Source organism: Oncorhynchus tshawytscha, linkage group LG13 (genome assembly GCF_018296145.1).
Source record: "Oncorhynchus tshawytscha isolate Ot180627B linkage group LG13, Otsh_v2.0, whole genome shotgun sequence".
Classification (NCBI taxonomy): domain Eukaryota; kingdom Metazoa; phylum Chordata; class Actinopteri; order Salmoniformes; family Salmonidae; genus Oncorhynchus; species Oncorhynchus tshawytscha.
Genome location: NC_056441.1, coordinates 45,336,867 through 45,408,955, shown reverse-complemented (window position 1 = coordinate 45,408,955; position 72,089 = coordinate 45,336,867). Strand labels below are relative to the sequence as shown.

Sequence of the window (72,089 nt, the reverse complement as noted above, 5' to 3'; positions counted from 1 at the left end):
AGACCCATGAGGAAACCTTTAGGAAACATTATGCTGATGTACTGAAATTCCCACCTAATAAACATATGGTTCTCAGAATGTTATATGCTGGCTGGGTATTCTGCACCATTCCCAGAACATTGTGGAAAGGTTGTATGCAAAATACCTTGGGACATCCAAGCTCTAAAAAACATCTTGTGCTAGCTGGGAAGTGTCCATTTCCTTTTGTGTCTAGTTCTGGAGCGTGTTTGGCAATTAATTTTGGGAGGGAGAATGTGATAGGGATTGGCAACAGCTGTCTCATAGTCAATATAGTCCATGTCTATCTGTACAATCACAGCACACCATGCAAAGCAAGAAAATATGCAATTCAATTAAATTTCACACCTGAGAATGTGAGGAGTTAAGTGAAAGGCAATTGTTGTAAATAACACAGCACACGAGTGAAAAACACTCTTAAATAGGGGATGATAACAAAATAAGACATGCTGATAAGTAATATAGTAAACATGCTGATAGTATAAGTATCAAATCAAAATTAAAACCTCCAGCCAGCCTATCAGAGGACAAGGATTAATCAATACTTTTGGATCTGCAGGAGTGCCTAGGGAGTAGGGGCTACGGCTAGGTGTAGATTTGGAATTCAGCCTTGGACAGAGAGTTGACGGTGGCTACATTCCAATGCTCTACACCTCTGCCGTAGTGTAAACCCAAAGGACTGGACTGGTATAAGAAATATTGTGCAAACTCCCTCCATGAGGGGGAGAGAATGAGTGCACACTTCTGGAGAAGGTTAGAGTATTATAATGCAGCCATCGTGTTCTCTCCTGTCTCTCTCCATAGCCGTGCTTCTCCTGGGTACAAGTCTCTCTCTTTTCTTTTGAAGAGAGCAGAATTCTGTCTTCTTACTTATGTGATTATTATTATTTCATATAGAGAAAGGCAAATCTTGAGAGAGGGAGACACTTGAGAAGGATGAAAGTTAGAGGTGGACCGCGGCCTAGACCTCAGCAGGGATTTTGCGTGTAATCTGTCCTAATCCCAACAGGAATCCGTTTAACTCCTCCTAATACCTAATCTGGCCCACAACTTTTCATTACTTCCATATTAGCACACTTGTCTTAAGACAGCAACGTTTTCTAACAGAGCAGTACATATTTTTTAAACAGTCCAAGACATTTGGCACGCTGTGAATATGTGTGTGTGTTTGTGTGAGTGTGAGAGAGAGAGAGAGAGAGAGACTCTATAAACTTTCTTTCCGTGATATACCTGTCTCGTAGTCCCCTCTAGTCATGCTTAAAATGCATGTGGAATGCTCAGAAATGTGTGGCATGCTCCCCAATAGTCAGCCTGAATTTAGCTTAAATTTCCAGGCTTCTCCCTCATCGCAAAAATGAGATTATGACGGCTAGTTACGTGAGACTGAGCTGAACTCTGACCTTTGACCCTGCCCTGCAGAGAGGTGCATTTTGGAGTCTGACCGTTCTGTGGTTCTGACCGTAAATCAGATCCACAGAACCATGACATTCAAGTTGATCAGGTATCACACCTGGCTTCAAATAGTCATCGTCTTCTTTTAAATACTATAGCTCTGCCTCGATTGAGCTTGCCTGTTGTGGTGGAACCAACAGAGTAGTCACAAAAGAGCAGGCTCAGTCAAACGCTAACAGTATATGAAAGAAAACAGTATTTGAAGATATGTCAGGAATACTGACGACTTAAAGTAGTGGAACCAGATAGCCAGCCAAGAGCAGGGACAGACTGGTATCAACAATTTTATGTCCAAATGGCACCCTATATTACAGGGAATAGAGTGTAATTTGGGACACAGGCAGCGTGATCTAAGTATTACAAGGATTAGCACACCACCGTATGCCTCAAGGTCTTCAAAAGGACAAGCTAGGAGACTGACTGAGTGACAGGGGTTACACTTTAGAAGTCACTGTCCCCAGAAACACTATTTACATTTTTATCAGATAATCTACTGACAAAGGGATAACATGTCAAAGAGTACCAACTGAATGGACCTTCAGTTACAAACAAAGTGTAATCGCATAATTGATATATTTGATAAGTGCTTCACACTTAGACGGTGAACATTAAAGGACAATATGAAACACAGTTGACATGGTCAGCATCCCAAATGGCACACTAATCCCTAAATATAGTGCACTGCTTTTGACCAGCATCAAATGAAGTACACTATGTAAGGAATAGGGTGCCATTTGGGACATAGCCATGGACTGGAGAGACACTTGGCAGCAGGTAAAACAGGAGATAAAAACAGGGGTTGGCAGTGTCGTCTTGCTAATCCAATTGTTCTCATCTTTACAAGTTGCTTTGCCCTCTCTCACACACCCTATACTTGCTTTGTTACATTGCTGTAACACCTCCCATGCACCTCTCCTTTCAATACTATCTCCATATCAGCTTATGGCCCACTAACACCTTGCGTGTGGGCTGATCTATTTTTTACAAACTGGGTATCGAACCCTTGTTGTCTGGGGGGATTCAAGACTGTTATCCCACTGAGCTAAGGCCTACAGTTTTTACAAAAAAAATACTGCAACTGTCAGTGTCATGTAATAATTCTGTAAATTAATTGTAGGTCTACTTGTTTTATTTGTCTGGTAAATCTGTAACAGAATGAACAGAGTATACTACGTTTTTGCTCATTATGGCAATGTGACCTCAACATGTTAGCCACTACTTCAGCTAGACCAGACTGACAGATCAGGATCACAGCACCCCCTACTGGCCAGTCAATGAGGTGACATCACACACAATATTGTCAATGAACTACTCAACTCTACTAAAATCTTTTAAGTACATACTGTCTCATCATGGACAGCCCATCCAAACCACACACACCCCACAATTCAACGGACTGAATAGATAGATACGGTTTGTAAATAAGTGAATGGATAAAGACTACAAGATAGGACGGTTATTGTCATAGTGTGATTGTGCAATACTATTGTTTGCTTCTTTAGCTTTTTTATTAGAGATTACACATGTTTTATGGTTTTATTATATACTTATTTGCCAATTAAGGCCAAATGATTTGTCTAATAATGATACAGAGCTCATTTTCAGTTATTTTATGTGTTTGTCTCAACTTTTTTTACTTAGTCATAGCTTTAGATTGTGTACTGTACATTAACTTTATGAGACATTGTATCGTACTGTGCCATACCATAGCAGCTCTGTGACCTGGGGGTCTAGGTTCTTTCAGTATTCATGCTATGTTTTGGGGATGGCTGATGGCCCAGGTCTGGGCCTGTGTGTCTGTGGCAGAGCTCTTTTCTGCTTCAGGCTTGATGCCCCAAAGTAACCCTTCACTGGGACACTACAGAAGAGGAGGGACGGGGAAAGGGGGAAGTGAGAGAGTCCATGCTTGTGTTTTTTAGGGGGTGGAGAGCTGTGGTTTTGGTGGGTACTTTTTATGTTTGTTTAGAGGATTGAGGAGGCTTTGATTACTTGCTATTCTGTTGGTGCTGGGGAGGGTGCTATTTTCCCCACCTGACACTATGGTAACTACAGTGAATAAAGTTGATTATCTGTTGTTTATTTCCCAGATAGATGAACATGTTCATGTGACACTGTACATGGGACCTGCAGTTCTTAATGCCTAAAGGAGTTGTAATAGATGGTTGTGTCTATAGGGGAGAGTTGAGTAAGATGAGCCATTTTTTTTACAATCAGCATCACTACGTAAAGGGAAATATTGTATTCTTTCTAACAAAGATATCTACATATATTTTAGGATGTTGTATCTCACTGGAAATAACCACAATTCATGTAAACATAACAGTTTCGAAAACATAGCTTCTCCAAAAAAAAGTGGTCTCTTGGTATGGGGTAAGTTGAGCATAGGGACAGGGTAAGATTAACCGCCTTGGGGTAAGTGGGTAATGGTGTCTTGTGACAGTGGGTGAAGTTTAATTTATGGAATGTGGTGTGGTATATTGTATATCTATATTGAACACCTTCCTAATATTGAGTTGTACCCCCTTTTGCCCTCAGAACAGCCTCAATTCATCGGGCATAGACTCTACAAAGTGTCAAAAGCATTCCACAGGGATGCTGGCCCATGTTGACTCCAATCCTTGACCACAGTTGTGTCAAGTCGGCTGTATTTTCTTTTGGGTGGTGGACCATTAGTGATTCACACGGGACATGTTGAGCGTGAAAAACCCAGCAGCGTTGCAGTTCTTGACACACTCAAACCGGGTGCGCCTGGCACCTACTACCATACCCTGTTCAAAGGCACTTTTTTGACTTGCCTATTCACCCTCTGAATGGCGCACATGCACAATGCATGTCTCAATTGTTTAAAGGCTTAAAAATGATTTGTTAACCTGTCTCTTCTCCTTAATCTACACTGATTGAAGTGGATTTAACAAGTGACATCAATAAGGGATCACAGCTTTCACCTGGATTTACCTGGTCAGTCCAGTGTTCCTAATGTTTGGTATACTCAATGTATAACAGGGCCTATTTTTGAAGTGTGATTACTTGCAATGTGATATGGTTTTACCTACCTTGGTTGAACGCACTGCTGATGACTGTAAATTGCTCTGGATGAGAGTGTCTGCTGAATAACTACGATGAATATTCTGCACCCATCAGTGGAGACATTTGAGAAGTTCCTGTCAGTAGGACATGGAGGGGGAAAGGCGGTGTGTCTGAACGTCGCCTAGAGAATGAAGTGCTGCCAGTCGCCCAGCGGGTGCTCGGACCAGAGGAGAGCCCTCCAATCACTGCTCCTAATCCCTTCAGAGTTCGCACTTTGAGGGGGCCCTTGGCATTGGCCCCAGCCCTGGCTTTCACCGGCCAATAGTGCCCCCCTGTCATCTCCCTCCCCCCTAGCCAAAATAGTACCACCCCCACCATACCACTACTATTAAAGCCAAAAAAAACTCCCACAGCCATCCCCTAACCCACAAAAACATGTGCAAGGCAAAGAATAGGAGTGGTGGTAGTGTGGAGTTGGTATGGGGGTTCCAACCCAAATAAGGATGAAGGGGAGAGGGAGTTGTGCTGGGGCTTGGACTCAACCGACGCCAGGCTCAAAGGCGTTAGGTCTGGACAGAGGCCAAGCCTTAAGGGGTGACATTGTAGAAAGAGAGGGACAGAAAAGGACCAAGGGATAAATAGCCAGCCCAGAACTTACAACATGAGAAACACTGTTCCAGTTCTTGGTTATGTAACAACTGTTATCAGTTGTACAGACCTCAGACAATGCAGAGATGTCGAGAAGCTCCCTAGATGTGGATGTGGAGGTCAGTGTACATGGATACCTACCTAGGTCTGTGTATAAATGTGGGGAGTTTTTCAAGTACTGGGTTGTCTCAATAATCATGCATGTCCAATTATATGACGCAGAATTACAATGATTGTGAGTTTTAAAAAGTTGTCATGTTCCAATATCTATAGTTGCTCCTTCGGTTGGGTACTGCGTCTCCTTATTATCAGCACTTCTCTGGCCCCACCTGCAGGCAGAAAGATGCGCTGTGCCACTTTTTCATGAAGAGGGTACTCTATCAGTGGGTGATAAACCTGGCTGAAAAACTAAATTGTTGTGAGTACTTTAACTTCTCTTAAAAAAAACATTGAGAACATCACAGTACCGGCACCTCAAAGGCTGTGCAACAAGTGTGTGTGTGACAGAGAGTGTGAGAGCGAGTGTGAGAGAGAGAGAGTGTGTGAGAGAAGGAGAGAGAGAGAGAGAGAGAGAGAGAGAGAGAGAGAGAGAGAGAGAGAGAGAGAGAGAGAGAGAGAGAGAGAGAGACCAGACACTCTTGGATCTCCACATGGGAAATCTTGGGTCTCTTTCAGGCTCAGTGATGGAAACACAAGTGGGCTGGACTAGAGAATGGAGCCTGTGGTCCAGAGGGAATGAGATCTTAGTGTGAAGCCCATTCACACCCTGAACAGTTCCCAGTAACACTCACTCAGCTGTCCTGCGACAGGGTCACCTAGGGAGGCACTAAACCCCCCAAAACATAGGGTGTAGCTGGGTCATTCCACACATTCGACCTTGAAGTGTAACTTCGTCCCAAAAACGTTTGAGTTCAGCTAATTTTACATTCTGTCATGAAGAATAGTGAAAAAGACATTTTCACATCTCAAGATGGTAGATAAATATTAAGTAGCCAAATAATGTCACGGGGTTGACCATAACAGGGTTGAAGATTTCATCTTAAATCAGCCATAAATCCCCTTTTGACAGGGGGAAAGGAAGCTTGTTGTGTGCAACAGGGAAAGGCAATTGAATGCAAGCTTCACAAAAAAAAAGTAATTGTTAAAACATTTCTAGGCTGTCTATCTATGGGTAACAGGGTTGATGTATTATGCTTGACCCACTCAGTTTTCCACCACAAAATACTAGAAAATGGCCTAAAATAGTAGACTTTTACAATATGATTTGACTATCAGATGTTCAATGTTTCCTTAGAATTTTTTTTTTTTAAGGAATAGTTTCACCATATTAAAACGTGAATACAGTTCACGTAAGAGAGTTGACCTTAAAATGAGGGACAGTTGGAAATGAATTACTAATCACATTAAACAAATAATCAAAAATGACTTTGGCAAAGCAACAAAATAATTAGGGCTTTACAATGATGGTGAAAACTTTTAGACATTTTTGGGTTAAGTGGGTTAAAATCTTACTAGAAGTCACAGAGGTATGGAACACTGTTTCGGTCTTTGCATGTCAAAAAAGATACACATCAAATAACACGATTCACCAATGCGTATGCTACGATGCTGGTAAAGTTTTGTCTCGCGCCCCTGCCGCTGCCGCACAAACGCAGACACACCTTCCCAAACTCTGGATAGCGCTGGTCATAAAAAAAGCTAGCTAGCTGATTGATGCAAACAATATTCTTCCCCAAAAACATAGGAAAATGACAATCTGTTTCAGTAGCTGTAGTTACCTAGCTAACTATCTAGATAGATGTCATCATCTAAAAGACCAATTATTTTTTGATTGATGGTGGTCGGACCCACCTATGTGAAGCTAGCCACAATAAGTATTTGGCTAGCTTCACAATTACGTGGTTTGGTAAGAAGAATGCCCCTCTCCCAACAGGTGTGATTACTACCTCTGAGGGTTTAGAGCTTGAGATAGTCACCTCATTCAAGTACCTGGGAGTATGGCTAGACAGTACACTGTCCTTCTCTCAGCACATATCAAAGCTGCAGGCTAAAGTTAAATCTAGACTTGGTTTCCTCTATCGTAATCACTCCTCTTTCACCCCAGCTGCCAAACTAACCCTGATTCAGATGACCATCCTACCCATGCTAGATTACGGAGACATAATTCATAGAGCAACAGGTAAGGGTGCTGTCGAGGGCTAGATGTTCTTTACCATTCGGCCATCAGATTTGCCACCAATGCTCCTTGTAGGACACTTCACTGCACTCTATACTCCTCTGTAAACAGGTCATCTCTGTATAACCGTCGCAAGATCCACTGTTTGATGCTTATTTGTAAAACCCTCACAGACCTCACTCCCCCCTATCTGAGATATCTACTGCAGCCCTCATCCTCCACATACAACACCCGTTCTGCCAGTCACATTCTATTAAATGTCCCCAAAGCACATGCATCCCTGGGTTGCTCCTCTTTTCAGGTCGCTGCAGCTAGCAACTGGAACGAGCTGCAACAAACACTCAAACTTGACAGTTTTATCTCAATCTCTTCAATCGAAGACTCAATCATGGACACTCTTACTGACAGTTGAGGTTGCTTTGCATGATGTATTGTTGTCTCTACCATCTTGCTACCATGTTATTGTCATGTTGTGTTGCTACCATGCTGTGTTGTCATGTGTTGCTGCCTTGCTATGTTGTTGTCTTAGGCCTCTCTGTATGTAGTGTTGTGTTGTCTCTCGTCGTGATGTGTGTTTTGTCATATATTTATGTTATTTATTTTAATCCCAGCCCCCGTCCCCAAAGGAGGTCTTTTGCCTTTTGGTAGGCCGTCATTGTAAATAAGAATTTGTTCTTAACTGACTTGCCTAGTTAAATAAAAGGTTAAATTAAAAATAAATAACATAAAAATAAAACTATGAGCCACATTAGTGGAATTTGCGGTTCGCCTTCAAAATAAAATTCTGTCATTGACAGTGATGCAAATGAATACAAATAGTGGAATTATGCCATAATTGAATAGCTCATGCTAAACGAGATTGGAATGTTGTTAAATAAATTCAACAAAAGACAATCATTTGTTAATTTGGCAAAAATCTGTTGAAATCACACTGGATGTATTAGACTTTAGAATTGCATTGTGGGCAGTTATTTCACTGTACCGCCTTACCTGTGGATTGTGGATCAATTACATGGGTTATCAATCTACTCAGTGACACCCAGAGTACATTAGCGTCGTAGCTCTTATTACGGGATTCTGAATCCACTGAATTGAGCCACATTTACTCTACCAGTCAACGTACTATGTGTATTGAACACTATTCCAGAAGAAAAGCCATACAAGGTTAATGTTTTGAAGTCTGATAACTCTGAGGAGGACGTTGGGAAAAAAGCACTTAGGTGCTGAATAGACTGATACCCTATTTCATTGATCCCCAGTCCTTAGGTAAGGCTGTACAGTGCAATATGATTGTCAGTATGCACAATAGGCTAAGTGGGGAGGTGATTTCCCACAGTCAAAGTCCCTGAAAGGAGCTAATACTCTAATATTTGTGTAAACTCTTCACAGTTGTGTTCTGTGGGTGTCACCGAGTAGACTGATACCCCATTTCATTGCTACACATTACAACATTCCAACCTTGTTTAACATGATCTAGTCTAACTTGTGCTCCCAAGTGGCACAGTGGTCTAAGGCACTGCCTCTCAATGCCAGAGGTGTAACTACAGACACTCTGGTTTGAATCCAGGATGTATCACAACTGACTGTGATTGGGAGTCCCATAGGGCGGCGCACAATTGACCCACCGTCATCTGGGTTTGGCTCGTGTCAGCTGTCATTGTAAATAAGAATTTGTTCTTGACTGACTTGCCTAGTTAAATAAAGGTTCAATTTAAAACACTTAAAACAAAAATAAATATATGGCATGATTCCACCAATTGTAACCTTCTGCATCACTTTCAAAGAGGGACTTTTATTTTGAAGGCCAATCGCAAATTCCACTATTGTGGCTAATCCTTATTGTGGCAAGCTTCACAAAACCTAACCCGGTCCAGTCAAGCCTCACTAGACAGAGGAAGCTAGCTGACTGCTCATAAAGTCAGCTGTGAGCAACATGGTTAAGTACCTAGCTAGCTAGTTATTTTCATGAACTGAAGTTCAACAACAAGTGGCTACCTAAGTTAGCTACCTAGTTTCTTCTGGTCATTGATTTCAGGCTGGTTTCATTGGTGCTAGCTAGGTACCAAGCTAAAGCAAGCTAACTACCACAAAAGTTGCTAATAACATCTGTATCAAAGATATTTGCGAAAAAATAAAATAATCCTGCTCATTTGATCTTTTTTTTCTTTTGAATTTTACCCCTTTTTCTCCCCAATTTCATGGTATCCAATTGTTGTAGTAGCTACTATCTTGTCTCATCGCTACAACTCCTGTATGGGCTCGGGAGAGACGAAGGTTGAAAGTCATGCGTCCTCCGATACACAACCCAACCAGCCGCACTGCTTCTTAACACAGCACGCATCCAACCCGGAAGCCAGCCGCACCAATGTGTCAGAGGATACACCGTGCACCTGGCAACCTTGGTTAGCGCACACTGCACCCGGCCCGCCACAGGAGTCACTGGTGCACGATGAGACAAGGACATCCCTACCGACCAAGCCCTCCCTAACCCAGACAATGCTAGGCCAATTGTGCATCGCCCCACAGACCTCCCGGTCACGGCCAGTTACGACAGAGCCTGGGCGCGAACCCAGGGACTCTGATGGCACAGCTGGCGCTGCAGTACAGCGCCCTTAACCACTGCGCCACCCGGGAGGCCGTGCTCATTCGATCTTGATCTTATTTCAAATGCTCACACAAACGTTTTCCCATTCAGTCAAGCAAGTAAGGCCTTATTACCAACGCAGTAATGTAAACACATCTTTGTGGCTGGTATGTGCTTGTTTGCAGACTTTTCTTTTTTATACAGCTTTGTCAGTGCTACTGATCGTAACGGTGGAGCTTGGCTTGCAAGTGCAAATTCAGCACACACAAAATTCTATAATGGAATTGTGTTATTTGACGTGTTAAATTAAAAGCTATTTGACACGTCAAATAGTGCTATTTGACGTGTATCATTTTTGACATGCAAAGACCCAAATGGCGTTCCATACAGACGGTGCAAGGAGGGACATGTTAAAATGCTGAATTTTCAGGCTTTAGCATGAAATCGTACAATTATTTTAGCACCCAAAAAAACGTAATACTTCTAGATCAACTGTAATGTCAAAGCCATTGTAAAGGCACAATTTCTCCGCTTTCCAACACATTCCATGACGAGACCTCCATGCTGCCCGTTTCTGCAAGGCAATGAGCTCCGTCGGGTCTTTTTTTAAATGGCGGGTGGGGAAGCGTAACTAATGTGTGACAGTGAGAAGGAAAGATGTCGTGTGGGGAAAAGGCTTTTTTTCACTCAATCTGTCCAACTTATCACCTTTTCGCCTCTAACATGTAAATAAAACACTATAAAGAGTTTATATAATGTGTCATTACATACCTATTTGAAGGTTTCGGGTTTCGGGTTTTTAGGGCGGTGCTGAAGTGATCTTCAGAAGTGAACAGTTGCTTTTGAGAGTCATGATCATTTGCAGTGAGGATGCAAAAAATGACTAGGTATCCCCCCTTACCCCTGTCACAGCCCATTTCTTGTTTTTAAACGATGAGAGAAGTGCTACACCTGGTGGAGAGAGATTGTAAGACTGAAATAGTTGCTTTATGCGTGCTGTACGTTACGGCATGACACATCACGGGGTCAGTTTTTTCAACTTTTCTCCAATACTATTGAGCCATTACCATGTCGATCAATGCTTGAATAGAAACGTAGTTCACACCCCAGATTTTGTCAACACAGTCGCTACAGTCCCATTAGTTTTCTTTGCAGCCTCGTATGAATGTCGCGGTTGCGCACATTTGTATGGAATGGGGTGAGTTTACGTTAATCACATAATGCAACATTGACTACTGGCTCTGCGATGTCAAAGCTACCCCCCTTAAACCCTTTTAGATCAGAGTGAAAAACCACAACACACATGGTCTAGTAGTGTACTGTCTGAAACGTGCTTCACGGTTGGGATGGTGTTCTCAGGATTGCAAGCTTCCCCCTTTTTCCTCCCAACATAATGATGGTCATTATGGCAAACAGTTCTATTTTTGTTTCATCAGACCAGAGGACATTTCTCCAAAAAGTACAATCTTTGTCCCCATGTGCAGTTGCAAACCGTAGTTTGGCTTTTTAATGGTGGTTTTGGAGCAGTGGCTTCTTCCTTGCTGAGCGGCCTTTCAGGTTATGTCGATATAGGACTCATTTTACTGTGGATATAGAAACTATTGTTGTCACGTTCTGACCATAGTTCTTTTGTGTTTTCTTTGTTTTAGTGTTGGTCAGGACGTGAGCTGAGTGGGCATTCTATGTTGTGTGTCTAGTTTTCCCGTTTCTATGTTTGGCCTGATATGGTTCTCAGTCAGAGGCAGGTGTTAGTCATTGTCTCTGATTGGGAACCATATTTAGGTAGCTTGTTTTGTGTTGGGTTTTGTGTGTGGTTGTCTTCTGTCTTTGTGTCTATGCACCAGATCTGACTGTTTCGGTTTTTCACATTTGTTGTAGTGTTCACGTTTATTGTCTTTATTAAACATGTTGAAGACTAACCACGCTGCGTTTTGGTCCGATCCTTCGTCCACAGAAGAAACCCGTAACAGAACCTCCCACCAACCAAGGACCAAGCAGCGTGGTAACAGGCAGCGGCAGCAGGAGCAGCGAAATAGGGAGGAATGGACATGGGAAGACGTTTTGGACGGCAAGGGTTGCTACACATGGGGGCAGATCCTGGGGGGAAAGGTTTGCCTCCCGTGGGAACAGGTGGAGGCAGCTAGGAGAGCAGAGGCAGCTGGAGAGAGGAACCGGCGATACGAGAGGAACACGGCTGGCAAGGAAGCCCGAGAAGCAGCCCCAAAAATGTCTTGGGGGGCACACGAAGTGTGTGGCCAAGGCAGGTAGGAGTCCTGCGCCAGCTTCCCGTGCTTACCGGAGTGAGAGAGGGCATCGTACTGGTTAGGCACCGTGTTATGCGGTGGAGCACACGGTGTCCCCAGTATGCGTGCTTAGCCCAGTGCGGTACATTCCAGCTCCTCGTATCGGCCACATTCAACCAGGTAAGGTTGGACAGGCTCGATGCTCCAGATCTCCAGTACGCCTTCTCGGGCCGGTCTATCCGGTGCCATCTCCACGCACCAGTCCTCCGGTGGCAGCCCCCCGCACCAGGATTCCTGTGCTTATCCATAGCCCAGTACTCCCTGTTCCTCCTCTCCACACTCACCCTGAGGTGCGTGTCCTCGGCCCAGTACCACCAGTGCCAGCACCACGCACCAGGCCTACAGCGCGCCTCGCCTGTCCAGAGCTGCTCGAGTCTCCCGCCTCTGTCCAGAGCTGCTCGAGTCTCCCGCCTGTCCAGAGCTGCTAGAATCTCTCGCCTGTCCAGAGCTGCTAGAGTCTCTTGCCTGTCCAGAGCTGCTAGAGTCTCCTTCCTGTCCAGAGCTGCTAGAGCAGCCAGTCTGTCCTGAGCTGTCAGTCAGCCAGGAGCTGCCAGAGCCGTCAGTCAGCCAGGAGCTGCCAGAGCCATCAGCCAGGAGCTGCCAGAGCCGTCAGTCAGCCAGGACCTGCCAGAGCCGTCAGTCAGCCAGGACCTGCCAGAGCCGTCAGTCAGGCAGGAGCTGCCAGAGCCGCCAGCCAGCCAGGAGCTGCCAGAGCCATCAGTCAGCCAGGAGCTGCCAGAGCCGTCAGTCAGCCAGGAGCTGCCAGAGCCGCCAGCCAGCCAGGAGCTGCCAGAGCCATCAGCCTGTCCCGAGCTGCCCCTCAGTCCCGAGCTGCCCCTCAGTCCCGAGCTGCCCCTCAGTCCGGAGTTTCCGGTGTTAGTCATTGTCTCTGATTAGGGAACCATATTTAGGTAGCCTGTTTTGTGGGTGGTTGTCTTCTGTCTTTGTGTCTATGCACCAGATAGGACTGTTTCGGTTTTTCACATTTGTTGTTTTGGTATTTTGTAGTGTTCACGTTTATTTTCTTTATTAAACATGTTTAACACTAACCACGTTGCGTTTAGGTCCGATCCTTCGTCCACAGAAGAAAGCCGTTACAATAGTATCAATTTCCTCCAGCATCTTCACACGGTCCTTTGCTTTTGCCCTGGGATTGATTTGCACTTTTGACACCAAAGTATGTTCATCTTTAGGAGACAGAACATGTCTCCTTCCTGAGGGGTATGACGGCTGCGCGGTCCCATGGTGTTTATACTTGTGTACTATTGTTTGTACAGATGAACGTGGTACCTTCAGGTGTTTGGAAATTGCTCACAAGGATGAACCAGACTTGTGGAGGTCTACAATCTTTCTTCTCAGGTCTTGGCTGATTTCTTTAGATTTTCCCATGATGTCAAGCAAAGAGGCACTGAGTTTGAAGGTAAGCCACAACATTTTCTGGAATTTTCCAAGCTGTTTAAAGGCACAGTCAACTTAGTGTATGTAAACTTCTGTCCCACTGGAATTTTGAAACAGTGAAATAATCTGTCTGTAAAAAATTACTTGTCATGCACAAAATAGATGTCCTAACCGACTTGCCAAAACTATAGTTTGTAGACAAGAAATTTGTGGAGTGGTTGAAAAACTAGTTTTAATGACTCCACTCTATAAGTGTATGTAAACTTCCGACTTCAACTGTATATACATTTTACAATCCCAGTATGTTTTACATTTGTTATCTTGTTGTTATTAGTCCCACCCTTCAGCTCCATTCAACCCCTCCATTTATCTCCTAACACTATCCATTTTGGATTTCTATTTGTCGTATACATTTCCAAACTGTGCTGTGATTCTTCACAAATGTTCTGAACCATTATATTCTCATAGTTTCTACAGATTGTAAAACATTTTTGCTAAAATTATTATTATATTATTGATCGATTGACTATGACATTTCAAATCACCCAGTATTGCTATATGCTGTGTTAGCGCCACGTAAATGTTGCAGTTCTTCAGCCATTCCTGGACCTGTGACCAAAAATTATCTACATACGGACAGTACCAAAATAAATGATCTAATGACTCTGCCTCCTCACAGCAAAATCTACAAAGCTGGTAAGGCATCTCCCATATACACTGCTCAAAAAAATAAAGGGAACACTTAAACAACACAATGTAACTTCAAGTCAATCACACTTCTGTGAAATCAAACTGCCCACTTAGGAAGCAACACTGATTGACAATAAATGTCACATGCTGTTGTGCAAATGGAATAGACAACTGGTAGAAATTATAAGCAATTAGCAAGACACCCCCAATAAAGGAGTGGTTCTGCAGGTGGTGACCACAGACCACTTCTCAGTTTCTATGCTTCCTGGCTGATGTTTTGGTCACTTTTGAATGTTGCCGGTGCTTTCACTCTAGTGGTAGCATGAGACGGAGTCTACAACCCACACAAGTGGCTCAGGTAGTGCAGCTCATCCAGGATGGCACATCAATGCGAGCTGTGGCAAGAAGGTTTGCTGTGTCTGTCAGCGTAGTGTCCAGAGCATGGAGGCGCTACCAGGAGACAGGCCAGTACATCAGGAGACGTGGAGGAGGCCATAGGAGGGCAACAACCCAGCAGCAGGACCGCAACCTCCTGTGCAAGGAGGAGAAGGAGGAGCACTGCCAGAGACCTGCAAAATAACCTCCAGCAGGCCACAAATGTGCATGTGTCTGCCCAAACGGTCAGAAACAGACTCCATGAGGGTGGTATGAGGGTCCGCCGTCCACAGGTCGGGGTTGTGCTTACAGCCCGGACGTTTGGCATTTGCCACGGAACACCAAGATTGGCAAATTCGCCACTGGCGCCCTGTGCTCTTCACAGATTAAAGCAGGTTCACACTGAGCACATGTGACAGACGTGACAGAGTCTGGAGACGCCGTGGAGAACGTTCTGCTGCCTGCAACATCCTCCAGCATGACCGGTTTGGCGGTGGGTCAGTCATGGTGTGGGGTGGCATTTCTTTGGGGGGCCGCACAGCCCTCCATGTGCTCGCCAGAGGTAGCCTGACTGCCATTAGGTACCGAGATGAGATCCTCAGATCCCTTGTGAGACCATATGCTGGTGCGGTTGGCCCTGGGTTCCTCCTAATGAAAGGCAATGCTAGCCTCTTAAGCCGACCCCCTACTTTTTCGAACATTCTGTTAAAAATCGCGCAACATTTTGGCGTCCTGCTACTCATGCCAGGAATATAGTATATGCATATGATTAGTATGTGTGTATAGAAAACACTCTCACGTTTCTAAAACTGGTTAAATCACGGCTGTGACTATAACAGAACGTCTGTTTCATCGAAAAGCGCAGGAAAATCTGATCACTGGAAATGGAACAAAAATATCCATGCGCCATCTCAACCCATTGTTAAAGGTGAACCGTATTAAATGAGGCCGAGGTTGCAGTACCTACAGCTTCCACAGGATGTATAGAGTCTTCTCATTTGATTCGGATTTGATTCTTGGTAGAACCGACCAAAGGGAACCGATTCCCTCCGACCACCAACTTGATGCATTGGCCCGGTGTTTTTCCGGACATTTTTTCCAGACGACCAGCTATCGAATTTACATCGCCTCCTGATGATTTTTATAGCTTATTAACGTGTACTAATACCTAAAGTTGCATTAGAAAGGTATTTCGAAGTGTTTTGTGAAAGTTTATCGTCGACTTTTTAACTTTTAAAAAATGACGTTACGTTATGAAACGCTATTTTTTTCCGTTTATCACACAGTCTTCATAGATCGATATCTAGGCTATATATGGACCGATTTAATCGAAAAAAAGACCCAGTATTGATTATGGGACATCAAGGAGTGCCAACAAAGAAGACGGTCAAAGGTAATGAATGTTTTATATTTTATTGTGCGGTTTGTGTAGCGCCGACAATGCTAATTCTTTTGTTTACATCCCCTACGGGTCTTTTGGGGTGTTACATGCTATCAGATAATAGCTTCTCATGCTTTCGCCGAAAAGTATTTTAAAAATCTGACTTGGTGCCTGGATTCACAACGAGTGTAGCTTTAATTCAATACCAAGCATGTGTATTTTAATGAACGTTTGCGTTTTAACTAATACTATTAGCGTTTAGCGTAGCGTATTTGCATTTCCAGAGCTCTAGTTGGGACGTCTGCGTCTCAAGTAGGATCAAGAGGCTAGACCTCATGTGGCTGGAGTGTGTCAGCAGTTCCTGCAAGAGGAAGGCATTGATGCTATGGACTGGCCCGCCCATTCCCCAGACCTGAATCCAATTGAGCACATCTGGGACATCATGTCTCGCTCCATCCACCAACGCCACGTTGCACCACAGACGGTCCAGGAGTTGGCGGATGCTTTAGTCCAGGTCTGAGAGGAGATCCCTCAGGAGACCATCCGCCACCTCTTCAGGAGCATGCCCAGACATTGTAGGGAGGTCATACAGGCATGTGGAGGCCACACACACTACTGATCCTCATTTTGACTTGTTTTAAGGACATTACATCAAAGTTGGATCAGCCTGTAGTGTGGTTTTCCACTTTAATTTTGAGTGTGACTCCAAATCCAGACCTCCATGGGTTGCTAAATTTGATTTCCATTGATATTTTTTGTGTGATTTTGTTGTCAGCACATTCAAATATGTAAAGAAAAAAGTTTTTAATAAGAATATTTCATTCATTCAGATCTAGGATGTGTTATTTGATTGTTCCCTTTATTTTTTGGAGCAGTGTATATAACATTCTATTAATTGTAAAAATGTTGTACAATAATTTAAATAGAAAAATTCTAAGTTTTGAAACCGACGTCATTTTGCGTGTCAATTCATAAACCACGTGCCATGGAATCGGTACATCGAAAATCTCTTCCCAACTGTTTTGCATCTTATATAGCACATCTGTCAATTGTTTGGTCCTTAAATGAAACTGGTATATATTTTTATATCTCACAATTTTCTTTAACCAATTTTGATCATTAATGCAGAGCCGACAGACCAGTTCCTTACTTTTTTCGCCCTTCCACTTGCCTCTTCCATTTTTGTGGTAATGCTGCAATTAGTTGGTTGTAATTTTGGATAGAGCAGATGTAACAGTATAGTTTCCGTACTTCTCCTCGCCCCTACCTGGGCTCGAACCAGTCACCCTCGAGGCATCGTTATCTATCACTCCACAAAAGCCACGGCTCTTGCAGAGCATGGGAAATAACTACTTCATGGTCTGAGAGCAGTGACGTCGCTGATTGAAACGCTATTAGCACGCACCCCGCTAACTAGCTAGCCATTTCACACCGGTTACACAGACATTTACATATATTTGTGTTAGCTGCATGTGTGACCTCCACCAGTCCTATTTATGATATAATTTACAAAGATTGTTTTTTCCCCCCAATGTTGTCGACAAATATAGTTTTTTTGATCAATTAGTATATTTGAGTTTAACCACAATATTTGTTGTATTATTTGTTCTGTCTTTTATGGTGGATTAAACTGAAATTGCAACCAACTTTCTATGGCTTGTTTAAAAAATAACAATATTTTGGAGATCATTTTGTTTTCAAATAACCAAAAGAAAACCATGGTATGATTTAAAGCACCATAGTAGTACCATGGTATTTTTTTTTTACAGAGCCTATAAATAAAGAGCTGTCAATGCAGGGTGTTTACAGCTCATTGTTTTAGAGCCTATGACCTGCGCCTCTCGTCAATAAAAGGTGCCCGCGGCAGACTGGTGGCCGAGCCATCCTCGTTTGCAATGCAAATAGACTAACGGCAGTAAAGACAGGAGATGAGGAAGGGGGGACATCTGTGGCTGACGCACACACTGCTGATGGCCCTGTGTCACGAAACGAATGCCTGGGTATAGCCGGTGCAGGCTGGTCCACCCGGTGCATCACGGCAGGTAGCCGAGCGGTTAAGAGCGTTGGGCCTGTAATTGAAAAGTTGCTGGTTCAAATCCCTGAGCTGAGTAGGTGGAAAATTGGCCAATGTGCCCTTGCACAAGGCACTTAACCCTAACTGCTACTGTAAGTCTGCTAAATGGCAAAAAAAGTATGATTTATCCTCCCTCTCACCATCATCAGCTACCCTTGCTCAGTATTATGTAATTATCTGTCCCCCATCTCTATTATATAGTCCCCCCACCACACTTGTCATTACCCCTGAGCATCATCAGCAATGCCTGTATTTATTCCCACACCAACCACCATCCCACACACAAATACACGTCTAAAAAGTATATGTATTAACTCACAGTGATTAAGTGAGTAAGTGAGTGAATGAGAGATCGAGTGCATGCACGTGTCTGTGAGGGTCTTATGAACCATCCGGCTTGATAAACCAGGATCTTTTTTCAGAGCTATCTCTGACATTGCCCAGTGTAATACAGTCTAGTAAAGTGGGAGGGCTGCAAGACCCATGATAAACAATCATATACAGTACCTCTATCATTGTTTTAATCATGGCATTGCACTACAATCACTACTCCTGCTGCTGTTACCATTGACCCACTAGTACTTCAATAACACTATAACACACTATACCCACTGCACACACATAGACACAAACACATAAACACAGTCCACACACATAATAATTGTAACGATCTGGTGCGGACACCCGGCCGCAAACCTGAACCTATAGGGGAGGGTCTACCCTGGTGGGCATCTACCCTTGGCGGCGGCTCCGGTACGGGGCGTAGACCCCGCTCCACCTCTGGCTCCCCCCACTTTGGTGGCACCTCTGGTGCGGGGACCCTCGTCGCTGACCCCGGACTGGGGACCCTCTCCACAGGCCCCGGACCGGGGACCCTCGCCGCAGGCCCCGGACTGGGGACCCTCGTTGAAGGCCCCGGACTGGGGACCCTCGTTGAAGGCCCCGGACTGGGAACCCTCGCTGCAGGCCCCGGACTGGGGAATGTTGCTGGGGCTCCGGACTGCAGCTCGTCGCTGGAGCCTCCGGACTGGGGACTGTCGCTGGAGGCTCCGGACTGGGGACTGTCGCTGGAGGCTCTGGACCGCGGATCAACACTGGAGGCTTCGTGCCATGGATCCTCACTGCATTCTCCAGGCCATGGATCATCACTGGAGACTTCATGCCATGGATCATCACTGGAGGCTTCGTGCCATGGATCATCACTGGAGGCTTCGTGCCATGGATCATCACTGGAGGCTTCGTGCCATGGATCATCACTGGAGGCTTCGTGCCATGGATCATCACTGGAGGCTTAGTGCCATGGATCATCACTGGAGGCTTCGTGCCATGGATCATCACTGGAAGCTTCGGGCCATGGATCATCACTGGAGGCCTCCTAAGTGGAGCCGGAACAGGTTTCACCGGACTGAGGAGGCATACTGGAGGCCTGGTACGTGGAATCGGAACAGGTCTTACCTTACTGGGGAGATGCACTGGAAGCCTGGTGCATGGATCAGGCACCGGATATACTGGGCCGTGGAGGCGCACTGGAGGTCTCAAGCGTAGAGCTGGCACAAACTGTCCTGGCTGGATGGTTACTTTTGCCCGGCAAATGCGGGGCGCTAGCACATGAAGCACTGGGCTGTGCAGACGCACCGGAGACACAGTGCGCAGAGCCGGCGCAGGATATCCTGGGCCGAAGAGACGAACTGGAGGCCAGGAGCGCTGAGGCCAGGAGCGCCATACGTCCTGGCTGGATGCCCACTCTAGCCCATCCAATGCGGGGAGCTGGAATGTAGCGCACCGGGCTGTGAACGCGCACTGGAGACACCGCATAACACGGTGCCTGACCTGTACCACACTCCCCACGGTAAGCACAGGGGGGTTGGCTCAGGTCTAAACCCTGACTCCACCAATCTCCCGTGTGCTCCCCCCAAACATTTTTTTGGAGCTGCCTCTCGTGCTCCTGTGCTAGCCTTGACCCTATGTAACGCTGGTCCCCTTGAGTAGCTTTCCAGCCAGGATTTCCTCCCATGTCCAGGATCCTTTTCCTTCCAGAATGTCTTCCCATGTCCACTCTGTCTGCTCCTCCCGGCCACGCCGCTTAGTCCGTTTGTGGTGGGATCTTCTGTAAAGAACGTTGTCTGAAGGAGACCAAGGCGCAGCGTAATTTGTGGTTATCATATTTATTAAATGAGACCCAGTAACAAAACAACAAAGTGAAACCAAAACGAACATTCAGTTCCATAGGCTACAAGCACTGTACAAAAACAAGAACCCACAACATAGGTGGGAAAAAGGCTACCTAAGTGTGATTCCCAATCAAAGACAACGATAGACAGCTGCCTCTGATTGGGAACCACACTCGGCCAAACACAAAGAAATACAAAACATAGAATGCCCACCCCACATCACACCCTGACCTCACCAAATAGAGAAATAAAACGGCTCTCTAAGGTCAGGGCGTGACAATAATCTTCACTCCGCCACCTGTGTTGTCAGTCAGACAGACGATGGGAATCCTCGATAGTAGTCTCACATCTGGCAGTGTGCATGCATCGGTTGCTTAGGAAGTTCCCGGCGTTTGCTGGGAAAGAGGAAGAGGGCTTGTTTTCTTTGTCTGACCGTGTCCCCATATTGTTTACCCAGTAATGAGTGCAATCACACGCCTCAGTGGGTTCCCGGAGGTACCGTCGCATGAGGGCCCAGCCTGGCCCAGCCCCAGCCCCACCATGGAGCTGCTGTAACCCGACCTGACCAGCAGGCTGACTGAATCACACTAAGGTCTACATTTGGGGAAACTTTACATTTTGGCCGGTTGTAAGCATAGAACCCAATTTCCTCCTGGTCTCCCCTTCCTGGGAGAGAAGGACAGAGAAAGAAGCTGAAAAAGAAAGAGTGAGATACAGGGACAGAGAAAAAGATAGGGATGAAAAGAAATAGAGTAAAATATAGGGAGAGGGATTTGATTTCTCCTCTCTCCTCTCTGTCTCTCCATACTCCCTCTCCATCCCCCACCCCTGACCAATGCGCCAAGAGCGGGAGGAGCATTTACCGGTAAAAAATTAGGAAAGAATGTGTATAATGTTCATCTCACTCCCACAGTGGAGAAAGTGATGCTGCGGCCCCAGGAAATGGCAGGTGCTGCCTCCCCAATCTACTTAAAACACATTCCTTTGTGCTTCGAGCAGGTCAGACCGATTCAGACGAAAGCAGTATGACCGTGAGTCAGGCAATCAGTAAGACAGGCATAGGTTTGTCATAGTGTCAAGTACAGTATGGGCTTGTTGCTAAGAGGGTAAGAAATAAGTGGGTAAGGAGCAGTGTATTCAAAGGGTCATGTGAGTGGGCAAAATTGGTTGAATTTATGTGATTATGAGGTATGTTGGGATGTCATGGTCAGGTTGTATACTAGTTGTATAAGGACATTTTGTCTATATCTTGTAAAGAAAGAAGAAGACATCTTTACCTGGTTTCCGGAGCTCTTTGATATATTTCAGACACTTCAAACCATACTTCCTTCTGATGTTTTGTTCTATTTTATTTGTTATATATTTGTGTGTTATTCTGTGCATTTATATGGGCTAATAGGTCATTATCAATAAACTGTCAGAATAAGGTGCAGAGGGGCAAGGAGACTTACCTGCTGGGGGGCAAGAATTTGCCTGCTTGGGGGCAAGGAGACCCTCAGCTCTGCTAAAACCATGGACAACTGCTAGCCATTTTCAAGGGATTGTTAAATATCTGTTAAATGTTTGGTTGTAATATTGTCGACTCTTGAAGAGCATAGTCAGAACAAGAAATGCCAGATTATTCCATGCAAAACAATTGTGCACATGTATCTCTATCGTCAGAGTTATACAGAAAGCAACTGCATGCTTTTCATGATCAGTAAATGTCAATTGATCATGTAATTTCAGATACTTGAGGGTAGCCTCACAATATCTCAATATTGGCTCAGCATTTTAACATTTTGTTGTATTACATAGCCTATACATACATGTTGCATATAGGCTGTGACTTACTTATAATTAATTACAAATGAAATACAAATTAACTGAAAAAATTTGTTTGGCCAGTCTGTGGCTTTAGGCTCATGCGGTGGTGTCTAGAGAGCAGGCCAGCAGGGGAGAATATCCTCTCCACATTTGCAGAGCCACTGGGGATGCTAAACATCGTTTTGGCCATTCTTGACAGGCTGGGCAGAGATGCAGGGTTTTTTTTCTTCTTTTCTAAAGGTAGGACTATAGGTTTTTAGGTAAAATAACCCAATCAAAACAGAAAGCTTCTTGAACTTGGGAATATGCCATGCCTATTGGTCGAATATCAATTATGGCTTATTGTATAGATAATAGAACAAAAATGAATAAAACATTTAAGAGATCTGATTTTTGGTTTATAGATACTTTGCTACAACTGAGCTATCTACCCACCTCATTCCTTTCTTTTAGCATGTGCATGTAGTAAGTACACCATCATGCTTTTGAGATACTATGTGTCTTTTCAGATCCCGCAATGATGAGTTGTGGACACTATATCACTGCACTTCCTCTCTTGCTCTTGGTCCTCATCTTTGTAAAAATCACCTTGATTTTGCACCTGTGTGTTTTATCAGTTTCATCATGAAAATATTTAGCGAACTCCATGACAGTAACTAAAGCAAGGGGCAATAGCAGCACACAAGTAGACTACAAATGCATGCTGAGCTCGTGAAGTGAGCGCTACGGGAGCGAAATTGGAGGGCGCAAGAAGGCTGACGCTCCAACCTTTGGAAATCTCGCTCGGTGCACCAGTCAAATTATTGTATTTATATTCATTATGGATCCCTATTAGCTGCTGCCAAGGCCAGGTCGATGAAGATGGCTGCACAGTACTGTCTTTTATCGATGGCGGTTATGATATCATTTAGTACCTTGAGCGTGGCTGAGGTGCACCCGTGACCAGCTCGGAAACTGGATTGCACAGTGGAGAAGGTACAGTGGGATTCGAAATGGTCAGTGATCTGTTTGTTAACTTGGCTTTCGAAGACTGTAGAGAGGCAGGGCAGAATGGATATAGGTCTATAACAGTTTGGGTCTAGAGTGTCACCCCCTTTGAAGAGGGGGATGACTGCGGCAGCTTTCCAATCTTTAGGGATCTCAGGCGATACGAAATAGAGGTTGAACAGATGATGGTTGCACAGATGATCTCTATTGCACTCTATTGATCTCTATTGCACTCCACACTGCCCTTTCCCACCTGGACAAAAGGAACACTTACAGTGGGGCAAAAAAGTATTTAGTCAGCCACCAATTGTGCAAGTTCTCCCACTTAAAAAGATGAGAGGCCTGTAATTTTCATCATAGGTACACTTCAACTATGACAGAGAAAATGAGAAAAAAATCCAGAAAATCACATTGTAGGATTTTTATGAATTTATTTGCAAATTATGGTGGAAAATAAGTATTTGGTCACCTACAAACAAGCAAGATTTCTGGCTCTCACAGACCTGTAACTTCTTCTTTAAGAGGCTCCTCTGTCCTCCACTCGTTACCTGTATTAAAGGCACCTGTTTGAACTTGTTATCAGTATAAAAGACACCTGTCCACAACCTCAAACAGTCACACTCCAAACTCCACTATGGCCAAGACCAAAGAGCTGTCAAAGGACACCAGAAACAAAATTGTAGACCTGCACCAAGCTGGGAAGACTGAATCTGCAATAGGTAAGCAGCTTGGTTTGAAGAAATCAACTCTGGGAGCAATTATTACAAACTGGAAGACATACAAGACCACTGATAATCTCCCTCGATCTGGGGCTCCACACAAGATCTCACCCCGTGGGGTCAAAATGATCACAAGAACGGTGAGCAAAAATCCCAGAACCACACGGGGGGGACCTAGTGAATGACCTGCAGAGAGCTGGGAAACAAAGCCTACCATCAGTAACACACTACGCTCAAATCCTGCAGTGCCAGATGTGTCCCCCTGCTTAAGCCAGTACATGTCCAGGCCCGTCTGAAGTTTGCTAGAGAGCATTTGGATGATCCAGAAGAAGATTTGGAGAATGTCATATGGTCAGATGAAACCAAAATATAACCTTTTGGTAAAAACTCAACTCGTCGTGTTTGGAGGACAAAGAATGCTGAGTTGCATCCAAAGAACACCATACCTACTGTGAAGCATGGGCGTGGGAACATCATGCTTTGGGGCTGTTTTTCTGCAAAGGGACCAGGACGACTGATCCATGTAAAGGAAAGAATGAAGGGGGCAATGTATCGTGAGATTTTGAGTGAAAACCTCCTTCCATCAGCAAGGGCATTGAAGATGAAACGTGGCTGGGACTTTCAGCATGATAATGGGCAACGAAGGAGTGGCTTCGTAAGAAGCATTTCAAGGTCCTGGAGTGGCCTAGCCAGTCTCCAGATCTCAACCCCATAGAAAATCTTTGGAGGGAATTGAAAGTCTGTGTTGCCCAGCAACAGCCCCAAAACATCACTGCTCTAGAGGAGATCTGCATGGAGGAATGGGCCAAAATACCAGCAACAGTGTGTGAAAACCTTGTGAAGACTTACAGAAAACGTTTGACCTCTGTCATTGCCAACAAAGGGTATTTAGCCTCTTGTAAATACCCATCCCTGATCCGGGAGCGTAATCATCAACTGACACTAATTAGCATAACGCAACGGACATAAATATTACTAGAAAATATTCATATTAATGAAATCACAAGTGAAATATATTGAAACACAGCTTAGCCTTTTGTTAATCACCCTGTCATCTCAGATTTTGAAAATATGCTTTACAGCCAAAGCAAGACAAGCATTTGTGTAAGTTTATCGATAGCCTAGCATAGCATTATGCCTAGCTAGCAGCAGGCAACCTGGTCACGAAAATCAGAAAAGCAATCAAATTAAATCGTTTACCTTTGATGAGCTTCGGATGTTTTCACTCACAAGATTCCCAGTTAAATAGCAAATTTTCCTTTTTTCCAAAAATGTCATTTTTGTAGCCGAAATAACTCCGTTAGTTCTTCACGTTTGGCTGAGAACGGAAATTGCGGTCACGACAACACCGGAAAATATTCCAAATTAGCTCCATAATATCGACAGAAACATGGCAAACGTTGTTTATAATCAATCCTCAAGGTGTTTTTCAAATATCTATTCGATAACATATATATTCCGGGACAGATGGCTTCTTAGTAGGAAAGAGAGAAACAATTTGTCTCTTACGCACAAAACACTCTGAGAGACTCCAGCTGACCACTGACGCAATGTTGACGTTCAGGCTCATTTTTCAAAATAAAAGCCTGAAACTGTGTATTGTGACACTAGACACATTAGGGAAGCCATAGAAAAAGGAATCTGGTTGATATCTCATTCACTGCTCACTAGGGACGCATAGGAACGCAGAGCTTTCTAAATAAGAGTCCCTTCCTGATTGAATTTTTCTCAGGCTTTCGCCTGCAATATCAGTTCTGTTATACTCACAGACGATATTTTTACAGTTTTGGGAACTTTAGAGTGTTTTCTATCCTACGCTGTCAATTATATGCATATTCTAGCATCTTGTCCTGACAAAATAGCCCGTTTACTTTGCAAACGTTATTTTTCCAAAAATGAAAATAGTGCCCCCTAGATTCAACAGGATAACAAAGTATTGAGATAAACTTTTGTTATTGACCAAATACTTATTTTCCACCATAATTTGCAAATAAATTCATTACAAATACTACAATGTGATTTTCTGGATTTTTTTCCCTCATTTTGTCTGTCATAGTTGAAGTGTACCTATGATGAAAGTTACAGGCCTCTCTCATCTTTTTAAGTGGGAGAACTTGCACAATTGGGGGTGATTAAATACTTTTTTTGCCCCACTGTAGGTGAGAATGCTATTCATTGACTACAGCTCAGCGTTCAACACCATAGTACTCTCAGCTCATCACTAAGCTAAGGACCTTGGGACTAAACACCTCCCTCTGCAACTGGATACTGGACTTCCTGATGGGCCTCCCCCAGGTGGTGAGGGTAGGTAGCAACACATCTGCCACGCTGATCCTCAACACTGGAGCTCCCCAGGGGTGCGTGCTCATCCCCTCCTGTTCACCCAAGACTGCATGGCCAGGCACGACTCCAACACCATCACTAAGTTTGCAGATGACACAACAGTGGTAGGCCTGATCACCGACAATGACGAGACAGCCTATAGGGAGGAGGTCAGAGACATGGCCGGGTGGTGCCAGAATAACAACCTATCCCTCAACGTAACCAAGATTAAGGAGATGATTGTGGACTACAGTAAAAGGAGGATCGAGCACGCCCCCATTCTCATCAACGGGGCTGTAGTGGAGCAGGTTGAGAGCTTCAAGTTCATTGGTGTCCACATCACCAACAAACTAGAATGGTCCAAACACACCAAGTCCGTTGTGAAAAGGGCAAGACAAAGCCTATTCCCCCTCAGGAAACTAAAAAGATTTGGCATGGGTCCTGAGATCCTCAAAAGGTTACAGCTGCAACATCACTGCATCACTGCCTGGTACGGCAATTGCTCGGCCTCTGACCGCAAGGCACTACAAAGGTTCGTGCGTACAGCCCAGTACATCACTGGGGCTAAGCTGCCTGCCATCCAGGACCTCTACACCCGGCGGTGTCAGAGGAAGGCCCTAAAAATGGTCAAATACCCCAGCCATCCCAGTCATAGACTGTTCTCTCTACTACAGCATGGCAAGCGGTTCCGGAGTGCCAAGTCTAGGACAAAAAGGCTTCTCAACAGTTTTTACCCCCAAGCCATAAGACTCCTGAACACGTAATCAAATGACTACCCAGACTATTTGCATTGTGTGCCCCCCCAACCCCTCTTTTTACGCTGCTGCTACTCTCTGTTTATCATATATGCATAGTCACTTTAACTATACATTCACGTACATACTACCTCAATTGGGCCGACCAACCAGTGCTCCAGCACATTGTCTAACCGGGCTATCTGCATTGTGTCCCACCCACCACCCGCCAACACCTCCTTTACGCTACTGCTACTCTCTGTTCATCATATATGCATAGTCACTTTAACCATATCTACATGTACATACTACCTCAATCAGCCTGACTAACTGGTGTCTGTATGTAGCCTCGCTACTTTCATAGCCTCGCTACTGTATATAGCCTGTCTTTTTACTGTTGTTTTATTTTTTTACCTACCTATTGTTCACCTAATACCTTTTTTGCACTATTGGTTAGAGCCTGTAAGTAAGCATTTCACTGTAAGGTCTACACCTGTTGTATTCGGCACACGTGACAAATAAACTTTGATTTGACGACAGAAATAAAGAATGATAGTAAAAATCTTTGGACCACCTTCAATGAAATTTTGGGGAAAAAGTCAAACTCAGCTCCATCATTCATTGAATCAGATGGCTCATTCATTACAAAACTGGCTTATGTTGCCAACTACTTTTTCATTGGAAAGATTAGCAAACTTAGGCATGCCATGCCAGCAACAAACACTGACACTACACATCCAAGTATAACTGGCCACATTATGAAAGATAAGAATTGTAATTTTTAATTATGTGGAGTGAGTATGCAAGAGGTGAAAACATTTTAGTTGTCTATCAACAATGACAAGCCACCTGGGTCTGACAACTTGGATGGAAAAATACTGAGCATAATAGAGGACGATATTGCCACTCCTATTTGCCATTATTTCAATTTAACCTGTGAGTGTAGGGGGCAGTATTTTGATGTTTGGATGAAAAACGTACCCAAATGAAACTGCCTATTTCTCAGGCCCAGAATCTAGAATATGCATATAATTGTTAGGATAAAAATAGATTAGGATAGAAAACACTCTAAAGTTTCCAAAACCGTCAAAATATTGTCTGTGAGTATAACAGAACTGATATTGCAGGCGAAAACCTGAGGGAAATCCAACAAGGAAGTGCCTAAGAGAAATGATTCTCCCTGTTCCATTGCATGCCTTCCCTCAATTTAAAGGGATATCAATCAGATTCCTTCCACATGGTGTGAACAGTCTTTAGACATAGTTTCAGGCTTTTATTCTGAAAAATGAGCGAGAAGGATCACATCGCGTCAGTGGATGGCTGGGTGCCAGCAGAGTTCTGCATGCGCAACAGCTTGGAGCAGACATTTTCTCTCTCTCTCCCATTGAAAAAGCTACGGTCCGGTTGAAATATGATTGATTATTTATTGTAAAAACAACCTGAGGATTAATTTTTAAAAAAAAGTTTGACTTCACGGATACTATTTGGAATTTTCGTCTGCCCCGTCGTGACCGCTTGAGCCTGTGGATTTCTGAACAAAACGTGCCAACCAAATGGAGGTATTTTGGATATAAAAATAATCTTTATGGAACAAAAGGAACATTTATTGTGTAACTGGGAGTCTCGTGAGTGCAAACATCTGCGATTCATTTTATTGCTTTTCTGACTTTCGTGACCAATCTACTTGGATGCTAGCTGTTTGTAATGTTTTGTCTGCTGAGAGAGATGTCCTAACATAAATGCTTGGATAGCTTTTGCTGTAAAGCTTCTTTTTTTATCTGACATGCCAGGTGGATTAACAACAAGCTAAGCTGTGTTTTGCTATATTGCACTTGTGATTTCATGAAAATTAAATATTTTTAGTAATTTAATTTGAATTTGGCGCTCTGCAATTCAGCGGATGTTGACAAAAATGATCCCGCTAACGGGATGGGTGCGCCAAGACGTTAAGCCTACTAGAAAGTGTGTGCCCTCAGTGTCACATCCTGATCTGTTTCACCTGTCTTTCAGCTTGTCTCCACCCCCCTCCAGGTGTCGCCCATCTTCCTCAATATCCACAGTGTATTTATACCTGTGGTCTCTGTTTGTCTGTTGTCAGTTCGTTTTGTTTCGTCAAGCCTACCAGCCTTGACCCTGGGCCTGCCTGTCGTGCTGTACCTTGTCACACCACCCTGGACTACTGACTGCTGCCTGCCCTTGACCCATCGTTTGCCTGTCCCCCTGTTTTTGCAATACACTTTTGTTACTTCGAAACTGTCTGCATCTGGGTCTTCTCCTGAGCCTTGACACTCAGGCCTGGAGGGAAGCCAAAGTCATTCCGCTACGTAAGAATAGTAAAGCCCCATTTACTGGCTCAAATAGCAGACCAATCAGCCTGTTAACAACTCTTAGTAAAGTTCAGATTTTTTTGGGACCAGATACAATGCTATTTTACAGTAAACAAATTGGCAACAGACTTTCAACACACATAGAGGGTGTGTATTATCTTTTACCAGATCTAATATGTTATATTCTCCTAAATTCATTTCACATTTCCACAAACTTCAAAGTGTTTCCTTTCAATTGGTATCAATAATATGCATATCCTTGCGTCAGGTCCTGAGCTACAGGCAGTTCGTTTTGGGTATGTCATTTTAGGTGAAAATTGAAAAAAAGGGGTGGATCCTTAAGAGGATAATGTACATTTGCTAAAGCATTATGATGACTCAGCGACACAATGGTCGGGTTTAACTGAGTTAGGCTTGGATCAATGATAAGTCATTGTCTCAACGCTGCCTTATAATGTTGTGAAAGGATCCAGGAACCCAAATGATTTGGGTGGATCCCATCCTACTTATAAAACATGTTTTGTTTCCAAAAGGTATCGAAATTGTCAACAAAAGTTACACCCATCGAGCTGTAATAATCACATAGCCAGTAATGAAGAGAAAGCATCCGACTAAAGCGTTCAATGCCACGATTCAGAGGGCACAGGGCCAGATATGATTGGGATCGCTCCGCTCCTCGCTCTGCTCCAGCTCCACTCCGTTCACATACTCTGCCCCCAGCTGCCAAATTGAATTGCTCTGCACCATATTGTGACATTTTATTGATCACGGCTAATAGCAGTAAGGCCAAAATCATTGTTTCATCAATTTGCTTTAATATGTTTGTTTCTGATACCCCCAGGGGTCCTAAAATACAAATTCAAATACCTAGATGGTTACGATCTTCAACAATTCCATATGTTAGTTTAGTAGAGATGGTGCAAAAATGGCTTAAAGTCTAGAGGGTTACAACAGAGACCAATTGGTTGTAATCTGGTTGCGTGACGTCTTCCCAACCAGAAAATGATTACATGTGCCAAAAGTCCACTGTACTGTCTACCCCTGGAACATGATAGGCTTCTGTTATTATATCCTGATTATTATCCTGATATACAGTATATCGTCTGCATGGACACTAGAGCATGTGTGGCTTCCCAATGTAAACCTGAACTTCCATTATAACACTGTCTGATATCTTGTAACCAGGCCATCTGTTTTGAAAGGATCCTATTTGACCACACACCACGCCAGCCTATTTGTTACTTTGCTCTCTCTCTGAGCAAGCTGGGCATCCCAGCACTGATCTGGAGTCAGCAGAGGAGAGAGGGTCATTTCTGAGACATGCTCACGTACTCACACAGACACACACACACACACACACACACACACACACACACACACACACACACACACACACACACACACACACACACACACACACACATTGCTTACAGCACTGGGGCTGTAACAAGGAGCCAGAGAAAAACACACACATGGTTTTGCTCTCAGACCCTAAAACAACAGCCTGAGAAAACCATCCCGATCTATCTGCTGTGGAAGAGACTTAAACAAAAGAGCAGTCTTTCTCCGGGCTTCTCATCCTATCAGGTTTCCCCCTCTGTGTCCGCTTGCACAGCTGCGGGCCACGGCTTCCCTCTCACTCTCCGAGGCCGACTCACACAAGGTAAACACACACCCGGACGGCCGGCAAAGCTGGATAGGAAAACGATCGTTGGACAGGGTTGATTTTGCCTGTGTTGTTTTTGCTCACAATGACTTTTGGGTTGAATCATCCATTTCACTGTAGTTGAAAATCTACAACCAAATTAGGTTGTTTAACCCAGATTGTATGGGATGAGTTAGAGTTAGTGTTTGAAATGGCACTGGATAGGCCTTGGACAGAGTCAGTTTAGAGTGAGCAGGGTGGTTATATCTGTGATAGTGTGTTCAGCTGCGATATGAAGCATAACTCATAAAGCATAATAGCCCGCCATCAGGAAACTAAATATAGATGGTGTTTTGATTGCGTGAAAATTGACATTTCAAAGGAGATTAGGATCAGCACCACTAAAACAACAGTGCCAATAGCCAAGGGGCAGAGCTCTGCCCCCCCCCGCCCGCCAACCTGCCTTCCTCACACGGCTCTTACAGCAGGTATCCGCAATTATCCTCTGGGCTGTGTGTCACTTTTTCCAGCGCAGGGATTCTATGTGTGTGTGGGATTGTGTGTGTGTGTATTTCTTTCATGCGTGTGTGTGTGTGCGTCTCCCTCCCTTTGGGACTGTTGAGGGGGGTCATAGGTCAATGGTCTGGGTTGGCTCCTTCACTTGGCTTCTTGTCGCCCCTAGTCACTGAGTGGCTGTGACCTCATAACCCTGTGACCTCATCCCCTTAGCTCTCTCAGTCCTCCTTCCATAGCAACCGCAGGTTGAGGTGCATGACATCATGAGCTGAGAAGGTCTTCGCTAATGATGGGAGAGCGGGGGGTGGAAAGTGAATGGGAAAAGGGGAGGGGGTGAAGTGGGGTGTGATCCGGAGCGAGGGTAATTTTTTCCGACATTATTTGAGTATTAACCGTGTCATTATTAACGCAGGTGTGTTTTTTCAATGACCAAATTCTTCTTCTGCTTTGCTGAATAGAGTCTGTCAGAAACCAGCTGGGAGATGTGAAAGGGTGTTGCTGCCGGCAACAGAAGATCCTCCAATACACACATACGCACACACACATGCCGTTCCTGTTTGGCTAACCACAACAACCATATATCCCAAACACTTGATACCTGTCAAGCATAGCGTAGCATAGCGTAGCATAGAATCCCCCTTTCATGCGTTATTTTTACACAATCCGAACACACGTAGAGGATCAGGATATGGCCGCTTACATGATTTAATTAGCACAGGCGAAGTGCTGAGAGGTCAAACTCCATTCAGAGCTGAAACTCTATCTACTCATTGATTCTATTAAAAGCTGTGGGCTGTGTGTGTGTGTGTGTGTGTGTGTGTGTGTGTGTGTGTGTGTGTGTGTGTGTGTGTGTGTGTGTGTGTGTGTGTGTGTGTGTGTGTGTGTGTTTATGACAGAGCAGGGCCTGCCTGGTGTGATGAAGCCCCCTCCACACACTCCATCTCCCCACCAGTGGGTTCTAATACTGTCAGCTGAATACAACCCTGGGGTTCAATGGCACACTTAAAAGTAATGCAACACTGCAACAACAATGCACTGTACATAGTTATAGGGCACAAGTGTGTATATGAAAACACATAAAAAAGAGAAAAACAAAGTAAAGTAAAATAAAATGTTATTTGCCACATGCTTTGTAGACAACAGGTGTAGACTAACAGTGAAACGATTCCTTACCGGTCCATTTCCAACAATGCAAAGTTAAAGATAAGATCAAAATAAAATAAATATTGAAATAGTGACACAAGGAATAAATACAGAGTGAATAACAAATAAAATGTGTGTGTGTTTGTGTGAGGTTCAGACGGGGAGAGGAGTTAGTGATGTTAGTGAGTGCGAGCGTTCCTGTGTGCTTGTGTCTGACCGTGTTCATGTGCATGTGTGTGTCTGACCACGTGCATGTGATGTGTGTGTGTGTGTGTGTGTGTGTGTGTGTGTGTGTGTGTGTGTGTGTGTGTGTGTGTGTGTGTGTGTGTGTGTGAGTTGAATGAAGCTACAGTATGTCTGCTGTGAAAGCCATTAGGTGCAATTGAAGTGGGAGCGATCATTGAGTGTGAGCCTACCAGTCGCGGATGTTTGGCCTGAGGTAGAATCAGTGTTCTCTGCTTAAAAGAGCATCGTCTAGGAGACGCAGTTCAGGGTTTCCGACAGCGCTCAGCATCTAATGGACAGATGTCCATGCACCCAGCACTGCGGTCATTCTTCGCTCTCATACACAGACCTACACACGGGCGCATACATACACACACGCACAAATGAAAACACACACACACAGCCCAGGGCTTTTAATAGAATCAACGAGTGGAAAGAGTTTTTGCTCTGAATGGAGTTTCAGAGTAGCATTGGGGTCATGACTGGGGTGACTGGGGTAATTCTTTGCTCTCACACACGCCATACACACACACGCCATACACACACACACACACACACACACACACACACACACACACACACACACACACACACACACACACACACACCTTATTGCACTGATGTAGGGTGTGAAGCCATACTGTGGCACAGTACTCCAGGTGAGTTGTTATCATGGTGTGGTAGATTGTCAGGAGGATGTCCTTGGAGATGAAGTCTCTTGCCATTTTTAGAGTGCCAAGCCCAGACAGCAGTTTCACTGTGATCAGGCTGGCGTATTTAGTCCAGTGTAGGTGTGGGTCCAACTTCATCCCCAGGTACTTCGCGTTTACTTGTTCATGAGTGATTTGTCTGTCTGTTCTTGTGACACTTTTGCCTATGTGTCTCAACTTTTGTGGGTTGCCAAACAGCATTGCCTTTTTACTATGCATTGCTCCCTCTGAGGATCTTGATATAACTTGTTGGCAATAAAAAGTGGTTGGTGGTCTGTTTATATTTAATTATAGTGTGTGATAAGTCAGCTGGATTTGCTGCAGGTTGCCCTCAGTCTAAGGAGAGAGATCCAGAGGGGCTATAGAGTGTGTCTCTCACTAGCTCTGTCTTATATTGTTCAAACCTGGGAAAACATTGATTCAGAATTCAAATAGAAGGAATTCAAACAGGTTGAACCAATTTTGTACCAGTTTTGGTATAACAGGTAGCAAGAACTCTTATGGACTAGTTTTACAAAGGTTGGGTTTTGGTTTGGTCAAGCCTGGATTTGTTGTTGAGATTAACCGACATGAGATGTGATTTTGTACTGAAGACAAGTGAAGTTGGAGGTCCAGGAGTTGGGCATAGGAGGACACAGGATCCATAGGTTTAGCTCAGACAGACAGACAGACAGACAGACAGACAGACAGAGCCCTAGATGGAGACCTAGATGGTTCATTGGGCATGATATTAGGCTACATAGCATACAGTCAGTGTATAGGTCAGGAGGATCTGACTTTAGTTTAGACAAGGATTAGCTATCATGACTTTATTTCGGACAGGGGAGATACAAGCCTGGGCTGAGCGATCTGATCATCCGCAGGCGATCTGATCATCCGCAGGCGGTATGGAAAGATAAACCTTGCCTGTCGCCTACACTCTCCTCCCCTGATCTCTCTACCTACATCGCCCGCTCGCCTCTGTGGCTTTAAGGACCGTCATTCCGACAGCATGCACCTCATCAGGCAACGGGACCTGACCTTTCCCTCTGATCTCTGGGACATTAACTCTGTTGCCCAGCAGAGGGAGGGGGGCAACAGCCCTCACCTCCCCCGGCCACCCAGCTACTCCCCAGAGTTCCCATTAGCAGGTAATAATCCCAGCCCTGGGGTGATGAGGATGAAAATGTCAGAGTGAGAGGGTTTAGGGCAAGGAGCAGTGGAGCAGTGGAAAACGAGGAGAAATGATGTCAGAGGAATCGCGACCACCGATTGGAGTGGAGATTCCAGAGGAGAGCCTATAAAACGGGGAAAGTCAACACCAGGAACAAGCAAAGGGAGGGAAAAGTTGGAACGTGAGAAATTCCAGGAACTTTTCAACATCCTCTCTCTTCTCCTGTGTGTGTGTAAATGTGTGTTCCAGACTATCTAAAACCAAAGGTGAGTACAATAGAACGAACGAGTACAATAGAACGAATGGGGCTCTCTGTGCACAAGTGGGTGCTCAGACATGCATGGATATATGTATACATAAACGCATGAATGTAGCGCAGGTGTGTACACTCTTAGAAAAACTAGATGCTATCTTGAACCAAAAATGGTTCTTTGGCTGTCCCCATAGGAGAACCCTTCGAAGAACCACTTTTGGTTCCAACTAGAACCCTTTTGGTTCCAGATAGAACAATTTTGAGTTCCATGTAGAACATTTTCCACAGAGGGTTTTGCATGGAACCAAAAAGTGTTCTCCTGTATGGACAGCCCCAGAACCTTATTGGAACCCTTTTTTCTAAGAGTGTATGTTCATCACACCTATGTGTATGTGTGCAGGTGTTCTTGAGAGATGTTGTTTATGTGTGCAATATAGAATACAGTAGAAGAAAGATGAGTGAACGATGAGTGACAGTTTTGTTAAGTGGTGGTTGTAGACCTTGCCTAAGTTCACAATTAGTGAGAACATTTTTTTGATCTTTGAATTGTATCTGTATTTTTGTGAATGGAAGAATTTGAGTGTCTTTGTGTGTGCGTAAAGAATGTTTGTGACGTATGGAGAGTGTGAGTGTGTCTTTGAGAGAATGTTGGTGTACGTACATTGGGGAGAGTGCATGTGATGTGTGGAGGTGTTTATTTTCGGGAATGGAAAATGCTAAAATTAGCTGATGTTGCTAGACAATACCCTTTGCCAGTCAAGTCTAAAACATACACTGTGAAAACCTTGGGGGAATTGAACACGGCATGGTTTCAAACAGGACCGAATGATTTTACAGTTTGAGAAAGGTGTTCCAAAAGGTATTCTATGGAGCAATAGAGACATTTAGTTATTTTTACCAGCTTTTCGGTTGATTTACTGCTCGGTCATTTGGACCAGAATGCAAGTGCTCTCGGGTAGACTGATACACTTGGTATAGATAGATATAGACTAGATAAAGATTAGATATCCATGTGTGGAACTATGTTTTTGTACATTTAATGATGAGAGTGTATAATTGCTCAAATCATGTGTTTAATTGCTCAAATCCCACACATCATGTGTTATGGGTATATTCCATTGCTAAATTGGACCATCAAATGTTTCTCTCGTTAGTGCCAAAGGTTGGTTACAGCTATTGGAAGCGAGTGAAGGGTGTTGAAAGTTGGGACAGCAGCAGAGTGTTTGTTGTAGAGAGGTCCTACTGTTTTGGGTAGCTGTTTTGAGTAATTTGGGGTAGTTGTGGGTTGTTTTGGGGTATTAGTTGGACCCTTGTAGAGTGATAGGGATTGGAATACTACTTTGTATGGTAAAAACGGTGTGAAGGAGTTTTAATACCCTATTGGTATTAGAGAATAGGATATAGTCCTTTGAATTCTACAGTGTTTTTATTTCATTCATTCTTTTATTTAATCTTTATTCTGACAGGGAGTAATGCTGAGACCTGTATCATGCATACACATCAATATACACTATACGCATCAATATAAACATCAATATACACATTCATACACAAAATAATATAAAACAAACTCATTCTTCATAAAATAAATTCCTTAATCAGCCTTCTGAATATCCCTGGAGGCGCCATCTCTTCCAAATTCAGAGAGCATTGGGGATTATTCCAACTCTGTAAATTGTTTCACATAATGGGCGCAAAAAAACTAGAAGCAGATTTACCTACCTCAGTGGAGATCGAAAGGATCTCCAGTTATCCATCCCTGAGACGGGGTCTAATAGCTTGTGTTGAGTAATAAGTGTTGGACAAAGGACGCATGTTAGCACCAGGTATAAACCAGGCTAGAGTGTGGAGTATTAAGTGATAATGGGTAGAGTAGTGTGTGTACATACTGTATGTGTATCCAGACAGTGTTCAGAAAGCCTGAGTAGTAATAGTACGTTGCCAAGTGTGTGTAGGGGAGAATGAGCATCAATAGTATACTATAGTATAGTGCCCTTTAATATAAACCAACCACATGGGGAATTCAATCATATCAATCTGATATGAATAAATACTTGCTAAAGTGCCAAACTTCCACATTTTGACATGTCCCTCCATCAACCGTGTCACTTCTAGGACATTTTAACCCACTTAACCCCAACATTTCTGCCCTAGTTAGTGTGTTGCTTTGACAAAGTAATTTCTGAAGACTATTATTTATTTAATGTGGTTAGTGATTCCTTTAAGTGAACTGAACTCTTTTTTTCTATATGGCAAAACTATTTCTTTTTAAATATTGACAATTTTACTTGCCCTAGCAGAACAGGTTAGGCTGTTTTTATGTTATCCAGAGCATTGGTGACTGCAACTGTGCTGCTGGCAACAATTTCTTAGTTTTTTTTTGCCAACGTTTACTGACACTAGCCGTATTCAAAGGGTGTTGAGCATTCGTAAATTCGTCAGTTATTCTGTGCTCTGACACACTCGGACGAGAGTGCTCTGAAATCGGAGTAGATAGCCAGAGCGTATTTACCAGCTACGTCTATCAACAGTTGTTGAATTGACATCTTGAACATTCTATTGAAATGGTTACTGCATAGTGAAGTCTATTGTTAAGATATGTAGCTAGCTAGCTAAACAAAGAACCATAATCCAAACTCATAATGTTACTACCCTGCATGACTCTGCAGGTCTCAAACCAACCAGGTTCAATGTTAGCTAGCCTTCAGTGCAGCTTTTGACATTATCGATCACAGTCTGCTGCTGGAAAAAAGTATGTGTTATGGCTTTACACCCCCTACTATAATGTGGATAAAGAGTTACTTGTCTAACAGAACACCAGCATTTCTACTCAAACATAATCCAGGTAGAAGCAGGAATTCCCCAGGGTAGCTGTTGAGGCCCATTTCTTTTTTCAATCATTACTAACGACATGCCACTGACTTTGAGTAAAGCCAGTATGTTGTTGTATGCGGATGACACAACACTATACACATTAGCTACTCCAGGGACTGAAATGACTGCATTACTTAACAAAGAGCTGCAGTTAGTTTTGGAATGGATAGCAAGGAATAAGTTAGTCCTAAATATTTCCAAAACTAAAAGCATTGTATTTGGGACAGATCATTCACTAAACTCTATCACTCAACTACGTCTGGTAATGAATAATGTGGAAATTGAACACAGTTGGACTGTTGAACTGTCATGGTCAAAACATATTGATACAACAGCAGCTAAGATGGGGAGAAGTCGGTCAATAATAATGTGCTGCTCTGCCTTCTTAACAACACTAGGGTCCTACAGGCCCTGGTTTTGTTGCACCTGGACTACTGTTCAGTCGTGTGGTCAGGTGCCACAAAGAGGGACTTGGGAAAATTGCAATTGACCGGAGCGAATTGCAAAAATCGCTGAAGCTGGAGACTTAAATTTCCCTCACTAACTTAAAACATCAGCTATCTGAGCAGCTAACCGATCGCTGCAGCTGTACATAGCCCATCCAATCTACCTACCTCATACCCATATTGTTTTTATTTACTTTTCTGCTCTTTTGCACACCAGTACTTCTACTTGCACATCATCATCTGCACATCTATCACTCCAGTGTTAATTTGCTATATTGTAATTTCTTCACTACTTTGGCCAATGTATTGCTTTACCTCCTCACACCATTTGCAAACACTGTATATAGACTTTCTTTTTTTCTATTGTGTTATTGACTGTACGCTTGTTTATTCCATGTGTAACTCTGTGTTGTTATTTGTGTTGCACTGCTTTGCTTTATCATGGCCAGGTTGCAGTTGTAAATGAGAAATTGTTCTCAACTAGCCTACCTGGTTAAATAAAGGTGAAATAAAAAACAAAAACGATAAAAGAACAGGGCAGCACAGCTGGCCTTTAAAAGTACACCGAGAGCTAACATTAATGACATGCATGTCAATCTCTCATGGCTCAAAGTGAAAGAGAGATTGACATCCTCATTACTTGTTTTTGTAAGAGGTGTTGACAAGCTGAAGGTACTGAGCTGTCTGTTTAGATTTGGATAGAAGTTTCGATAATTATGTCTGTGAGTATAACAGAACTGATATGGCAGGCGAAACCCCGAAGACAAACCATCCCCCCCCCAAACAATTTCAGCCTACCACTGTTTTCAATGGCTGTTACTTTTATTATAAGGCGAAATCCTCCCAGATTGCAGTTCCCAGGGCTTCCACTAGATGTCAACAGTCTTTAGAAAGAGTTTCATGCTGGTTTTTGGAAAAATGAGCCAGAAATTGTCATTTTTCTAGGTGGCTCCCATTTTGGCTGAACTGTTTTCAAGTGCTTGGAAGAGAGCGGTATTGGTATTTTTCTCCAGTAAAGACAATAACGATTCTCCGTCTTAAATGTTATCATTTATTTTGTGTTAGGGTACCTAATGTTTGATTATAAACGTTGTTTGGCTTGTTTGGAAAAGTTTATTAGTAATGTTTGGGATTCATTTTGTATGCATTTTGACGGAGGGAAACTGGGTGGATTATTGACTGAAGCGCGCCAGCTAAACTGAGTTTTTATGGATATAAAGAAGGACATTATCAAACAAAAGAACCATTTGTGATGTATCGGGGACCTTTTGGAGTGCCAACAGAAGAAGATCATCAAAGGTAAGGCATTTATTATATTACTATTTCTGACTTCCGTGGCGCACCTGCCTGGTTGAAATATGCTTTTCATGCTTTTGTAAGCGGGCGCTGTCCTCAGATAATCGCATGGAGTGCTTTCACCGTAAAGCCTTTTTGAAATCTGACGCTGGATTAACAAGAAGTTAAGCTTTATTTTGATGTATTACACTTGTGATTTTATGAAAGTTAAACATTTATAATTCTGTAGTTTGAATTTCACACTCTGCATTTTCACCGGATGTTGGCCAGGTGGGACGGTAAGAAGTTTTATTCTTGGCAGCAGCTAAGAAGGAGTTCCATAATACATACAAATACAAACATTAGATTATAACTAGCAAAGCAAATGGCTCTGAGACACAAATAATATTACTACACAGATCATACATGTAAGGTTAGCTAGCGAGCCAGCCAGCTAACGTTAGCTAGCTAACTAACTGTACACTTTACTTGAAATTAAAATTAGAAACGTGCAATATCTGAAAATGTGGCTAGCTAGACTATCTTACCAGTATACTGTACATGGATGGACGCTTGTAATCCGCTATGTAATCCGGAGACAGACGATTTCTCCATCTCCTCAGCTATCATACTTTAATTCCACTGATTTCAAAACTCTCGCATGTCCAGCCCCCTCATTATCTCAGCCAATCATGGCTAGCGGGAAGGTTGCTGTCTTTTTTTGTGGCCAAACAAACTAGGCTTGTAATTTAACAATTTAATTTATATTTACAGATTGCATACACTTTAAAGCTTAGGAAAGTTCACGTTCTAGAAGCCATTTCTGTGTTCATGTAGGTAGGGGTAAAAGTGACAAGGCAATCAGTATAGATAATAAACAAAGTAGCAGCAGTGTGTTGAAAAGTGTGAAAGTGTATGTGTGTGTTTGCCGGTCAGTGCCGTTTAAGATGAGGGAGGACGATTATTTATTTTATGATCATGGCCTTACTTCTATTACAGCATACTGGATGACTGTCAGTCATATTCCAATCACCCAGCTCAATGTAACATTGATAGGTTCAGGCTACTACATGATACTCACATTTTCCCTATACCCAACATGAGATTGCTACAACCTAGCCTATGAATGAAAGTTTACAATGTAGGTGCACAGGTCGAGATAAAAAAAATTGTAATCAAGATGTCAGACAGTGACACATTCAATACAGACTTGCACACTCTTGCCTGTATCTAGCTGATCTAGAGTGTAATCATTAGTCCAACAGTTGCAAACAAGAGTTTCTATTGGAGAAATTCAGGTATGTTTCTCCTTCCGTTTAATATTTTTTTTTTAACAGAATCGGCAGAATGAATACACCCCTGATCATACGCAAACAGAACTAGCAGCCACTTCAGTGAACACCACATCAGCTGTCTGTGACCAAGTGAAAAATTATTTCTAAGCCAAACCTTCATATCATAACCTCTAACTCACAGCCTACATCTTTGTCACCATATTAGCTAGCGTCATAGTCAATATAGCTAATAGAACTAATGTCTTTGTATACCAGCTACAATCATGCAGTAAAGTGTACAGTCACCAAACGGTTTAGCAGTTACACTGTGAAAGTGAAAAGTGAGAAAAAAATAGGAAATAGGAAGGAAATATGGCTCTAATTCTCTCTCACTCTAGCTTCAATTCAATTGGAAGAAATTAATTTGTTCAAAACTGTTCGACTATTGTCTTCACTCTCTTTGAGTCAACTACTCACCACATTTTATGCACTGCAGTGCTAACTAGCTGTAAATTATGCTTTCAATACTAGATTAATTTGGTGAACAACATGTCAGTTCATGCTGCAAGAGCTCTGATAATTAATTGTCATTATTACTGTAAATCTATGGAAGGGGGTGAGAACCATGAGCCTTTTTTATTTTGAAGTCAATGAACCCAGAGGAGGACGGAAACTAGCTGTCCTTCAGCTATACCATGGTGCTACACTACAGAGTGCTGTTGAGGCTACTGTAGACCTTCATTGTGTTTTAATCAATTATTTGGTGACGTGAATATATTTAGTATAGTTGTATCTAAAAATGCTAACTTTTTTAATGTTTCATTATTTACATTTTTCTGAAATTCTCTGACGAGGATGGTCCTTTCCTTCCTCCTCTGAGGAGCCTCCACTGGTGTGAGCGTATGTAATGGTGTGTGTGTGTGTATGTGTGTGTTGGAGTGTTAGTGTAAGTATGTGTGAGTGTGTGGGTAGAGTCCAATGAGTGTGCATAGTGAGCGCAAAAAAGTCAGTGAAAGTCCAGGTAGCCATTTGATTAACTGTTCAGCACTCTTGTGGCTTGGGCGTAGAAGCGGTTTTGGTCACAGAATTTGTGCTCTGGTAGCAACGTGACCAGTCTATGGCTTGGGTGGCTGGGGTATTTGATAATAATTTTACGGGCCTTCCTCTGACACCGCCTGATATAGAGATCCTGGATGGCAGGGAACTCTGCCCCAGTGATGTACTGGGCCGTCCGTGTAACACTCTGTAGCGCCTTGTGATCGAGGGAGGTGCAGTTGCCATCCCGAGCAGTGATGCAGCCAGTCAAGATGCGCTCAATGGCGATCTGAGGGGCCATGCCAAATCATTTCAACCTCCTGAGGGGTAAGAGGCATTGTCATGCCTTCTTCACGACTGTGCTGGTGTGAGTGGACCATATTAAGTCCTTGGTGATATGGACACTAAGGAACTTGAAGCTCTCAACCCATTCCACTGCGGCTCTGTTGATGTGGATAGGGGTGTGCTCGTCCCTCCATTTCCTGTAGTCCACGATTAGCTATTTTGTCTTGCTGACATTGAGGGAGAGGTTGTTGTCCTGGCACCACACTGCCAGGTCTCTGACCTCCTCCCTGTAGGCTGTCTCATCGTCATCGGGGATCAGGCCTACCACCGAGCTTGGGAAAGAGCTTAGAGGGGACTATGGTGTTGAACGCTGAGCTGTCTCAGGGGATTAATGGCTGATTTAAGATGAATTTGCCAACACTGTTACAGTTAACCCTGTTACTTTATTTTGCACTTAATAGGGACTTACTACAGTTAAATGTGCTCTTTATGACAGGATGTTAACATTCTAGGTTTCTTCCTAGGTTTTGGCCTTTCTAGGGAGTTTTTCCTAGCCACCATGCTTCTACACCTGCATTGCTTGCTGTTTGGGGTTTTAGGCGGGGTTTCTGTACATCACTTTGAGATATCAGCTGATGTAAGTAGGGCTATATAAATAAATTGGATTTTACTAAACCTACATGTGTAGTAATTGTACTTCATACCATTTAGAATGTAACGTTTATTAAAACTTATACAACATACTAGGCTCATACACTACCGGTCCAAAGTTTTAGAACACCTACTATTTCAAGGGTTTTTCTTTATTTGTACTATTTTCTACATTGTAGAATAACAGTGAAGACATCAAAACTATGAAATATCACACATGGAATCATCTAGTCACCCCCAAAAAAATTTACGAATCAAAATAGATTTTATATTTGAGATTCTTCAAATAGCCACCCTTTGCCTTGATGACAGCTTTGCACACTCTTGGCATTCTCTCAACCAGCTTCACTTGGAATGCTTTTCCAGTCTTAAAGGAGTTCCCACTTAGGCTAAGCACTTGTTGGCTGCTTTTCCTTCACTCCGCGGCCTGACTCATACCAAACCATTTCAATTTGGTTGAGGTCGGGTGATTGTGGAGGCCAGGTCATCTGATGCAGCACTCTATCACTCTCCTTCTTGGTAAAATAGCCCTTACACAGCCTATAAGTGTGTCACACTAAACCCAAACCAGATGGGATGGCGTATCGCTGCAGAATGCTGTGGCAGCCATGCTGGTTAAGTGTGCCTTGAATTCTAAGTAAATCACAGACAGTGTCACCAGCAAAGCACCCCCACACCATAACACCTCCTCCTCCATGCTTTACAGTGGGAACCACACATGCAGAGGTCATCTGTTCACCTACTTTGCGTCTCACAAAGACATGGTGGTTGGAACCAAAAATCTCAAATTTGGACCCCAGACCAAAGGTTACATTTCCACCGGTCTAATGTCTATTGCTCATGTTCCTTGGCCCAAGCAAGTCTCTTCTTCTTATTGGTGTCCTTTAGTAGTGGTTTCTTTGCAGCGATTCAACCATAAAAGGCCTGATTCATGCAGTCTCCTCTGAACAGTTGATGTTGAGATGTGTCTGTTACTTGAACTCTGTGAAGCATTTATTTGGGCTGCAATTTCTGAGACGGGTAACTCAAATGAACTTGTCCTCTGCAGCAGAGGTAACTCTGGGTCTTCCTTTACTGTGTCGGTCCTCATGAGAGCCAGTTTCATCATAGTGCTTGATGGTTTTTGCGACTGCATTTGAAGAAACTTTAAAAGTTATTGAAATGTTCCTTATTGGCTGACCTTCATGTCTTAAAGTAATGATGGACTGTTGTTTCTCTTTGCTGATTTGAGCTGTTCTTGCCATAATATGAACTTGGTCTTTTACCAAATAGGGTTATCTTCTGTATATCCCCCTACCTTGTCACAACACAACTGATTGGCTCAAACGCATTAAGAAGGAAAGAAATGCCACCAATTAACTTTTAACAAGGCACACCTATTAATTGAAATGCATTCCCGGCGACTACCTCATGAAGCTGCTTGAGAAAATGCCAAGAGTGTGCAAAGCTGTCATCAAGGCAAAGGGTGGCTATTTGAAGAATCTCAAATCTCAAATATATTTTGATTTATTGAACACTTTTCTGGTTACTGCATGATGCGTTATTTCAGAAAAAGAAAAACCTTGGTAGTGTACATACTGCAAAGGCATCATCATCATCAGTGCAAGTGTTTTTCCCCATCGTTCAGCCTGGTCAAAACATATTATATTTAACTAAAATCCGTGCCACGCCTTTTAGTATGATATGTTACTTTACATTAGGTTACATTTAATTGACATACGTAAATTCGGGACACTGAAATTAGTATGATACTGTATGTTATATTTGGTATGACTCTAAAAGCCAGGTGGGGTGAGGACACTTATTTAACCTCTTATTTTTTGTTGGCACAAAATTACCTCCATACTTCCATTTCTTTGTATGCGTTACCTTCAGATGAGTCCCACGATACTTGTGGGGGTCGTAGTGCAAAACGTAGAACACCATCGTATTTGTGAGAGTCTCCCCTTTCTACAGTGGCATATTAGTTTGTAGGCCAAACCGTCAGGGTGGATTGGCAGTCGTATAACACGAACGTCTAGCATCCCAAAGGTTGCCCGTTCGAATCTCATCATGGAATGTTTTAGCTAATCGGCAACTTTGCAACTACTTACTCCGTTTTATCTATACCATTGTTAGCTAACCCTTCCCCTAACCCTAACTGTAAACCTTTAACCCTTATCTTAACCCTTACCTTAACCCCTTAACCCCTAACCTAAAGTAGCATATCAAACTAAAGCAACCAAACCTAATATTTGTTTTTGTATTTATTATGGAACCCTATTAGGGATGCCAAGGCGGCAGATACTCTTCCCGGGGTCCAACAAAATTAAGGTAGTTATATACCATGTTTTTTTCTAAATCTATACATTCACAACAGATTTCACAACACATTAAGTGGGTGCCCTCAGGCCAATACTCTGTATGGGGTGTATGTTCACGTGTGTATATGTGTGTCTATGCCTGTGTGCTTGTCTCTTCACAATCTCCACTGTTCCATATTGTGTATTTTTATGTTTTTTTAAATCTGATTTTCTGCTTGCATGAGTTACTCTATGTGGAATAGAGAGCCATATAGTCATGGCTCTATGTAGTACTATGCGCCTCGCAAACTCTGTTCTGGACTGTGATAGGACCTTTGGTGGCATGTCTTGTGGGGGTAGGCATGGGTGTCTGAGCTGTGTGCTAGTAGTTTAAACAGACAGCTCAGTGAATTTAACATGTCAATACTTCTCACAAATACAAGTAGTGATGAAATCAATCTCTCCTCTACTTTGAGCCAAGAGAGATTGACATGTACAGTTGAAGTCGGAAGTTTACATTGGTCACATACACATTTTTAGCAGATATGATTGCGGGTGTAACGAAATGCTTGTGTTCCTAGCTCCAACAGTACACAACAATACACATAAAGAAATACATGAATAAATATTAGGACGAGCAATGTCGAAGTGGCGTTGACTAAAATACAGTATAACACAATACAGTATATACAGTTGAAGTAGGAAGTTTACATACACTTAGGTTGGAGTCATTAAAACTCATTTTTCAACCACTCCACAAATATCTTGTTCGAAAACTATAGTTTTGGCAAGTCGGTTAGGACATCTACTTTGTGCATGACACAAGTAATTTTTCCAACAATTGTTTACAGACAGATTATTTCACTTATAATTCATTGTATCACAATTGCAGTGGGTAAGAAGTTTACATACACTAATTTGACTGTGCCTTTAAACAGCTTGGAAAATTCGTGAAAATAATGTCATGGCTTTAGAAACTTCTGATAGGCTAATTGAAATCATTTGAGTCAATTGGAGGTGTACCTGTGAATGTATTTCAAGGCCTACCTTCAAACTCAGTGCCTCTTTGCTTGACATCATGGGAAAATCTAAAGAAATCAGCCAAGACCTCAGAATTTTTTTTGTAGACCTCCACAAGTAAATAAAATGTATTTCTATAGGCCTTCTTACATCAGCTGATATATCAAAGTGCTGTACAGAAATCCAGCCTAAAACCCCAAACAGCAAGCAATGAAGGTGTAGAAGCACGGTGGCTAGGAAAAACTCCCCAGAAAAGCCAAAACCTAGGAAGAAACATAGAGAGGAACCAGGCTATGAGGGGTGGCCAGTCCCCTTCTGGCTGTGCCAGGTGGAGATTATAACAGAACATGGCCAAGATGTTCAAATGTTCATAAATGACCAGCATGGTCAAATAATAATAATCACAGTAGTTGTCGATGGTGCAACAAGTCAGCACCTCAGGAGTAAATGTCAGTTGGCTAATCATAGCTGATCATTGAGACTATCTATACCGCTCCTGCTGTCTCTAGAGAGTTGAGAACAGCAGGTTTGGGACAGGTAGCACGTCCGGTGAACAGGTAAGGGTTCCATAGCCGCAGGCAGAACAGTTGAAACTGGAGCAGCAGCATGGCCAGGTGGACTGGGGACAGCAAGGAGTCATCATGCCAGGTAGTCCTGAGGCATGGTCCTAGGGCTCAGGTCCTCCGAAAGAGAGAAAGAAAGAGAGAATTAGAGAGAGCATACTGAAATTCACACAGGACACCGGATAAGACAGGAGAAGTACTCCAGATATAACAAACTGACCCAAGCCCCCCGACACATAAACTACTGTAGCATAAATACTGGAAGCTGAGACAGGAGGGGTCAGAAGACACTGTGGCCTCATCCGATGATACCCCCAGACAGGGCCAAACAGGCAGGATATAACCCCACCCACTTTGCCAAAGCACAGCCCTCACACCACTAGAGGGATATCTTCAACCACCAACTTACCATCCTGAGACAAGGCTGAGTATAGCCCACAAAGATCTCCGCCACGGCACAACCCAAGGGGGGGCGCCAACCCAGACAGGAAGATCACGTCAGTGACTCAACCCACTCAAGTGACGCACCCCTCCTAGGGACGGCATGGAAGAGCACCCGTGACTCAGCCCCTGTAATAGGGTTAGGCAGAGAATCCCAGTGGAGAGAAGGGAACCGGCCAGGCAGGGCGGTTCGTTGCTCCAGAGCCTTTCCGTTCACCTTCAAACTCCTGGGCCAGACTACACTCAATCATAGGACCTACAGAAGAGATGAGTCTTCAGTAAAGACTTAAAGGTTGAGACCGAGTCTGCATCTCTCACATGGGTAGGCAAACCATTCCATAAAAATGGAGCTCTATAGGAGAAAGCCCTGCATCCAGCTGTTTGCTTAGAAATTCTAGGGACAATTATGAGGCCTGCGTCTTGTGACCGTAGCATACATGTAGGTATGTACAGCAGGACCAAATCGTAAAGATATAGGTAGGAGCAAGCCCATGTAATGCTTGGTAGGTTAGCAGTAAAACCTTGAAATCAGCCCTTGCCAGGATGCCAGTGTAGGGAGGCTAGCACTGGAGTAATATGATCACATTTTATGGTTCTAGTCAGGATTCTAGCAGCCGTATTTAGCACTAACTGAAGTTTATTTAGTGCTTTATCTGGATGGCCGGAAAGTAGAGCATTGCAGTAGTCTAACCTAGAAGTGACAAAAGCATGGATACATTTTTCTGCATCATTTTTGGACAGAAGATTTCAGATTTTTGCAATGTTACGTAGATGGAAAAAAGCTGTCCTTGAAACAGTCTTGATTTGTTCGTCAAAAGAGAGATCAGGGTCCAGAGTAATGCAGAGAGGCCCTTCACAGTTTTATTTGAGACGACTGTACAACCATCAAGACTAATTGTCAGATTCAACAGAAGATCTCTTTGTTTCTTGGGACCTAGAACAAGCATCTCAGTTTTGTCAAGTTTGAAAGTAGAAAGTTTGCAGCCATCCACTTCCTTATGTCTGAAACACAGGCTTCCAGCGAGGGCAATTTTGGGGCTTCACCATGTTTCATTGAAATGTACAGCTGTGTGTCATCCGCATAGCAGTGAAAGTTAACATTATGTTTTCGAATGACATCCCCAAGATGTAAAAAATAAAACAATAGTGGTCCTAAAACGGAATCTTGAGGAACACCGAAATTTACAGTTGATGTGTCAGAGGACAAACCATTCACAGAGACAAATTGATATCTTTCCGACACATAAGATCTAAACATGGCAAGAACTTGTCCATGTAGACCAATTTGGGTTTCCAATCTCTCCATAAGAATGTGGTGATCGATGGTATCAAAAGCAGCACTAAGGTCTAGGAGCACGAGGACAGATGCAGAGCCTCGGTCTGACGCCATATAAAAGTAATTTACCACCATTTTCTACAATTTTAGAGAGGAATGGAAGAAGAGAAGAAGAAGAAGAGTCTTTAGAAACTTGAATGAGGCTTCTACTGTGTTGTGGAGCCGGATGGGAGCTCTTTGAGTCAGTGGTCTGGCAGAGAGCCAGGTCCTGGTCAAGCGCATTTCACATGATGGTGACCTGCGTTCCATGGCTTCTCTACAGACATAGGAATTCTCCAGTTGGAACTTTATTGAAGATTTATGATAACAACATCCTAAAGATTGATTCTATACTTAGTTTGACAAGTTTCTTCTCCCTGTAATATAACTTGTTGAAGTTTTGTCCGACGTTCGGATGGACCTGCACGAGCGTTTGGATTTGTGTACTAAACGCGCATTATCGAACAAATCAAGCATTTATTGTGGAGCTAGGATTCCTGGGAGTGCATTCTGATGAAGATCGTTCAAGGTAAGGGAATATTTATAATGTGATTTCTGCTGACTCCAACATGGCGGATATTTTTTTTTAATTTTCTGAGTGCCGTCTCAGATTATTACATGGTTTGTATTTTCCGTAAAGTTTTTTAAAAATCTGACACAGCGGTTGCATTAAGGAGAGGTATATCTAAATTTCCATGTCTAACAATTAAATTGATCGACATTTATAATGAGTATTTCTGTAAAATGATGTGGCTCTCTGCAATATCACCGGATGTTTTTGGAACTAGTGAACGTAACGCGCCAATCTATACTGAGACTTTTTTTATATGAATATGAACTTTATCAAACAAAACATACATGTATTGTGTAACATGAAGTCCTATGAGTGTCATCTGATGAAGATCATCAAAGGTTAGTGGTGAATTTGATCTCTATTTGTGCTTTTTGTGTCTCCTACCTTTGGCTGGAAAAATGGCTGGGTTTTTCTGTGACTTGGCTCTGACCTACATAATCGTTTGTGGTGCTTTCACTGTAAAGCCTATTTGAAATCAGACACTCTGTGGTGGGATTAACAACAAGATTACCTTTAAAACGGTATAAGATACATGTATGTTTGAGGAATTTTAATTATGAGATTTCTGTTGTTTTAAATTTGGCGCCCTGCACTTTCACTGGCTGTTGTCATATCTATCCCGTTAATGGGATTGCAGCCCTAAGAAGTTTTAAAGGCAATGATACCAACTGCTAATTGAGTGTATGTACATTTCTGACCCACTGGGAATGTGATGAAATAAATAAAAGCTGAAATAAATCATTCTCTCTACTATTATTCTGACATTTCACATTCTTAAAATAAAGTGGTGATCCTAACTGACTAACTGAGGAATTGTGAAAAATGAAGTTTAAATGTATTTTGCTAAGGTGTATATAAACTTCCAACTTCAACTGTATATTGTTTATGTTAGCTCTCCCTGTACATTTAAGGTTAATTGTAATTTTCTTTTGTCCCTCTTTGTGGCACCTGACCACACGACTGGACAGTGGTCCAGGTGAGACAAAACTAGGTCGTGTAGGACCTGCCCTGTTGATAGCATTGTTAAGAAGGCAGACCAGTGATTTATTATGGACAGGCTTGTTTTAGAGAAGAGTTCTGATTGGTCTGCCATGTAGCCCTCTTCTGTCTATAACATGAGCTGGTCAGAATGTGTTGTTAATCCTTTCTAATGCAGATTTTTTGAAAGATATCACGTAGTAAAACTGCAGATATATTTATCTCCACTTTCTGGAGGACGGAGTTTGGAAATCAGTGAAATGCCCCGTGGAAATAGAGTATGATAGCTAAGGAGATGGAGAAAATGCTGGTGTTTGATTGCAAATATGCAGAGGGAGTTGAAAAGAGAACACACAGAAGGCTGTTGTATAAAACACCTGTCTATGAATTACGTCTTCAAACTAAGGGAAACCATGCCATCCATGACAGAGAGGTAGAAACGTCCATCCATGTCTACAGGTAACTTAGTTTAGCTAGCTCCATTTTCAGTTATTATTCATTTATAATTTTGTCAGAAAGTCTTTTCAAGTTAAAGCGTGCTGTTAGCTAGCTAGCTAACATTAGCTGGCTGGCTCGCTTACGTTACGTGTATGATCTGTGTATTAATATTATTCGTATCCATTAAGCCATTAACTTGTAGATAATGATTTTGTTGTGACTTTATTTTCCTTTAGTAATGAAGACAAATGAGCCAAGGCTAGTCAGCTAACTTAACATTAGCTAGAAATTAACAAAACGGAAGATTGTTTAGAAAGTTGCTTTTAATTGCCTGGTTTACTAGATTGATTTACAAAAATGTACTAAATACATTTTTTAATGGGTGGGTTTATTGTTGTTAAAATACACTAGTTATGCTATGGACCACTAGGTTGCTGATATCATGCAGCATCTAGTTATTGTGGTTATACTTTTTCATAATGCGGTGGCAGGGTAGCCTAGTGGTTAGAGTGTTTGACTAGTAACCAAAAGGTTGCAAGTTCAAATCCCTGAGCTGAGAAGGTACAAATCTGTCATTCTGCCCCTGAACAGGCAGTTAACCCACTGTTCCTAGGCTGTCATTGAAAATAAGAATTTGTTCTTAACTGACTTGCCTAGTTAAATTAAATAAATAAATAATTGCAATGACAAGTTTGATGTCAGATGACAATGGAATGTTCATGATGTCACTATGACAACTGTTGATAGATGTCTTGCAATCTTTGGTTGTTTAGCACATGGCCTTACATGTTAATGCTTAAAGAGATGGGGCTAAGGCTTAAGAGGGTGTGAACAAACCCCCGAGCTGACAAGGTACAAATCTGTCGTTCTGCCCCTGAACAGGCAGTTAACCCACTGTTCCCAGGCCGTCATTGAAAATAAGAATATGTTCTTAACTGACTTGCCTGGTTAAATAAAGGTTAAAAAAAAAAAAAAAAAATGTGTTTTGACAAAGAAGAGCTTTACCAAATATTCAAGGGCCATTTTCACAAAAGTGAGGTTACAAGTTTATCAACTTTCAAAGCATAATTATCAAATCAAATTTTATTGGTCACATATACATTTTTAGCAGATGTTATTGTGGTGTAGTGAAATGCTTGTGTTCCTAGCTCCAACAGTGCAGTAATATCTAGCAATTCACAACAATACACACAAATCTAAAGTAAAATAACAGATTTCAGAAATATATCAACATTAGGAGAAGCAGTTATTACAGTACAAATTACAGTAGAATACAATACAGTATATGCATATGAGATGAGTAACACAGTATGTAAACATGATTAAAAACATGACTATTGTTCCATTGAGTAACCGGGTGGTAGCCGGCAAGTGATGGCTATTTAACAGTCTGATGGCCTTGAGATAGAAGCTGTTTCAGTCTCTCAGTCCAAGCTTTGATGCACCTGTACTGGATCTCGCCATCTGGATGGTAGCGAGGTGAACAGGTCGTGGCTCAGGTGGTTGATGTCCTTGATGATCTTTTTGGTTTGGAGGGTACTATAGTGTTGAAGGCTGAGCTATAGTCAATGAACAGCATTCTTACATAGGTATCCATCTTGACCAGATGGGATAGGGCAGTGTGCAGTGCGATTGCATTGTCTGTGGATCTATTGGGGCGGTATGCAAATTGGGTTTAGGGTGTCAGGTAAGGTAGAGGTGATATGATCCTTAATAACTAGCCACTCAAAGCACTTCATGATGACAGAAGTGAGTGCTACGGGGCGATAGTCATTTTAGTTCAGTTACCAATGCTTTCTTGGATAGAGGAACAATGGTGGACATCAAAATGAGGACAGCAGCCTGGGATAAGGAGAGATTAACCATGTCCATACACACTTCAGCCAGCTGGTCTGCACATACATATTTTTACTTATCTGTTTTTTACTTAACACTTTTTAAAATTGTTATCTTAACCAACAATGATTTAAGAAGTTAAGGGCTTGTAAGTAAGCATTTCACTGTAAGGTCTACTACACCTGTGGTATTTGGTGCATGTGACAAATAACATTTGATTTGATTTGATTTGCTCTGAGGACACGGCTAGGGATACCTTTTGGGCCAGCAGCCTTGCTAGGGTTAACACGTTTAAATGTCTTTCTCATGTCGGCCACGGAGAACGAGAGCCCATAATCCTTGGGAGCGGGCCGCGTTAGTTGCACTGTGTTGTTCTCAAAGCGGGCGTTGTGTGGTGTTTAGCTTGTCTGGGAGCAAGACGGCAGTGTCTGCGACATGGCTGGTTTTCCCTTTGTAATCTGTAATTGTCTGTAGACCCTGCCACATACGTTTCGTGCCTGAGCCGTTGAATTGCGACTCCCCTTTGTCTCTGTACTGACCTTTTGCCTGTTTGATTGCCTAACTACACTTTATTTATTTTTAATTCAAAAATATTATTAACCCATTCACCCACCCTGTCTTCGGGGGACAAACATCTTTTTTTTACAGCTTTTCTGCTACATATACATTCATTTTACGTACACATTTTGCATTCACCTTTTACATACTGTACATGGCACTTTTATACAAAGAAATCACATAACAATAATAACATGATCAAACATAAGCTATTTAATCCCAGCCCTCAGCCACTCTCAGCCCACCCCACCTATCACCATAGACCACCCTCGTTTGGTTTCCATGTGCCATATATTTTTTAATTGTGCTGTGATGTTTTACATACTTTTTATAGTATCCACAGATTGTGAGCTAAAGATGAGTATTAATATATTACGAGTATTATTATGTTATTTATTGACCATGGCTTTCCAAATCTCCCAAAACTGCTATTAGTAAGGTTCATTTTAAGTGCATGTTGTGATTTTTTTAACCATCCCTGGACCTGTGACCAGAAACAAGCTACACAGGGGCAACACCAGAATAAATGATCTAGTGATTCTGTCTCTTTGCAGCAAAATCTACAGAGCTGAGATTGTTGTATGCCCCATATATACAGCATTCTGTTGGTGGCAAGAATTTTATTTAATCATCTCAATTTAAAAACTCTAAGTGTTGAATAAAGTGTTGATATTTGCACCAGTTCATAAACCATGTGCTATGGAATCGGTACATCAAACATTTCTTCCCATTTATTTTGCAACCTGTATGGCACAGCAGTCAACATTTTTGTCCTCAAATGAAACTGGTATATTTTTCTATTTATGCCAATTCCTTTCAACCAACCTTTATTAATATATGGCAGGCAAACAAGTTCCCTATTTTCTCCCTTTTCCACTTGCCTCCTCCATTTTTGTGGTAATGCTGCAATCAGTTGGTTGTAAATATGGGATTGAGCAGATATTCCCATATATTGTTGATAGCTGCATAGGTTTCCATTCCTAATATCATCAATAAATATAATAAAAAAATACTTTTTTTCCATAAAGAATGTTTTTTAAAATTAATAATCAGTATATTTCAGTTTAATCAATGCATATGAGTTTGGGGGGCTAAAATATTTGTTCTATCTTTTCTGGAGGATAAAACTGAAATTGTAACTAGCTTTGTATGGCTTGTTTAAAAAGGGTGATACTTTAAACAACATTTCATTTTCAATTAGTCAGAAATTAGAAGTTGTAATCTGTATAAAGGCAAAACAGTCCATTTTTTAACAAAGGACAAGCCTTTCTTAATAATCTACTTGAGAACTATTTAGGGATTAATTATAATGTATGTATAAGTGAAGCTTTAGTGAGTGGTTTAAAGCTTTAATATTTAATTATTTTAGCCCCCCAAACTCATATGCATTTTATAAATAGGCATATGGAGTATGCAGTGCCATTAGTAGCTAAGTAAACTGTGATCTTTCCATAAATAAACAAGTATTTACCTCTCCATGGTTGCAGAATCTTATCTGTTTTTGCTAACTTTCTATTGAAATTGATTGTGGTAAGTTCATTTATATTATTTGAGATGTGAATACCAAGTATGTCTATTTCACTATCCGCCCATTTTATTGATAAACTTCAAGGTAATGTAAACACTCTGGTTTTTATTAACAATCCAATATGCAATATGGTACACTTGTCATAATTAGGTTTTAGTCCAGAGAGGCTAGAAAAGTGATCAAGATCTTCAACGAGACTGTGCAGGGATCCAGATTGCGGACTTAAGAAAAACTAGAGTCGACGGCATACATGGACACTTTTGTTTTTATGCCCTGGGTTTCTAACCCCTTGATGTTCTTGTTGGATCAAATTTTAATAGCGAGCATTTCAATGGCCATAACAAATACATTTGGAGACAATGGACAGTCTTGTTATACTCCTTTTAAAGGCTCTATACTTTCTGAGAAGTAACCATTATTTACTATTTTACATAACTTTAACTCATTGTATAAGAGAGTCACTGAAATTAAAGTAATCCAGGAATTAATATATACATTCTAGCTGTACTTTATCAAACAACTTTTCCAAATCTGCTATGAAGATTAGGCTTGGTATCTTTGATGTTTCATAATGTTCAATTGTTTCAAATAATTGTCGTATATTATCTCTAATTTAACGTCCATGTAAAAAACCTGTGATCTGGATGAAGAGTATATGGAAAAAACTTTTTTATTATATTTGCTATGCACTTTGCCAGGATTTTCGCATCACAACATTGAAGCGTAAAAGGCCTCCAATATTTTAAATGGACTGGATCTTTATACCTACCACCTGGGTCCTGTTTTAGCAGTAATGAAATCAGACCTTCTTGTTGAGTACTTACATGCTAATAATCAATCTTTGAGTACATCAAAAAAGGTCTGATATACCTCTACTGGCATACCTTCAGCACTGGGGTTTTTCCAGACTGAAAATATTTTATTGCCTCAAACTTCCTCTTCTGTAAGTTGGCCTTCACACAGGTCTTTCTGTAAATTTGTCAATTTTACATTAATATTCTTATTATTATTATTATTATTATTAGGAAAGAAATTCACACAGTTAACATCATTCAGTGGAAATGGAGGAGACTGAAAAGAAAACATGCTAAAAATATTTTGCTTCCTCTTTCAAAATATAGTTTGGTGAATCATTGATGACTCCATCATTTGTAACAAGTTTCTGTAAATTACTTTTGTTAGCTTTTCTATGTTGAAGATTCAAGAAAAATGTTGTGCCTTTTTACCATTTTCCAACACCATTTTCCATCCAATTTGCTATATTTTTTTAATACATTACACTTCATCGTTCTTGCATAAGTACCTCCATTTATTTTTGTTTTTCATCTAACCTATTTTGTACCTCTATAGTACAGTTTCCATTACCATCTACAGTTGAAGTCGGAAGTTTACATACAGCTCCATACAACTCCGTTTTTTTACAATTCCTGACATTTAATCCTAGTAAAAATTCCCTGTCTTAGGTCAGTTAGGATCACCACTTTATTTTAAGAATGTGAAATGTCAGAATAATAGTAGAGAGAATGATTTATTTCAGCTTTAATTTATTTCATCACATTCCCAGTGGGTCAGAAGTTTATACACTCAAATAGTATTTGGAAGCGTTGCCTTGTTGACACCTAATTGACATAATTTGAGTCATTTGGAGGTGTACCTGTGGATGTATTTCAAGGCCTACCTTCAAACTCAGGGTCTCTTTGCTTGACATCATGAGAAAAGCAATTTCCAAACACTTGAAGGTACCACGTTCATCTGTACAAACAATCGTACGCAAGTATAAACACCATGGGACCACGCAGCCGTCATACCGCTCTGGAAGGAGACGCGTTCTGTCTCCTACAGATGAACGTACTCTGGTTTGAAAAATGCAAATCAATCCCAGAACAACAGCAAGGGACTTTGTGGAGATTCTGAAGTAAACGGGTACAAAAGTATCTATGTCTACAGTAAAACAAGTCCTATATCGACATAACCTGAAAGGCCGCTCAGCAAGAAAGAAGCTATTTTTCCAAAACCTCCATTGAAAATACAGACTATGGTTTGCAACTGCACATGGGGACAAAGATGGTACTTTTTGGAGAAATGTCCACTGGTCTGATGAAACAAAAATATAACTGTTTGGCCATAATGACCATTGTTATGTTTGGAGGAAAAAGGGGGAGGGTGGCAAGCCTAAGAACAGAGCTGGTGCACGTTACAAAATAGATGGCATCATGAGGGAGGAAAATTATGTGCATATATTGAAGCAACATCTCAAGACATCAGTCAGGAAGTTAAAGCTTGGTTGCAAATGGGTCTTCCAAATGGACAATGACCCCAAGCATACTTCCAAAGTTGTGGCAAAATGGCTTAAGGACAACAAAGTTGAGGTATTGGAGTGGACATCACAAAGCCCTGACCTCAATCCTATAGAAAATGTGTGGGCAGAACTGAAAAAGCGTGTGCGAGCAAGGAGGCCTACAAACCTGACTCAGTTACACCAGCTCTGTCAGGATGAATGGGCCAAAATTCACCCAACTTATTGTGGGAAGCTTGTGGAAGGCTTCTCAAAATGTTTGACCCAAGTTAAAAATTTTAAAGGCAATGCTACCAAATACTAATTGAGTGTATGTTAACTTCGGAGCCACTGGGAATGTGATGAAAGACATTTCACATTCTGACATTTCACATTCTTAAAATAAAGTGGTGATCCTAATTTACCTAAAACAGGGAATTTTTACTAGGATTAAATGTCAGGATTTGTGAAAAACTGAGTTTAAATGTATTTGGCTAAGGTGAATGTAAACTTCAGACTTCAACTGTAGAGCCATTGACTACATAGAACTCTATTCCACATCAGGTAACTAATGCAAGTAGTAGAATTATATTTTTAAAACAGGTAAAAATACACCTTATGGAACAGCGGGTACTGTTATGAGACACAGACAGGCACCGACACGTGCATGCAAAGACATGCTAACATGGATTTTGGGTTGTAGATATGTAGTGGCAGACTAAGGGCCTGAAGAAACACACTTAATATATTGTGAAATCTAATGTGAATATATTGTAATGTTGAAATAAATATTTGATATCTTCCTTAATTTTGATGGACCCCAGGACTAGTAACTGCTGGCCTGGCAGCAGCTAATGGGGATCCATATTAAATACAAATACACTTTGTATTGTAGATATGTAGTGGTGTAATAATGTTTTGGGGAACTCAAAGTATTCAGGCCTCCTCACATTTCCCACATTTTGTTACGTTAGAGCTCCGAGGAGAATTGTGTCGCGGCACAGATCTGGGAAAAGGTAACAATAATGTTCTGTAGCACTGAAAGTCCCCGAGAACATAGTGGCCTCCATGATTCTTAAATGGAAGAAGTTTGGAACCACCAAGACTCTCCCTAGAGCTGGCTGCCCAGCCACACTGAGCAATCGGGGGAGTTAGGCCTTGGTCAGGGAGGTGACCAAGAACCCCATGGTCACTCTGACAGAGCTCCAGAGTTCTTCTGTTTAGATGGGAGAACTTTCCAGAGGGTCTCTAACCATCTCTACAGCACTCCACCAATCAGGCCTTCATGGTAGAGTGACCAGATGGAAGTCACTTCTCAGTAAAAGTCACATGACAGCCCGCTTGGAGTTTGCCAAAAGGCACCTAAAGACTCTCAGACAATGAGAAGCAAGATTCTCTGGTCTGATGAAACCAAGATTGAACTCTCTGGCCTGAATGTCAAGCGTCACGTCTGGAGGAAACCTGGCACCATCCCTGCGGTGAAGCATGTTGGTGGCAGCAATATGCTGTGGGGATGTTTTTCCGCGGCAGGGTCTGGGAGACTAGGCTGGATCGAGGAAAAGATGAACGGAGCAAAGTACAGAGAGATCTTTGATGAAAGCCTGCTCCAGAGCACTCAGGACCTCAGACTGGGGCAAAGGTTGACCTTTCAACAGGACACTGACCCTAAACACACAGCCAAGACAACGCAGGAGTGGCTTCGAGACAAGTCTCTGAATTTCCTTGAGCGGCCCAGCCAGAGCCCGGACTTGAACCCAATCAAACATCTCTGGAGAGACCTGGAAATAGCTATGCAGCAACGCTCCTCATCCAACCTGACAGAGCTTGAGAGGGCCTGCAGAGAAGAATGGGAGAAACTCCCCAAATACAGGTCTGCCAAGCTTGTAGCATCATACATGATATGATGTACTATTTTACATTCTGTTTTATATGAAATGTAAGTGCCTTAATGTGTTTGGACCCCAGGAATAGTAGCTGCTGCCTTGGCAATAGCTAATGGGGATCCCTAATAAAAACACATACACTCCCACCAGCTCAGAGTGGCATCCAGATACTGGAGTAGAAGAGACAGAGAAAGTAGGTGGGCATGCATTCACCAGTAGCATGTGTTAGTTCGCTACTTGTTTGCTAAGAGTAGCCACTTCACCCCTGTAGTCCTCTGCAGACAAACATTTGCTACATTGAATGTCAAGACGGTCCACATTGTCCCAGAATAGAGCAAAATTAACACAGCTCCTGCAGCGTTGAAAACATGAGTTAGTGACCTGCAGTTTAAACTACAGACTAGCTAGGCTAGCTTGCCTAGTTGGGCTTACATGTCTCTCTTCTTGACAGGAATTTTCTTAAAGTTTGCTTTTAGCTACAATGAATTCACAAATACAGCACACAAATCACCTCCTGAAACAAGCATAGCCAGTGAAATGGCAAATACACAAGCAACACACAGCCAAGTCACACACCAGTGCATCAAACAGAGAGGAAGCGGAGGACAACATTTTCTCTGTGCCTTGCGGGTTAATCTGTAGAATTGCAGGAATTTACCAAGAAAATCTCGCTTTGGGCCCCCAAAAGGCTAGGAATGGCTCTGAATGCAAGTACAGGTAATTGGACATGGCCAATGAGTGTTCTAGTGAGAGTTTGAAGTATGAAATGATAACAGATAAGCGACTATTAAAACAACTTAAGTATCAGGCTCTGGTCAGTTCTATCTGAAGTCAGTCCATTCACAAAGTAAACTGAAATTCCAATTCTAATTAAAAATTATCTTCATATTTACAATAGGAATTTCAGTTCTTGAATTGACTTAATTAAGATAAAATTGACACCAGACCCTGGTACGTATGTACAACTATTCTGAAGTTCACAACAGGAGCACAAATGCATTGTCGTGGCATTATCATGGTTCTGGTGTTATTACACATAGTAATCAGAAGGGGGCAGGATAAACCAAACAGGCCGATGATGGAACCACCTCCATGTAAGTCCCAGGAGACACCACCCCTGTGTTATCCAATAGCTTAAGATATCAGTGATACAGGATAGGTGAGACACAGACAGACAGTAGGCATGTGTATATGGAACTAAGTCACCCATAGGGAACTAGGGGAGAACGGGGATTATTTGTACATACCCTGTTACAGAGGTCCCTTGTTTCTTGTGTCCCCACTCTCCCCTATAGTCCCAACAAGATGTGCTTCTTTCCACAGTAGAGTCAGCTGAGGGACTAGCCTGGTCACTGATCCAGGCTAGGGTTAGGGGAGACTGGGGTTGGCTGTTACATCCTGTGGTCATGTGTTTGTGTAAAGGGAAGGGATGAGGTGTGTCAGGGTCCACATCCACCCCATTCTCACATTCAGGGCGGCGAGCCATGCCGAGCTCCCAGTATTTTCACAGATGGAGGCTGCGTAAAGGTAAATACCAAGCTCTATATCGCAGTAACCCAAAACGGACAGTGTTTCTGCGTCTGACATCTTGGAGAGGGGTACACACAGACAGTACACACACGCACGTATGTACACACACACACACACACACGCACACACACACGCACGCGCGCGCACACACACACACACAGAAACACTACTGACTTCGTAATTGGTGTGTGAATGTGTTAGTATTTTTTATCGCTTTGGTACTATTTTCACAAGTATGTGGGACATTTTTTAAACTTAGTACAAAACTCCAAAATGGTAACACCTGTAATGTAGTCAGTCTTACATTCAAAACCTTTCATTGTGTATTCATTTTGTTTGCTGACATATTTCACCACACAACAATTGATCCAAAATATAAGTTAACAATGAAATGTAATAACTACATTGGTTTAATCACCAAAATAAAATTGTTATTTGACAATCACTTAATCCAATAGCAAAACATGTAAGATACATGTTTAAAAATTGCCCTTTGAATGTGATATGATACGGTACTATAAATTACTGTGCACTACTGTTTTCACATTGGCAATATAATTGCACTACCCATTAAAATTGACTGAACATTAAATGTCCATAATTTCTATCCCTCGATCAAACGTGGGATCATTGAAAACATCTTTCCAATGTAATCAAATTAAAGAAATGAACTAAAATATTTTTAGCAGGCACTAGTTGGCATCAAGTCTGTCTTGAGCATTTGGCCATAGGTTCTCATCGAAATCGCAGTAAATGTCCTCATTGGTTATGCACCTGGATTGAAATCATTGCATGCCTCATCCATGGCCTGAAGGAGGGTGGTAGAGCTAATTTTCCACCTATATTGTAATCGTGTATTGCAGGGATCATCAACTATGGATGGTTGGGGGGGCTGGAACATAATTGCAAATCATTTGTGGACTTCAAATTGATCGCAAGAAGCACAAACAGAAATAACATTTGATGAAAACATAATGATTTCAAACTGTGCTTACATTTATATATAATCACGTCACTCTATTATGTGTGAGAACAGATTTCCAAAATTAAAATCACCTGGAGCTGATTTCAAATCAAAGCAAATGAAATGTATTTCTAAAGCCCTTCTTACATCAGCTGATATCTCAAAGTGCTGTACAGAAACCCAGCCTAAAACCCCAAACAGCAAGCAATGCAGGTGTGGAAGCACGGGGCTAGGAAAAACTCCCTAGAAAGGCCAGAACCTAGGAAGAAACCTAGAGTGGAACCCCCCCACCACAAAATGTCCTGGTGTTTTTTACAGTTCTGAATATCCAACAAAAAAACATATACTTTTTTTGTACTTGGGAGGCCAAATAAAACCCCATTTGGCCTGCAGGCCGCCACTTCGGGAACCCTGGTGTATATTACAGTATTGTATTGTACTTATGTATTGTAGTGGTCCTGTATGTGATTCAGTTCATAAGATTTTGGATACATGTTTACTGTACAGGGTATGCATTACTTGCTTGTTTTGGGCTTTCTGAATTATTTGTGTATTGGTATTGCATTGTACTGATATGGTATTACTGCGCTGTAGGAGCTGGAAACACAAGCATTTCGCTGCACCTGCTGTAACATCTGCTAATCCGTTTCATGTGACCAATAAACATTGATTTTATTTGTTAGAGTACATTGGATCTTGTCAATATCAGATTTTAAAAAATTGAAGTAGTCATCATCATTGTAGTACTGTACATTTGTGTATACAGTACCAGTCAAAAGTTTGGACACACCTACTCATTCAAGGGTTTTCTTTATTTTACTAGTTTCATCAAAACTATGAAATAAAACACGTGGAATCATGTAGTGACCAGAAAAGTGTTAAACAAATCAAAATATATGTTATATTTGAGTTTCTTCACAGTAGCCACACTTTGCCTTGATGACAGATTTGCACACTCTTGGCAAGAAACACGAGCAAAAGACATTACACCGGTAGAAATCTGTCCTTTGGTCTGGATTCACGCAGTCTCCTCTGAACAGTTGATGTTGAGATGTGTCTGTTATTTTAACTGTGAAGCTTTTATTTGGGCTGCAATTTCTGAGTCCATATTTGAGATTTTTGGTTCGATCTGCTGTGTCTTTGTGAGACGCAGAGTAGGTGAACGGATGATCTCTCCATGTGTGATTGTGGCAGAGTTTTCACGTATACTCCCTCGACGGCGCTCTAGGTCTCCAGGCTGCTCGTTATGGCGCACTCCTGTCACCATCGTTAAGTACACCACCGTGTCAGACTCACCTGGACTCCATCACCTCCCTGATTATCTTCCCTATGTATGTCAATCCCTTTGGTTCCTTCCCCAGGTGTTATTGTTTCTGTTTCAGTTTCATGCCTGTACGTTATTCGTGGTTCTTGTTTTGTATCATGTTTCGTTCATTTACTCCCTGAACTTGCTTCCTGACTCTCAGCGCACACGTCACAGGGGTCTATGATTTATTTAGGATTCAAGGCACACTTAACCAGCATGGCCACCACAGCATTCTGCAGCGATACACCATCCCATCTGGTTTGCACTTAGTGGGACTATCATTTATTTTTCAACAGGACAATGACCTAACACACCTCCAGGCTGTGTAAGGGCTATTTGACCAAGATTGAGAGTGCTGCATAAGATGACTTGGCCTCCACAATCACATGACCTCAACCCATTTCAGATGGTTTGGGATGAGCTGGACTGCAGAGTGAAGGAAAAGCAACCACCAAAATGTTCAGCATTGATGTGGGAACTCCTTCAAGACTGTTAGAAAAGCATTCCAGGTGAAGCTGGTTGAGAGAATGCCAAGAGTGTGCAAAGCTGTCATCAAGGCTATTTGAGGAAACTAAAATCTAAAATATATTTTAATTGATGATAGATGATCCCATATGTGTTATTTTATTGTTTTGATGTCTTCACTTTTATTCTACAATGTATAAAATAGTAAAAATAAAGATAAACCCTTGAATGAGTAGGTGTGTCCAAGCTCTTGATTGGTTCTACTGTATATTGTACTTTTCAGGTTTCTACTTTACAGAATTACATTTTCAATATGTAGTTCTCAAAATCTGTAGTAGACAAATTAGTTTACATGTCAAATCTATAGGTTTACCAAACGATTCAGTGATCATCAATTAAGAGCAGTCGGATTAAGTAATACTACAATGTGTTTTAACAAAAAGAAAGAATCATATCAAAAGTAACGTGAGCATTGCCTTGTGAAAGGCAATTACTTTATATGAAGATGTATTGCAATGTGAAACATGTATTTCTAAGTGGAACACTGATTAAGTTTGGTGAAAAAGTGACTGACGTTTTGTTTGTTTTGAAATTAGTTTTGAAGCAACTTCGTTTTTGATGATCGGTTTTGAGATTTGTAAAAATGTACCACATACCTTTGAAAATTGCACCAAAGCGATAAAAAAAACAAAGTGAGAACTATGTATGGGTTATACTGCTTAAATGTGTATAAAGTGTGTATTGTATGTGACAACTATTATTGTTACTCATGAATATGTTACAACGTTATAGCTTTGATTTCATGTTCTGTACACTGTAAAGTACAGATGTGTATGTCTGATCCTGATCTGTGTGTGTGTGTTTCAGATGCTGGGGTGCGGTTGTGTGCTTCTCTCGTGTCTCCTGACGGTGACTCTGTTCCACTGCAGCGTAGACTGCCTTCGCCTCACCCAGGAGAGCCCAGAGGTGAGATCAGGATAGTATGTGTGTGTGTGTGTGTGTGTGTGTGTGTGTGTGTATGGGTTCACCTGGTCACATATGAGTTCCATGTATCAGTAACTACTGTATAACTAACTGGTGCCAAGTGACCTGACCAGGAAGAACCCCTGACTCTGAACATAATAATATAATAGTATTATAGAAATCTCCTAACACCTGTGTAGTCCAGACTTGTGTTCAAATAGTATCAAGCTGTGCTTCATTGAGCTTGCTTGGGGCAATGAAACGTACGGAATAGTCCCAAAAGTGCAAACTAAGTTAATCTGGCATGCAAGCTTAAGCTAACACTCAAGGTATTTGAAAGAAGGCAAATCCTATTGGAACCCAATTGTGGTGTACTCCTTGTTCCCACCCTAGGATAGTAAACTGGCTGAGGCGAGGAGCGTCCCCCTTCCCCTTAGTCCTTGATCTTCGTTGTTTGCAGATCTGTAAGGTGGAAGTAATATGGTGGAAGCTCCATCATTACACTGCTTATAACTATCTAGACCCTTCCGATCTACAAACACTGAAGGGTGAAGGGTTAGGGCCAAGGGGAAGGCGCAAAGAGCAACCTGGATCCAGCTGAGTAAGTGCTGTTAGTAAGTGAGTGAGTCAATGATTGAGGACACGCATGCACGCAGAGTGAGGGAGGTCCAGGCAGAAGAGTTGGGGAAGGTACTGTATCTGCACGGCCACGGATGGTGGTGGCTGTGTTATTCTGTCTCTCATCGGGATGGTCAGAACATTTTCTCTCCCCGATCTGATTATGTGGAACGAAATGACGGTCTGTCATCACTTCTGTGGCGCTGCCTGGGCTGAGCTATAAATACCACACAGCGCTGTTCCCAGGAGAGGCAGAAACAACAGCCACGTCAGAGAGGGACAAGGGAGGGGGGACACGGGGGACGGTCTGTCTGTCTGTCTGTCTGTCTGCGCTAGTTAGCAACTTCCTTCAAACTGCACGCAGAGATCCAAAAATGGTATCCATAAGTTCATCTGACTCTGGGGAAGTAAATAAAGGGCCTCATTGCCAAAATCTTTTGTATACCACAAAGCAAAAACATTTTGTGTGACAGCTAACGCTAATGAGCGCATTATCTTGATTAACCATCCACTTTGACCTTGTGGTAAAGGTTATTTTAGACCTCAATATGTTATCCCATTCTTTACTTCCAACCTAGTGTTAGAAGTTCTTATTGACTTTCTGTGTTTTCCTATTGCTGTTGTTGTAGTACCTGGACCCGGTGGTTCTGGAGGAGTCAGGCCTGCAGGCCCGGTCCAGTGAACAAAAGGCAGCAGGGGCTTTGACGGCCAAGTTACTACTACTTGACCACCTGAACCGCCTGGAGAACGATGTCATCGAGACCAAGATGAAGAGGAGCTTCCCAGGGTCCAACACTCCACTGGACCGCCTCTCCATCAGCACCATGGACCCTAAGGGCTCCAAGCAGAGGTAGGTACTAACCACTTAGAGAGAGACTACTTTTGATGCTATTTATTAAGACATCAGTAAAGCACTTCCGTACTCCACCCTGACGCACATACATGAATAGACCTACACACATATAGTTAAAGGGGCAGTTTCCCGGGACACAGAATATAACTTTATTTGTAACAAGTGTGGACCTTAACGTGAAATGCTTACAAGCCCTTAACCAACAGTGCAGTTCAAGAAGAGTTAAGAAAATATTTACCAAATAAACTACAGTAAAAAATAATAAAAGTAACACAATAACGAGGCTATATACAGGGGGTACCGATACCAAGTCAGTGTGTGGGGGTACAGGTTAGTTGTGGTAATTTGTACATGGAGGTAGGGGTGAAGTTATGCACAGATGATAAACAGTGAGTAGCAGCAGTGTACAAAACAAATGGAGACAGGGGGGTGTCAATGTAAATAGTCCAACTCTTCTCTCTCTTACTTATTACTTAACAATATTATATACAGTATTTCATATCTTATCTTTCTATCATAGCCCAAACACTGGCAATTTCGATTGGACGAGGGTCAAAACACTGGCCGCTTTAATTGGTTGTAGCTTACACACAGGCAGATTTGATTGGTTGAAGATCAAAACAGGCTTTTGATTGGCAAGTGCATCGTGGAATAAAGGCTTTGCTGTTTCTTCCAAGCGAATGAACTGCGTGAGATTTAGTGCCATGATGAAGTCATGATGAATTATCAGAGCTTCACCGTCAAATCAGTCATGCATTTAAAATGATTTGATTTGTATGGACTTGGTGCCTTAGTCATAGTTGTACCGATGAGAAATGTTGAGACCTGTGAAAGGTTTACCTCCTGGACATTTACAAATAAAACATTTGTTGAAAATGCATATATTGTATTCGTGAGTTCCACTTTATTTGACATTTCACTGTGACATGAACATGACGGCGTTATAAGACCACCATGTCAGATGACGGCCGTTGTCGTAACAGAGGAAACAGGTTGCATTATGACTACTGATATAACACCCCTGGACAGAATGGACAGCAACCTTCCTATTTCAGTGCATGGCAGTCTAAATGTCAAAGGGAAACAACACTTTCATATGCATTAAATTATTCAATTAGAATTAGAAAGAACATCATTGTCCACGCAATGTGAACATTTGGCTTCAGTTTCACCACAAATGAGTTTTTCCTTTTTTATTTTTTATTTACCAGGTCATGCAATGCAATGTATTCAATGTTTTTGATTCAGTAAATACAAATTAAACTTATTTAAAATCTATTTTCAATTGCAAGTTTATTCAAATTCGATTGACGATACATTTAAATCATGTTCTAAACAGAATATTCATATTTGAAATAACCACCACCATATTTGAAATAACCACCAGGATTAGGCTGTTACACATACAGCCAGTTTTCCAGACACAGATGATGTTTATTCCAGGACTGAAAAGCATTCTCAATGGAGATTCTCCATTCAAAGAGCTTTTTAGTCCAGGACTTGTTAACTTCTTGCGTCGAGCCATCCCGGATCCGGGATCGTGAATACAGCCTCAAGCTCATTACCATAACGCAACGTTAACTATTCATGAAAATCGCAAATGAAATTAAATTAATATGCTAGCTCTCAAGCTTAGCCTTTTGTTAACAACACTGTCATCTTAGATTTTCAAAATATGCTTCTCAACCATACCAAAACAAGCATTTGTGTAACAGCTAGCGCAGCTAGAGTAGCATTTAGCGTTAGCATTAGCAGGCAACATTTTCACAAAAAACAGAAAATCATTCAAATAAAATCATTACCTTTGAAGAACTTCAGATGTTTTCAATGAGGAGACTCAGTTAGATAGCAAATGCTCAGTTTTTCCTGAAAGATTATTTGTTCAGGAGAAATTGCTCCGTTTGGTGCGTCACGTTTGGCTACCAAAAAAACCCGAAAATTCAGTCTTCAAAACGCCGAACTTTTTTCCAAATTAACTCCATAATATCGACTGAAACATGGTAAACGTTGTTTAGAATCAATCCTCAAGGTGTTTTTCACATATCTCTTCATGATATATCGTTCGTTGAAAGCCTCCTCTCTCCTCTCAATCACTGGATGACTGCGTGCAGCTTGTAGATTACGCACCAATTTAGACAAAGGACACTGGGCGGACCCCTGGTAAAAGTAGTCTCTTATGGCCAATCTTCCAATGATATGCCTACAAATACGTCACAATGCTGCAGACACCTTGGAGAAACGATAGAAAGGGCAGGCTCATTCAGGCGCATTCACAGCCATATAAGGAGACAATGGAAAATAGAGCTTCAAAAATTCTGCCCATTTCCTGGTTGAAGTTTCATCTTGGTTTCGCCTGTAGCATGAGTTCTGTGGCACTCACAGATAATATCTTTGCAGTTTTGGAAACCTTAGAGTGTTTTCTTTCCAAAGCTGCCAATTATATGCATAGTCGAGCATCTTTTCGTGACAAAATATTGCGCTTAAAACGGGCACGTTTTTTTATCCATAAATTAAAAGAGCGCCCCTTAATATCCAAGAAGTTAAGTTCACCTGTATCTGGGAAACACCAGGCCCATAGGATAAGTGAAAGGTAAATGGTGACGGTTTATATCCCCCAACAGGAAAGTTGTTGAACTGCCACGGAGGCGAGTGAGTGTTCCTATCGACCGGATCGGAGTGGGCCGTCTACCTAGCAGCCGAGGGTAGACCCCCCCATCCACCCATCCCCTTACTTGGACAGGTAAAGGACAAGCCCACAGAGGTGTACACAGTGTCATGTTCATTAGGGAATGCAACCGTTTTAAAACAGTATTGCAACAGAAAAAATAGGGTTTCTTAATGGACAAGTCTTGTTAGACCCTCTTTGTTTCAATCTATTTCCTTCGGTTTAGTGCCTAATGAACAAGACCCAGTTTTACCGCACACCATTATATACTGTACACAACAGTGTAATATGAATGACTTATAACATAGGGCCCTGTGACATGACCAGGAACAAATTTGGGCCCTAATAATGGGCAATAAGGAAAAGCAGGTCACAAGGTCAGGAAAAACAAGTCCATTCTTATACATAGCGTAGCTACAAATACAGTAACTCTACAGTGGATCAGACCAGATATAACTTATTCTTACAACAATTTTTTTGAAGACATGACATTGAAGACCACTCAATGTAATCTGTGTCTATTTTCTAAATTTTCCACAGGGGATTCTACCACAGGTAGAAGATGCATGGAAAGCACATCAACACCCCACGACAATTCCTCTTGCCCTACCAACCCCCATCACCCTACATACGTACACCATGGCACAAATCACTTCCTCGTTAAAGTTCTGATGTGAAGTAAAATACCCCCCCCCTTCCTCCCCACTTCCTTTCCCCTTCCTCAGTGGTGATACTGAGGGGGGATACAGTGTGGCAACGTCCTAAAAAGCACATCACTAACATAGCAACACACCTATTTACCCATAATGCCTGTGGGCACTCTTGCCTTTTTTGCTCGTTTGTAGTACATGCACACATGGTCTGTCTGTTCACTTTGACTGAAGGCTGACTGGGTGGCAATGGCCTTGACATTAAAAACTGATTATAAGACAACAACTGACTCAAGTGTTTTACTTTCATGTATTGGTACAACTTTGCGTTGGTACTGTGATTGCTCATTTCTGACAGTACAGTTTACACACATAATTAAGAAGACAGAGTAAAGTTAAATTGATTATATTTGAATTCACAATGTTGAAAGCACATTGACTGTCACACCCTGATCAGTTTCACCTGTCCTCATTATTGTCTCCACTCCCTCCAGGTGTCACTTATTTTCCCCTGTGTATTTATCCCTGTGTTCAAATCAAAAAATCAAATCAAATCAAATGAATTTGTCACATACACATGGTTAGCAGATGTTAATGCAAGTGTAGCGAAATGCTTGTGCTTCTAGTTCCGACAATGCAGTAGTAACCAACGAGTAATCTAACCTAACAATTCCACAACAGTATTTCCATATGAGATGAGTATTGTAGGGTATGGGAACATTATATTAAGTGGCATTGTTTAAAGTGGCTAGTGGTACATTTTTTAAAATCAATTTCCATTATTAAAGTGGCTGAAGTTGAGTCAGTATGTTGGCAGCAGCCACTCAATGTTAGTAATGGCTGTTTAACAGTCTGACGGCCTTGAGATAGAAGCTGTTTTTCAGTCTCTTGGTCCCTGCTATGATGCACCTGTACGGACCTCGCCTTCTGGATGATAGCGGGGTGAACAGGCAGTGGCTTGGGTGGTTGTTGTCCTTGATGATCTTTATGGCCTTCCTGTGACATCGGGTGGTGTAGGTGTCCTGGAGGGCAGGTAGTTTGCCCCCGGTGATGCGTTGTGTAGACCTCACTACCCTCTGGAGAGCCTTACGGTTGTGGGCGGAGCAGTTGCCATACCAGGCGGTGATACAGCCCGACAGGATGCTCTCGATTGTGCATCTGTAAAAGTTTGTGAGTGCTTTTGGTGACAAGCCGCATTTCTTCAGCCTCCTGAGGTTGAAGAGGCGATTGCTGCGCATTCTTCACAACGCTATCTGTGTGGGTAGACCAATTCAGTTTGTCCGTGATGTGTACGCCGAGGAACTTAACTTACTACCCTCTCCACTACTGTCCCGTCGATGTGGATAGGGGGGTGCTCCCTCTGCTGTTTCCTGAAGTTTCCACGATCATCTCCTTTGTTTTGTTGACGTTGAGTGTGAGGTTATTTTCCTGACACCACACTCCGAGGGCCCTCACCTCCTCCCTGTAGGCAGTCTCGTCGTTGTTGGTAATCAAGCCTACCACTGTAGTGTCGTCCGCAAACTTGATGATTGAGTTGTAGGCGTGCATGGCCACACAGTCGTGGGTGAACAGGGAGTACAGGAGAGGGCTCAGAACGCACCCTTGTGGGGCCCCAGTGTTGAGGATCAGCGGGGTGGAGATGTTGTTACCTACTCTCACCACCTGGGGGAGGCCCGTCAGGAATTCCAGTACCCAGTTGCACAGGGCGGGGTCGAGACGGGTTTGGAGGGTACTGTGGTGTTAAATGCTGAGCTGTAGTCGATGAACAGCATTCTCACATTCCTCTTGTACAGATGGGTTAGGGCAGGGTGCAGTGTGGTTGCGATTGCGTTGTCTGTGGACCTCTTGGGGCAGTAAGCAAATTGGGGTGGGTCTAGGGTGTCAGGTAGAGTGGAGGTGCTATGGTCCTTGACTAGTCTCTCAAAGCACTTTATGATGACGGAAGTGAGTGCTATGTCGCGGTAGTCGTTTAGCTCAGTTACCTTAGCTTTCTTGGGAATAGGAACAATGCTGGCCCTCTTGAAGCTTGTGGGGACAGCAGACTGTGATAAGGATTGATTGAATATGTCTGTACACACCAGCCTGCTGGTCTGCGCTTGCTCCGAGGACACGACTGTGGATGCCGTCTGGGCCTGCAGCCTTGCGAGTGTTAACTTGAGGGTCAAAGAATGTGAAGCCTGACGCCCTCTCCCGCCTATACAGTTCCTCTGCCACACCCTCGACCTCTGAAACCATTCAAATCAAATTTTATTTGTCACATACACATGGTTAGCAGATGTTAATGCGAGTGTAGCGAAATGCTTGTGCTTCTAGTTCCGACAATGCAGTAATAACCAACAAGTAATCTAACTAACAATTCCAAAACTACTGTCTTATACACAGAGTAAGGGGATAAAGAATGTGTCCATAAGGATATATGAATGAGTGATGGTACAGAGCAGCATAGGCAAGATACAGTAGATGGTATCGAGTACAGTAAAGTGGCATAGTTAAAGTGGCTAGTAATACATGTATTACATAAGGATACAGTCGATGATATAGAGTACAGTATATACATATGCATATGAGATGAATAATGTAGGGTAAGTAACATTATATAAGGTAGCATTGTTTAAAGTGGCTAGTGATATATTTACATCATTTCCCATCAATTCCCATTATTATAGTGGCTGGAGTTGAGTCAGTGTCAGTGTGTTGGCAGCAGCCACTCAATGTTAGTGGTGGCTGTTTAACAGTCTGATGGCCTTGAGATAGAAGCTGTTTTTCAGTCTCTCGGTCCCAGCTTTGATGCACCTGTACTGACCTCGCCTTCTGGATGATAGCGGGGTGAACAGGCAGTGGCTCGGGTGGTTGATGTCCTTGATGATCTTTATGGCCTTCCTGTAACATCGGGTGGTGTAGGTGTCCTGGAGGGCAGGTAGTTTGCACCCGGTGATGCGTTGTGCAGACCTCACTACCCTCTGGAGAGCCTTACGGTTGAGGGCGGAGCAGTTGCCGTACCAGGCGGTGATACAGCCCGCCAGGATGCTCTCGATTGTGCATCTGTAGAAGTTTGTGAGTGCTTTTGGTGACAAGCCGAATTTCTTCAGCCTCCTGAGGTTGAAGAGGCGCTGCTGCGCCTTCTTCACGATGCTGTCTGTGTGAGTGGACCAATTCAGTTTGTCTGTGATGTGTATGCCGAGGAACTACCTCATGCCTTACTGCCACTGTGGATTGGGGTATTGAGAAGGGGAAGGGGACCCGGCTAACCGGCTGTTTGTCCCTAATCCAGTCCGGTCCCGTGTCCTGGAATGGGCTCATTCCTGCAGGCTGACCTGTCATCCAGGGGCCCGCCGTACACTAGCTTTCCTTCGACAACATTTTTGTTGGCCCATAATGGTCTCTGCCTTCGTCACCGCATGCACTGTGTGTGCTCAAAACAAGACTCCACAACAAGTTCCTTCTGGTCTCCTGCAGCCACTACCGGTTCATCATTGTCCCTGGTCTCATATCTCTGGACTTTGTCACTGGGCTGCCTCCATCTGATGGCAACACTGTAATTTTAACGGTAGTCGACTGGTTCTCTAAGGCCACCCATTTCATTCCTCTCCCCAAATTAACTTCTGACAAGGAGACGGCCCAGCATATGGTGCAGGATGTCTTCCGGATCCATGGACTCCAGGTAGACATGGTCCCCGATCGGGGTCCTCAGTTCTGGAAGGCATTCT

At 42.5% G+C, this 72,089-nt stretch overlaps 1 protein-coding gene across 2 annotated transcripts; it reads left to right on the top strand.

Annotated features, from left to right (window-relative positions):
• Positions 1-34,506: 34,506 nt before the first annotated feature.
• On the top strand, positions 34,507-68,665 carry ostn (osteocrin). 2 transcript variants are annotated; one of them, XM_024443454.2, is made up of 5 exons: positions 34,507-34,850; positions 63,501-63,599; positions 64,844-65,064; positions 67,689-67,807; positions 68,273-68,665. In XM_024443454.2, the coding sequence occupies exons 1-4, from the start codon at positions 34,821-34,823 to the stop codon at positions 67,771-67,773; spliced, it is 435 nt and encodes a 144-aa protein (XP_024299222.1). In that variant the 5' UTR covers positions 34,507-34,820; the 3' UTR covers positions 67,774-67,807; positions 68,273-68,665. The 2 variants fall into 2 exon arrangements, with proteins under 2 accessions (XP_024299222.1, XP_024299223.1); XM_024443455.2 differs by lacking the exon at positions 34,507-34,850 and adding an exon at positions 35,618-35,696.
• Positions 68,666-72,089: the final 3,424 nt, after the last annotated feature.

What these genes read in the sequence shown, in the direction of transcription:
- ostn (XM_024443454.2), top strand. Translation starts at nt 34,821, where the DNA reads ATGTGTGTTCCAGACTATCTAAAACCAAAG. An exon ending in CAGACTATCTAAAACCAAAG is followed by an intron (nt 34,851 to 63,500) that starts GTGAGTACAATA and finishes TGTGTGTTTCAG; the next exon opens with ATGCTGGGGTGCGGTTGTGT. An exon ending in CCTAAGGGCTCCAAGCAGAG is followed by an intron (nt 65,065 to 67,688) that starts GTAGGTACTAAC and finishes ATCCCCCAACAG; the next exon opens with GAAAGTTGTTGAACTGCCAC.